At 39.9% G+C, this 72,089-nt stretch overlaps 2 protein-coding genes across 2 annotated transcripts in view; both read right to left on the bottom strand.

Moving 5' to 3' along the window:
- Window positions 1-11,435, bottom strand: part of LOC139446000 (uncharacterized) — a 13,758-nt gene extending 2,323 nt beyond the window's left edge. Inside the window, exons 1-4 of the mRNA XM_071227269.1 lie at window positions 11,403-11,435; window positions 6,866-6,937; window positions 4,095-4,211; window positions 1-3,652 (exon numbers count right to left, since the gene is read on the bottom strand). The exon at window positions 1-3,652 is cut by the window's left edge and continues 2,323 nt beyond it. Of these exons, the coding sequence (XP_071083370.1) occupies window positions 1-3,652; window positions 4,095-4,211; window positions 6,866-6,926 (3,830 nt within the window). The 5' untranslated portion in view covers window positions 6,927-6,937; window positions 11,403-11,435. The remainder of the gene's footprint in view (window positions 3,653-4,094; window positions 4,212-6,865; window positions 6,938-11,402) is intronic.
- An 11,884-nt stretch (window positions 11,436-23,319) lies between these two features.
- Window positions 23,320-47,063, bottom strand: LOC139446772 (alanine aminotransferase 2-like). Its single transcript, XM_071228096.1, has 2 exons — window positions 45,407-47,063; window positions 23,320-27,609 (listed from the first exon to the last, which is right to left on the bottom strand). Exon 1 carries the CDS (start codon window positions 46,884-46,886, stop codon window positions 45,411-45,413), a length of 1,476 nt encoding a protein of 491 aa, XP_071084197.1. The 5' UTR covers window positions 46,887-47,063; the 3' UTR covers window positions 23,320-27,609; window positions 45,407-45,410.
- Between the last annotated feature and the right edge of the window lie 25,026 nt (window positions 47,064-72,089).

Genomic DNA, 72,089 nt, shown 5'->3' with positions numbered 1-72,089 from the left:
ACAAGAATTTCACTTGAATATCCATAACATTCTTCATAACCCGAAGGTGCATTTTGCCTGCAGAGTGTAAAATAGCTACAAGCTATATCTGCATCACTCACTAGTTCTTCAATTCGAAGATTGAACTCTCCTTCAGTTGTCTCAATTTCTGGTTTGCTACCATAGCTTCTTCCCGTAAATTTTATAACATGACGTTGATATATGGTCCCATACATGTGGTATATGTGCATCAGCGTCAGCTTCCTCCATTCCTCTGTTACAGAGGTAAGTGGACCATCGTTCCATTTCTTGCACAGACCAAGGGCATCTTCAAAACATTTCTTCGCCTTGTCCTCTTCTTCTGGTCTGCAGTGGGCATAGAAACGTCCGAGATGAGCAAGGAAATTTGGATCATCGGGAAAAGAAGATGATAGTCTCCTAAGAACTTCTAGTCTTCCTGTGAATGGTGAATTCATGTCAATGTCACATATAAGTTGTGAAAAAAGAGGTCTTTTCTTAATTTGAACTTCATTTTCTCCAACATCTTTGTTGTCTCTGTAAATGAATGTTCTCGTAAGAATTTTGATTATATTGTGAGCTGTCAATGATGACCTTGTCCTCCTTGAACTAAACATGGATATAAACTCAAGGCAAAACTCCTTTAGGTTGTTTTTAGCCTTTTTGCTTAGAGTTTGCAGCTTTGTGTCTTGATTGGTGCTTGACCGATTCAAAACTTGTTCCAAAATTTCCTTTGCAAGATAGAAATTGCTGATCCGTATGTTCTTTTCCCGACCATCGGATGCATCTTCAACAACAAACTCCATGATTGGGTATGGAAAGTCATCTAAACATACATCAAAGTTTGACTGTTTTCCCAAAAGTCGAGCAAACACTTGACATGGCATGGACGTCTGGCCATAGAAATATACAAGTGACAGGTAACCGAGGATCTTCTGCCATGGCAAGAGGTCCCTCGTGGGGTTTTCCTCCAACCGAAGATACCCTTTCACATATGTTTCTATTCCTCTGAACTCATGATGATACACTGCCATACCGAATTCATACATCACATGAGGCCTCTTTTTCTGTTGAACATCTTTGCACATTTTAGATAGTACTTTTTTCCTATTATCTTCTTGACATCTTTCAAGGAATTTGAAAGAAAGGATTTTGGCTTCGTCTTCTGTTACTTCTCCTCTTAACCAAAATTTGTTGTCTTTTGGGCGTCGAAGTGGCTCTTTTATTGCATAAGGATAACGTTTTGCATAGATGACAATGATGCATCCTGATTTCAATTTCTTCATAATTTGCTTCACACGAGGTTCATCTTCCCCGTCAATCAATAGAACAACTGGGAGGCCAGAAACATCGTAAAGATATTGTATTTTTGCCAAAACATCCTCAATCAATATGCCAGGCCTCTGTTTAAGTTGACAACATGGACATATCTTTCTCAATTCCCACAATATTCGTTGCGCTAGTGTTGTTCCTCCAGCACCGGGGGCATGAAATATTGTGACAGTAGCACTTCTAAATTCCTTAATGAGTTTCTGCTCTACATGTTCAATGATAGATTTCATGATGTCTCTTTCAACATCAACATGTGTTGTTCCAAAGGCGTATCTGGCACACCAGTGAAGTGACCCCCCCTTGAAGAAAGAATCCACTTCTTTTGTCAGTTCTTCAACATCAGCTTCCCCTTTAGTGTATGGACTGGACAAGTACAGAACCACTAAGTCCTCACGTAGCCAAGCGGCATCTTTGTCTGTTACATCAGCATGCATATAACTTTCTTCCTTTGGAAGAGAGTAATCCATTTCTCTTTGTTTCGAAATCTCTTTCAGCATGTTCCCCACAGATAAACAAAGAGTTTCCAAATCAATCTTCAGCTGAACTAAGTTGATATTGTAGTCAGATTCAAGAAGCTGTAAAACTGACTTTCCAACGCTTGAATTTAGTTCTTGTAATAAGCAAACAATAATCTTTGGTTGAACATGGAAGTGGTCATTTAACTTGCACAGGAATTTGTAGATGCACTGGGCTTGTATTTCATTATCTGGCCATAGCACAATTAATCTAAGCACCGTATAATCTTCTGAAAATCTTGCCAGGTTAAGACAAGTGCTGTTCAGATTTCCTTTCACAAGCTGCAACCATCCATTTGGGTTAGGTGAAGTTTTGGTGTCTGGTATTTCATGAAGTCCACGAAGACATATCCATTGGGTGCCACTTTCTGTAATACCCTGTGGTGAATCTTTCCATGTCGACACGTGTAGGTATCTTTTCTTCTTTATAACATCCTCCAAACATGAAAGCAAACCTGTGTGTCTACTAGACTCCTCAAAGTCATACACAGCTAGCCATGACACGAGTGCCAAATTATCCACATGTCTTACTGACTCTGGTAAACTGCCTGTAATCAATACAAAATGTCCCTTTTTGAAGTAATCTACTGCAGAACAAAAATCAGCTGTTGTCAATCCTCTCTTGATTGTTGCTGGGTATTCTTCATCAGGATACTCAAAATCCCCTTTATCTATTACTTGACTGGTTGTTTCTGCATTTTCCTTCACAGACATCAGACCAGTTCCACCAAACCACTGATAAATCTGGCCTGTCAGAAAATCCTGTGGCAGACTGAGTCGATTTTGTCTCCCAGACCTGACCCACAACTGACCTGCTGTAAGAGTAAGGTTACTATCTGTGAAGTTTTTTGTAACAACTGAAGGTACGCCTTGTCCATAGCTGCTCTGTACATCAATAATACCAATCACTTTGTCTTGGTAAACTACTTCTTTGTATTTGAAATTAGGCATCATCGAAAAATGATCTTTGTTAAAATAAGCCTGATAAAAATCATCACTTGATCGAACCCGAACTCCTACTACAGAATGTGGTTTTGTCTGATTCAAGCACACTCCAATTACAACAGAAGATGTGTGTCTTGAGGGTGTATTCCATAGAGATACTATATCCTGCATAAATATTGCTTGTCCATCCATGTATATTGATTCATCTGGGTAAAACAGAAGTACATCACTTTCATCCTTCCTCAACAAATCTCGAACCATAAACCTCTCTGAATTGTATATTTCCTCTGTGCCAGAAGATGTTGACTCCTCTTTAGAAATAGATTGAGAAGTTTCTACACTGTGGTCTTTCAGAACCGATTTTTTTTCACTGCGTTTTGATTTTTGTTGCAGCCAAGGCTCCGAGTTCAAGTCTTCTTCGTCATAGTCATTTTCTGTTGCATATCCAGAAGCTTCACCAAGTTTCTGAACCTCAACTTCCTCTTCTTCTGTGCACTCATTTCTTGCCTCTTTCAATGGCAAGGTCGATTTCGGATCTGAATGAACACTTGCTGTACGTGTCAAACCTGTTTGTACTTCCCTTGAGTCCTCAGATTTCTTTCTGTCTCTCCATTTCAACCTGATTGTTTGTTTTCCTTTTCTAGAGTACATGTCATAATATTCACTATTAGTTTCAATAAACTTTCGAAGAGGTGCTCCATATGCATCTTTAAATGACTTGACAGTGGAACAATTTCTTCTATATTGCTTTGTGAAACGCTCTTCAACAATTTTCATAGACATCTCTATTGCTTTTTCGGAACATGTTGGGTTTATTATGCTATTTACCATACCAACAAACACGTCATTCTTGTTTATTCCTCCTGAAAAGAAAAGTAATGCTGATTGGTTTCTTTGTAAAAAATACTTTCGTGCATCATACTTTTAAACATGTTAAAACTAGATAAATATTCAAACAATTTACATTAGAAGATATATTATCACCATCTATTGTCATTTCTATGTCATGTGGGAATCCCGCAATAGGAATATGCTTGTCTTTAGAGGCAACTAAATGGATCGGGTTTGGTGCCCTGGTCCATTGCCTGACATCGTACCTCAACGCCAAGATACGTTGCCCAAAATCCCAATAACTGATTTCTTTGGTATGCACTTGAATATTCACAGGCCCGCACGATAAACCTGGAATATTGCTGTCTGCAGCGTAAGAGCACAGACAAACACACATCATTTCTAAGCTGAAGTATGTAATACTGTAATGATTATCTGTGTACATACGTTTAAATAATACAAATATTCTCTTACCTTGTGTATCGTCCAGTAACGATTTTCCTTCTTTGAAAACTACATTTCCACTTCCGACTTGTACAATACCAGGGTTCTTCAACGTGATGTAGTTATTGATAGTTTCACCTCTTTGCTCTGTAATACACAACACAAAGAGAAAACTACTTGAAGAAACGTTTACAAGCTTGGCAAGCATTTAGATCAGTAAAATAATCTATGTGGAATACTTGTCACTTCATGATCATTTCTATAAAATATATATATCAGACAGCGACAGGACAATATATATTTTCTAGTGTTTGTTGAAATATACTGAACCGCAAAAGAAACGTCACCCCAAGTAACATTGCATGAAAAGTTGTCATTTAAATATCTGGGTAATCTTTGTCAAAGTTTCTAAAATTTAACATTCCCTTGTCCGGAAAAATGAAATTTGATGATAAAAAAACCAAAGCAGATGACAATAAAACCGATCGATGTACGTGAGATGTACGTGAGTTCCGTGCAAATTGAAATGAACATGCGATCCCCCATTTCTTACCCTATAAAAATCCACCCAGATCGGATAACATTCATTCGTTATTGAATTGCTACCACATGCCCAGATTGACAAGAAATCAGCGACACCAAGCCCTTGGACGATTGCAAGCTGGACAAACCGCCTGGCAAGTAGCCAATGGATTTCAAATCCACGTAAGGACATTATACAGGCTCCAGCAACGGTACCAGACCACCAACACTACAGATGACCGACCACGTAGTGGAAGACCAAGGGTCACCACCCAACGTCAGGACCATCAGATTGTGCGACAGCATCTTCAAGATCGCTTTGTTTCTGCTGCGGAAACTGCTCGACAGACCATGGGCACACACCAGCAAAACATTAGTGCAGACATTGTGCGTCGACGATTGACGAGCAGACACCTCCACTGTCACAGGCCACAATGAGGACCCATTCTGACACCACGTCATCGCCGGGACCGTCTTCAGTGGGCATTGGCGCCACCAGCAGTGGAGAAGAGTCCTCTTCTCAGACGAGAGCCGTTACTGTATCTCAACAGCAGATGGCAGAGACAGAGAGTGTCTGGCGACGCCGCGGGGAACGTTATTTGGATGCTTGTGTTGTTGAGGGAGACTCGTGGGGTGGTCCGAGCATCATCGTGTGGGGTGGAATTGGTCTTGCACAGAGGGGCGGCCCTGTGGTCTTCCAGAACATCGGTCTAGGGAGAGGCAATGGTGTCACAGCAGCTCGGTACACTGATCAAGTCTTGAGACCACACGCCGTACCTCATTTGGCAGTTTCAGCATGATAACGCATGTGCCCACACTGCGAGAGCAACAAGAGACTTCCTCCAGCAGAATGGCATCAGAACCATGCAGTGGCCTGGCCTCAGTCCCGATTTAAATCCCATTGAGCACCTGTGGGACGAGATTCAGAGACGGCTGAATGACGTCCGACCAAGGCCGACAACTGCAGCTGAACTGCGTCAGGCGTTCCCCAGAGTGTGGGCTCAACCACCTCATCTATTCCATGTATCGACGTTGCACAGCAGTCATCAATGCACATGGCGGACATACTGACTTGTGATGCCATTTCCTAGTGTTATGTTTCACTTTAAGAACATTTGACGCTTTAATTTCAACCTTGATGATCAGGTTTGTCAAGTTTCATCTTTTTAAAATATCTCAAAGTATGTTTACAGTGTTTGGACAAATAAGGTTTCTCATATATCTATCATGGTGACGTTTATTTTGCGGTTCAGTATACATATTGCATTCCTTCACTGTTGTCTGCTGGGTAGACAATTCATGTTCACATGAAAAGTTTATTCTGACTGCTTATGTTTAGCCTCCTTTTGATATTGAATGATTTCGCGTGCTGCCTTTCTTGACTTGGTTTACAAATGTCTTCAAAATGTATTTAGTCTCAATCCATTTGTATAGGCCAAATCGTTTCGTCAACAAACAAAACTGATATTGATTGTATTCAAATCTGTTCTATGAAACAAACGTGTTAATATGTTAACAAATGAGTGGACAACCAGAAAAGTGTGTACACTCATTTTGCATGTCAGTCCATCCCTATTTTTCATGAATGCCTTAAACGTTCAAACATTCCCTAAACAGATCCCACCAGAAACGTATGCTATTTGTACAGCTGACCTCAGCAAGATCAATTCATATTCAAATATGATCCCTTTGGTTACATGTGAAATTCAGCAAATAAAATACGGATGTTTTCGGGAAACACTTGTATGTAATAATACAATTTGAAACAAAAACGTCAAATGCCTCTAATTACCAAAATAACGGTGTAATATGCACATCCAGTCTGAAAACTATTTCCGGTGAGTAACTTTAAAACAGACAGGCCCATGACTCAGAACACAATCATGGGTGACAAAGTCTCTATAAACTGTCAATTAATAAATGAAAATCGTTCTTATCAATGTATGAATGACCTTGATATTCGAGATGACATTGACATTGTGAGACTGTTTTCAAAGAATATGAACTATAGAAAAATGTTTAGTTTGCTCATGAATTAAAACCAAGTTTTTTTCTGAATTTTGTCCATGTATTGGAATTTCATCTCTGATGACCTTGACCTCTGAATGTCACACAAATTCCAAATCTATTTCTGTTTCACACCCTCACCTCTGGGAATACTGACCTTATACAGAGGTCATGCAAAATCAACTCAGACCCCACTCTTAAGATCAGAGTGCGTTCAGTGGCACTATACCAAATGTAAGAAAATATCTATGCTTGTATTATAGTGCACGTACCTATTTTTGTATCACTTTCTTTTTGACATGGAGATTTTTTCTTCGTACTACTCTCGGCCATGTTCGTTTTATCTGGAATAAAAAGCAGAGGTTAGTTTGAGCTGAAGTGCTAGCTAGTAAATGGATTATTATACCCCGTCCGTGCAAGATGTCGTTTCCAGAGTAGATCTATTTTATTGGATACACGTTTATTATGGAGTATTAATAACCAGGGGCGGACCCCCTGAATCCCGCCTATGGATCCACCGCCGACGATTATTTCAGTCATTTTCTGGCTCAATCTTGGATAAGTTATTGTTTGACCAAAAATCGTTTAAGGTTAGATGAGGAGCACATTTTAAGAGAAATTATAATGTGACAGCTATTTTTGGTGTGATATTGTCAGTTTAAGTTCATTTGTTTGTTGTTAAATAACTATATTTCATTCTTCGTTTATGTATGAATTATATATTATGTATGACATTCCATGGTATAATGATGGATGGTTTTCTTTTCAAAAGAAGGGCATGTAGTAAACTAAAGTCCCTCTATTGATCAATGAAGTACATATTATAACTGTTTACACGGCAGAATTAACTGAACCAACCAGCACCAGACAGTACAATTTTAATAGATAACATTCATTGGTATAGATAGGAAATTTAGCTTTAAAAAGTACTATGCTTATGGTTTGTCTTAAAGACAACCTAATTAACAATGTTTTGACAATGCTAAGCGTCAGTCTACACCTGGCACATTTTACACAAGAATAACTGTATAACGAATTGGTTTTTTTTGATAAACATCCATTTTATTTAGATTTACATTACTTGTATACCCAAGGGAAACAAAGAGAGAAGATTTCTAAAAAATGGCGTCCAATATCATTGCTGAATGCACTTTAAAAAATAACTGGTACTTGTATTGCAAATAGAATGAAAATGACTTTAGATCATCTAATTCATGATAATCAAACTGGCTTTATTCCTGAAAGATGTATTAGCGAAAACCCAAGACTTTTGTATGACATTATGTTTGAATGTAAAAGACTAAATAGACCAGGAATGTTACTTCTGATTGATTTTGTTTATTTCCAAGGCATTAGAAAAGTATGGTTTTGGGCCTTATATGATAAAATGGATACACCTACTAACTAATAATGCATCCTCTTGTGTTATTCAAAACGGTCATATGTCTTCTTTCTTCGCGGCAATCCATCGGTCTGTCCGCTAGAGTAACTGCCCTTTGTCAAAGGGAAGCTACTCTAACCCTAGTCTATGAGACGGCCTCAGACCACAATTATCCCCCCTAAGTTTTACCAGGAACCGGACGGAAAATAGGACAATATAGTGCCATGTTCAAATGGGCTGTTCAGCCTGTGCCAATTTTTTTGGAGTGACTCGTGATAGCTTAAATGAAAGATTAGACATTGTAATATGTTGCCAATTTTTTGTTCGCCACATGCTGTGAAGGTATTGATTCCAGTCTCCCATGACTTGACCCACAGTTGAAGGCCTCTCTGTGTGTTTCGGCTCGAAACTTCCGGTGAGCACTGTTGACAGTGGTTACCGCAAAAGGGGGCTGGTCAATGCAGGCCGAAACTTTGTGTATTAAGTGACAAGTGGCAGGTTTGTAAGCATGCAACAGTCACTGTAGATAGCAAAGAAGGAAATTAATTGTGTTATGAGGCCAGACGTCACGGCCACGGTCAGACGTTGTTGACAGTCGGTCTGTCATGTCATAACGTTAAGAAGTTTAGTCAGATGTACACACAGCGAGAAAACGAAACAAGGTAACAATTCAAACATATTTCGGCCAAATCCAACTATTTTAATTTGTGGAGAAGGTTTCAAGCCGGAGAGGTCTACAAGCACAGATGTGGCTACTTGTCTCGTTTGGCTAGGTCTCGTGTCCTCGCAAAATTGGTTCGAAATTTATATCTCCAAAGTGGCCCAAACTTATAAAATGCCTTAACGTCACAGTTAGACACTGATTTTCAGTATAATGGACTGTTCTTTTGATAATGATAGCAATTATCCCTGTAGTTATCCACATTCCCGATGGTTAATTCTGACTCGATCGCCGAATGACGAGGGCGACGCCATGTTTGTTTATAAACAGTGAAAGTAGTCCCTGCTTTACCTTTGATATTTGCATCTCTATCCGCATATGACCCCAACGGATATCGTTTTTATCCGTTGGCTTTATCCTGCCGAGAAACCTACCCATTATATGATAAATATATATATATATATATATATATATATATATGTAATAAAATAATAGGCTCCACGTTAGTCCATCATCTTCTTTATATCAGTTTCAGACAGAGTACTTTCGCTGTCTCATGACAGCTCTTCAGTGTAACATACTTTTAATGACGTCATAAATTATAACTGTGACGTCATAATGTATGTATTTACACACTCCAGAGACCACACTCTGTCGCAGTGGTGACTCAGCATAACACCACTGCCACAGGCTAATTTGCATATTACGTGACCAGACTTTTCTCTTGTTTGTAAACAAACGCGCTTTTTCAGAAATCAGTATAGAACGGACTAATGCAAGTATTTGGGGGCGCTTTACATATTGTTTTGCATAACTATATAGATATTCTACTACAACTGCGACAGTGAGTTGCATGACAATATATATTTATGCATCAAAGTGACCGTGTTGCTAGCTCTCCATTGGGCTTCGATGACAGCACGTGGAGCCCCACAACCAATGTAAACATAGGATAACTACGCAAAAACAAGTAGATTTTTACGTATTAGCATACTTTCTCAATGAAAGTTAACCATTCTTTGCCATTTGTTTATGAAAATGTGTAGACTTGTCAAAGATGAAACGAATGAAAAGCATATGCAATATCTTGAATGGACTGTGAAAGATGTGACGAATCGTCACATGGCGCTGGCCTGTGGCAGAGGTACTATGCTAGCTGGCTGCCGGCCGCATGGAACTCTGGATAGGAGAGTGTCCAGCGAGACATTTGAATTAAAATATACAGTATTTGTAAAGTATCAGTGTAACATTTACGATTGAAATGACAAATCTATTAATACATTCTCGAGTTCAATTTGGGTTTCATCAATTGGATAAGCATTTGTTCTTTTTCCGGTCTCAGCTGCTTGTTACTTGTATACAATTTATAAAACGGAAAAATACTAAATTTCCCGTTTCCGCAATCATCAATGTGTTTGCTGACACTTAAGCATCGAACATCAGGGTCTCTAATCTGCTGTTTGTGTACAGTGACTCTATCTTTTAATTCCATGCTGGTTTCACCGATGTAGTTTTCGCCGCATCCCGAACATCTCATAACATACACCACATCTTTGCTGCGGCAGTTCATGTCGGCTTTCACATTGAAACCCTTGCCATTTGCAAAAAGGAAAGTAGTACCTTCACTTATGATGTTACACGTGCTGCATCTTGGTGTGTTACATCTACTTACACATGGTACACTCTCTGTACAAGAATATTTGGATGGACAAAGAATTTGCTTGAGATTTTTTGGTTGCCTGATACTTTTTATCATTTTAAATTTATTCAGTCCTCGTTTCATTTTATCACTTTGCTGTAGAATTGGGAATTAAAAGTTGCTTGGTTGAATTTGTCATATCAGAAAATATATTATTAGACACTAAAATCATGACTATCGGACAATGTTAACAGTGTTTGTGAATTTCAAAATTGTGACTGCCAAAAGTGCATTGACCTTTCAACGTTTTTGGCCATATCTCCCCCATTTAAGGTCAGAAGTATAACAAACTACATATTTCTAGGTTCCTTATGACTGGACGAGTAATTTGATATGCATATCGACACAATTGTGAATTTTGACCCCTGTTTGACCTTTGTTGACCCTTCCCCAAAATGCCCGGGATTTTCAACCGAGCAGCCCAAGTCAAAATTGTTCAGTATACATCAGGAAACTCAAAAACACTTTCAGACCTTTGTTTCCATGATTTGGTCACGGGACCTACAGGTTGGTCCTTGACTATTAGGTGCTGAGTCGGGCTGTTCGGTCCTCCGACAATAAGTATGACGTCTTATTTTATTACCCACGCGGTGAAGATACAGGTCGTAAGATACTAAATCCGTACGTCACACGTGTGTCGTACAAGGTTGGCCTCGTTTTATTCGTTTTGATTGGATAACCGTGACCTCTGTCACACCGGGACTACTTTTTTCATTCATAAAAAATCGCGAGACGTCATTCATTTTGCAACTACAAGGCAGAACTGAAGAAATTAATGAGAACGAGAGATATTTACAAACACTTTATTAAACCAAACAAAATAGTCACACGCATTAAATTTGGTTTGCATTATATATAAGTTATGCATAGAGCTTCTACAGACATTATATAATCGAGCTATATCCATTTACAATATATGTACGACTACTGATCAATAAATAGAGCGAAGGTCCCCATGAGCGTGACGCACCCGACCACTTTCGCAACTTTCAATTTGATTTATCGTAAAAAGATAAGCGTGGTGAAATGAAGTCTGTTTAAACTATCTGGACAGATATTTAGACTTACTTGGGATGATCCGGTTGTGCCATCAGTGTCCCCTTCGAAGAGTATTTTGTTGCGCTGTTTCGGGAGGTGTTGTTCAACACGACTGCACGACCAGTAAAAGTGAACAGTTCTGATACAAATCATTCGAAAACTCAGTGAAAGTTTGCCTGACTTCTGATTTTGTGGCCCCAAACATCCCCAATGTGAACTATAACATTCCCTATCTCTCGCGTAAAACGCTGTGGGTTGGCCTAGATCACGGTTGTATTTTCTTATTCCGGTGGTGACCTTGCCCTTCGATCGTTCGAAGCTGTCACTGACATGCAAGCAGACTTGAGTTTGTTGAATTTCACGTCTTCAGTATAGGGTGGTACACTTAACATGTCTTTGGCGAACACTCTGATTTCCCTCTTCCAAAATGGTACGGACATGATATAAATTCAGCTGATAGATCAAGGAAACCGAACCATTTTGATTGCACAGACGGGACACCGGCAGTGCGAGTGACCGACAGTTAGTCCGATATTCTAAGCGCGGCGCTAATGTGACTTTTCAAATTTTCATATAGGTGTCCTTCGCACTAACAACATGGCGCTTGAATTACGATAAGTTGAAGAATTTCTTCCAAAAGGATCTTGAGCGTCAGTGTTGTTTTGTTTGCAAACACAACTGCAGGCGTATGTTGTTAATGCGTATGCATAGAAATGTCAACAATGCCCATATTTGGGCATATATCAATATTCATGCGCAACCTGATTTTGCAACCGGTTTCAGTTTGGTCTGTCAACGAACGAAAGTTGTTATGTATTTACACTTTAATATATATTTAACGTGGTTAATAAATAAAATACCACACACATTCTCGTTAGACAGCATAGAAAGTCCACTCGTTTCGTAAAAATGGTATCTAACGAGAATGAGTGTAGTATTCTCAATAATATGTCATTGTCAGTTTCACTGAAGAGCTGTCATGAGACAGCAAAAGTACTGTCTGAAACTGATATAAAGAAGATGATTGATTAACGTGGACTTTGTTATTCTATTATATATTACATGTACACCGAGTGAACATTAACCTCATTTTTGTATATATATATGCAATTGATTAAACCTACTGTAAAAATCAATGTTTGTAGATAAACATCCATTTTATTTAGAAATGTCAGGATAGCGTTTAACTCCAGATTGTGTTCCGTATTCTTTCCGTTTTGATATCAGACTGATCGTCATCACTCGGTAGATCTTTCCCACTCTCCTCGCTGCTGTCAAGACTATTTTGACTAACCAATGACTCATAACAATGCGGACGAATATGTGTAAGGTCAGTGAGAGAAAATTCAACGTTTTCCTCGGTGTCATTGTCAGCTGATGGCATGGCGATTGCTAGTAGCTCTCCACTATGACGTCAACTGACATGATGAAAACTCTGCGCATTAGCTCCCCGAAATGTCCGGAATACGAGTAGGTTTTAACGCTTTTGTGTCACATTACTGAATGTAGGATTTTTTCCTTCAAGATGCTTGTTTTAATATGCTTTATAAAGGATTTAATCCCGTTGTTGAGAGCTTACTGTAAATCTAAGTTTACGTATTCATGACAACTGTTTACCATCGCGCAGGATATCGGTTACTTTGTCCTCTTGTTATTTCTCCATGCTTTTATTATTTTCGTGTATAAATATGTAATTTTGTAATAAACATATCATTACACATACATTCACCAAACAATACTACTGAAAACAAGTTAAAGGACATCCGATCCTTTCATATGACTATAGTGAGTGAGTGAGCTGCTTTCAGCAATATTTTAGCAATATCGCGGCGGGGGACATGATAAATTTGCTTCACACATTCGGCCAATGAGGGGAATCGAACCCGGGTCTTCAGCGTGACGAGCAAAAGCTTTAACCACTAGGCTACCCCGCCGCCTCTCATACGACACGACCCGTGAAGATCCGGGTAGAGAATAGGTCTTCAGCAACCCATTCTTGCCGAAAGAGGCGATTATGCTTGTCGTAAGAGGTGACTGGCGGGATCGGGTGGTCAGGCTCGTTGACTTGGTTGATGCATGTCATCGTATCCCAATTGCGTAGATCGATGCTCATGATGTCAATCACTGGATTGCCTGGTCCATCCTCGATTATTTACAGACCGCCGTCTTATAGCTGGATTATTTATGTGTTGTTAAACGCCCTTCTCGCCAATATTCCAGCTACATGACAGCGGTCTCTAAATAATCGAGTCTGGACCAGAAAATCCAGTGATTGAAATCATAAGCATCTATCTGCGGAATTGTGATACGATGACATGCATCAACCAGTCAGCGAGCCTGACAATCCGTTCCCGTCAGTCGCCTCTTGGGACAAGCATGGGTTGCTGAAGACCTATTCCAACCCGGATCTTCACGGGTGATTGCAGCTTGTAAATAATCGGGTCTTGACCAGACAAAGGCAATCAAGTCGTCCACCCGATCCTTTACGCTGCCTCGAGCTCTTACGACCAGCAAAGGTTGCTGACGATCGGCCTCACCCAGAATGGCCGCGGGTGATAATACAATTAAACAAGAAGTACCTAATTATGACTTTGAGAAGGTTAAGGTGAGGTGAAGTGGTGTTTAACATCGCGTTCAATTCTATTGCACCAATGTGTATGCAGTACATACTGACTCCGAGTCGACCAGTCCTTGTTTTATCCTGTAATGCCGAGCGCCAAGCAGGAAACAAGTACAATCTTTCTGTGTCCTTTGGTATAACGCGGTACTACTGTGCTTTTACAATGATTTTGCCGAATCCCGTGTGAGTCCTTGGCAGGTATGCTGCTTCGAATTCGTTAAACCAGACCCAATGGATATTGGACGATATGTGTGAACGGGGTGGAATGTCTCTGCAGTGACTGCAATGACATAAGTCGGTGACCCGCATCAATGTCGGAGCGGTCCCTATTTCAAACTAGGGGGCTACTACAGACTCACTGAAACTAGTGATAATTCATTATGCAGAGACGTATTGCACAGTATGTAAAATAATTGTGTCCTGTGTCAGTTACGTACATCACAGGCTTTAGTTTTATGGTTTGAACACTAATGTAGGTCGACTCACCTCGGAGTAGATGTTGTTCATCGGGAAATTTCTCGTAACAATCATGAAGATCTGGAGTGTCTAAGGATCCATACTTGTGTTCTACTAGACCACATGAACATGGCCGTCTTTTGTGTGATACCCCTGTACTTGGAAAAACGGCGGCTTTTCCAAGTAGTTGCTCGAAAAGTTAATAGGTTTTCATACATGGAGACGGTAAAAATAGAACACGACTGCAGCTCTGATCATGATAAACTGCTGGGTTACAGTGACCGCGAAGTCGATTGTAGCCGTTACACTCAGAGGTTGTTAGATTTTAAATGCATTATGTGTGAATAGTGATATATGATACTTGGTGGCGTGGTTCAAGTAATGGGTGTCGCATTGCAATGTACGTGTCACCACACGTAGGAGGGGTGTGTGTGTGGTAAACCTAGGCTATATTTAATCATTACTCATTGCTAGCAACATAAAATATGGAGCGATAGGGTAGCCTAGTGGTTAACGTGTTGGCTCTTCACGTTAGATGACCGGGTTTGATTCATGGCTACAATGTGTAAAGCGCAGTACTGGTGTCCCTCGCGGTGATATGGGTTGGACATTACTAAAAGTAGTGTTAAACCCTAGTCACTCACTATGGTGCTTGTGCGACAACATGTCCACGTATTTCTCTATGGAATACAAATCCCACGAATGCAGTACATGTAGTAGAGTTCTATGTTTAATAATACGTTTTAAATAAAAAAAAATAGTTTTTATCCCTTTGCATTGCCAGATGGAATTAGCTATTTCGATTTTTAAAAATGCCCCAAATACTCTAGAGTGAGTGAGTGAGTTTGGGTTTGCTTAATGTGGGAGGAAAGCCCGAAGTGATGCAGGTCTCAGACGTTTACCACTTCGGTGAAACCCACGAGCACGGGTATGGTGCTGACAAACCTAGAAACATAATCAGGGCGAACCAGGATTCGAACCCACAATCATAGGTTTCTGGCGTGCCCAAGGGACGCAACTCTGCACAGCGAATCACGACGCCTTAGACGACTGGGCCACCCGTGCCCCCCAAATACCCTAGATATATCAAATCGTAATATATTTTGGATATCACCTAGTTTTCCAAGATCAAAGTTAAAACTGTATTATCTTTTGGACATCACCCCAGAACACATAATGCTTAATGTTTGTTTGTTTGTTGTTTAACCCGCACTCAGCAATATACCAGCGATGGCGGTCTGTAAATAATCGAGTCTGGACAACACAATCCAGTGATTGATATCATGAGCATCGATCTACGCAATTGGGATACGATGACATGCATCAACCAAGTTAGCGAGCCTGACCACCCGATCCCGTTTGTCGCCTCTTACGACAAGCATAGTCGCCTCTTACGGCAAGCATGGGTTGCTGAAGACCTATTCTACACCGGATCTTCACGGGTCATAATGCTGAATGAAGATATAAGGCATGTAAATGCTAACTAGTATCTACATGTAGGACCAATGGTAACTCCAAGTGTGTATCGTCAAAAGCATGTAAAGTCTAATCGGAACAAGCAAGCTTTATGTCCTATAAGGTCACTTATGAAGCGATTAAAGTTTCAATGGAAATTACCTTTGATATATTTGATAGAAACATTGAACCTATTTTAACATATGGAAGTGAAATATGGGGTTTTAAGGAAATAGATACGGTAGAATGAGCACACAGAAAGTTTTGTAAATAAGTATTCAATAAATTACCCAATGCAATTGCATATGGTGAATATGGGAGACACCTCATATGTCAAATATATTATAAACTGTGTAAGATACTGGTTGCGTGTCTCTTCTATGCCTCTCAAAAGATATCATTTACGGTGTTTGTTGTCTAACGCCGCATTCAGCAATATTCCAGCTATATGACGGTGGTCTGTAAATAATCGATTCTGAACCAGATCATAAGCATTAAAGAAGTTATCCATAAAATTGTGTCATCCTTGTCATCCGTCAACTTCTAAGTAATGCCTATCAAACCATTTTTCTTTTCAGTGTTATTTGATGTTAAAACAAACTTGTGGTTGAACCATTTGGTGTACTCGTGTAAGGAACATACTTTATAGGTATGGTTTTGGCATTGTATGGACATCACAAGAAGTAGGTGATAGTAAGGCTTTTCTAAATGTCTTAAAACAAAGAGTTAAAGATTGTTCATCACAAGATTGGTTGCTGAAGACCTATTCTACCCCGGAACTTCTCGGATCCATTTTAATGCAATATGGTCATACGGCCTTGAATACAATAAACATCTTGAATCTTGATATAGGGCATGACAGTTGGTGATGAAAGACTAAAAGGGATTGGGTCGTCAAAATAACATGACAATAGGTTATACCAGGGAGTCTAAATAGTTTGTATAGTTTGTCTCTCTTGTTATACCCAAACCGGATAAATATGAGGGTGGGAGTCAAGTTTGGTTTAACACTGCATTGAACAGTATTCCAGTTATTTCACGTTTCCGCTTGATGTGGGAGGAAGTCCTGAAGTGATGCAGGTACTAGACTGCCCCTTCGTGGTGGCACACCAGCGTGTGCATGGTGCCGACAATCCTAGAAACATCAGTAGGGAAACATGGGGTTCGATCGTATCCCAATAACGTGGATCGATGCTCATGATGTCAGTCACTGGATTGTCTGGTCCAGACTCGATTTCTTGCCAATCGCCGTCATATAGCTGGAATATTGCTGGGCGCGGCGTTAAACAACAAACAAACGAACAAACATGGGGTTCGAAACCCACCATCATAACTTTCTGGCACTCGTTAGGGGTTGCAACGCCGCACAGCGAATATACAGAATATTTGATGACTGGGCCACAGTTCCCTTTTTAAATTACGATGAGAGGCCTGTAAAGGATAGGAGGATCTATGACTTAAGTGTGTGTTCTGGAATAGTCGCTCTAACAGAACAGACACATTTTTTTTTTCAGGTGAGCTTCAAAGCGCCAGAAGACTCAAATTTTTCCATGTTTTGTTAGCAAACTTACCGTAAGCATTCTCGGTTTACCATAACTTTCTCGTTTTCAAATTGCCTTACTAGGATGGAATTGTTTCTTCAAACAGTGATCATAATCAGTTTCTTCCAATAAATCCATCATTGATTTTATGATTCTTTTGAATTTTCCGGACATTTTATGTCCAAAAACCTGTTTCTGACATGACTTGGAATAAGAATTACTGGATTGGTTGCATATTAAAGGTGAATTTGTTTACGTTGTAATTATTTACAGATAAAAGAAATGGTTAGATTTTTCTCTATGATTCTTAGAATCCATCTTTGAAAAGGTACAGCATAACCAATCAATTATTGAAATTCATTCACATCACAAGAACATCTGATTGAAAATGTTGGTAATGCATTGATTTTTTTGTTTGTTGTTTAATGCAACCATCAGCTATATTCCGGATGTAACACAGTGGCCTGTCAATAATCGAGTCACCAACTTAACATGGAATCCTCGCTGGTTACTGCAGGCCAGCTCTGTACCATATTCTCCACAGGTCAATACACACCGATGGCCAGCTCTGTAACAGATTCTCAACAGGGCAATACACACCAATGGCCAGCTCTGTACCAGATTCTCAACAGGGCAATACACACCGATAGCCAGCTCTGTACCAGATTCTCCACAGGGCAATACACACCGATTGCCAGCTCTGTACCAGATTCTCAACAGGGCAATACACACCGATGGCCAGCTCTGTACCAGATTCTCAACAGGGCAATACACACCAGACCCTGACTTTGCTTGGGGAGCACCGATGGCCAAGTCATCCAAGGCGCAGCGATTGCTGTGCAGAGTTGCTTCCCTTGGGCATGCCAGAAACCTAGGATTGTGGGTTCGAGTCCCGGTTCCAGGTTGGTCAGCACTGTTAAACCCCACTAACTCACTCACTGACTTTGCTTCAGAATACTGCAATATCTGTTTAAGATATCATGCAGTTCAACTAGGTGGCCTAGTGGTTAAAGTGTTTGCTCATCATGCCAAAAACAAGGGTTCGATACACAACATGGGTCCAATGTGTGAAGCCCGTTTCTGGTGTCTGTAATATTGTTGGGATTTTATTAAAAACAGTAAAACCATACTCACTCACTCAACTCATAATAACTGGCAAATAGTCTTTAATGGGGACTGTTCAACAACCACATTTATTTGAAATCCATGCGAATATTTCATCTCTCAATTTCAGTCCAAGTTTTATAATCACCTTTGAATATAAACCAACATGGCCGATTATCAAACTCGAACTATGTTCAACTATAAATTCAACTTGGTTTAAATCTCTCCATATTGTTCAAGTTTCACGATCAGCTCTCAACCCTGATGATTATGTAAGCCATGTTAATATAGACCAGTTGAGCAAATTCATTTTGAAGTATCAATAAAGACTCAACATTTGTTAACTTATTAGCTTTATTATACCTTAAACATGTTAAAACAAGTGTGGAACCATCACTTCTATCGTGTTATGTGGGTATACACAAATTGCTACTGGTAATATTACAGCTATATGTAACAGGATCTACAGGTTTTGTAAAAACAAGTAACTTGAGACACATTACTGTCAGGACATGTTACCAACAACTGTCAACAAACATCTAAGTCCCCTTGCATAGTCCGGGTACAGCAATCAGACTGATAACAAAGCATATTCTGAGCATACAATTCAGATTGATCAATATGATTCTTATGTTTGTTAATCAGGATCATGAAGTTTGTTAATCCAGGCAATTTCACAGGGGATAGAACTGTCTACCTCACCTTGGTTTCACAGTAGTCTCACAAAAGACATGATGGTATCAAATAGAGGAGCCATCTATGAAAAGACTGCGAAATTAACACTGTCACTAGATTCGTGAAAATGAAATTTAATAATAATAACACATAATAATACTCCTTGTCATGTTCATATCCAACTTCTAAATGCCTATAAAATTCTCTGGATCACTGGATTCCAAAAGCAAAACATGTGAACATGGTGAAGGCAACGGAACTCCTTGTATATAAGACACTTAATGAAAATGAAACACTGACCTGAGTGGTAACTATACTCGAGTAGAGGACAGCTTTCAGCTGCTTATGAAAATTCATCTCCAATAAGGATGCATGTGCACTGAGCAAGCTTAAGACTGCATGTGCACTGAGCAAGCTTAAGGATGCATGTGCACTGAGCAAGCTTAAGACTGCATGTGCACTGAGCAAGCTTAAGGAAGCTTGTGCACTGAGCAAGCTTAAGCATGCATGTGCACTGAGCAAGCTTAAGGAATCTTGTGCACTGAGCAAGCTTAAGCATGCATGTGCACTGAGCAAGCTTAAGCATGCATGTGCACTGAGCAAGCTTAAGGATGCATGTGCACCTAGCAAGCTTAAGCATGCATGTGCAGCGAGCAAGCTTGAGGCAGATAAGCAGATGTTGGAAAGCAACACTCTACATGATTTACACAGCATACAGAACCACCAGTGACAAGTTTTACAAGCATGCAGACAGGGAAGAATAGCATGTAGTACCAAGTCTCCTCACACAAAGACTCAGTGCTGCCAGTGAGTGAACTGGGTAGTTACAGCATATCAGTTTTACCACCCCATCCCAGTGTCACCCAGGTGGCAGACAACTTTGGTGAAACCAACAAGCTCAGGTATGTTACTGTATGTTTTGTTTGTTTGTTTGTGGTTTAATGCCGCACTCAGCAATATTCGAGCTGTATGACGGCAGTCTGTAAATAATTGTCAGGACCAGACAATCCAGTAATTGACATCATGAGCACCGATTAACGCAATTGGAATACGATGACATGCATCAACCAAGTCAGCAATCTTCACTGTGCTTATCAAATACAAGTATGGTTGTGATGACTATGTCATGTATCTGTGATGCTTATATCATATGACTGAAAGACAGCATGTCAAAACATTCCCATCAACAAACATTAAAATGTGTTTGAGCAAATGGAAATGTTAATTTTGGATTTTAAAAAGTTGAAAAATATCAGGAATATGTTACAAAGCAAGGAATGAGCTGGGTTGTACACGTATCACCATATTCTCTATCAGCATACATTGAAAAACATCTACACTACAAGTTACAAAGCCGACAAAGCTTTTTTGGTAGTATCAGTTCTATGATCAAAACTTTCTCCATATCTTAGCGCCAAAGATAAGAGGGTACATATCATAACTATGAGCTATATGACTTAAGATCATGTTTGTTTGTTTATTTGTTGTTTAACGCCGCACTCAACAATCTTCAAGTTATATGGCGGCGGTCTGTAAATAATCGAGTCTGGACCACACAATCCAGTGATTGACATCATAGGCATCAATCCTCGCATTTTGGATACAATGACATGCATCAACCAAGCCAGCAAGCCTGACAACCCGATCCTGTTAGTCGCCTCTTACGACAAGCATAGGCGCCTTATACAGCAAGCATGACCAAAGGAGGGATTACAATGCCATGAGACCATTTGGAACAACTCGAAGAGAAACCAACTTCACCCTCATCGCATGTAACATGTTTAGTCCTGCTAGTTTTAGGACACTGTTGCATGGATTCCTTTTGTTCTCTTCACCTTTAACAGGACTTAGGGCATACCCTTTCACTGTAGTGAGTGAGTGAGTTGGGTTTAACGCTGCTTTTAACAGTATTCCAGTTATATCCCGGCGTGTCAGCTTAATGTGGGAGGAAAGCCCGAAGTGATACAGGTATCAGACATTTACCACTTCAGTGAAACCCACGAGCACGGGTATGGTGCTGACAAACCTAGAAACATAATCGGGGCGAACCGGGATTTGAACCCACAATCATAGGTTTATGGTGTGCCCAAGGGCCGCAATTTTGCACAGCGAATCGCGGCGCCTTAGATGACTGGGCCACCTGTGTCCCCCCTTTCACTATCATGAACTTCAACATTCAAGCAGAAGCAGTTTGTATAGTCAGATAAGCGATCAACCAATTATATTTTGTTCCAGATAATACCAGAAAAGAACAATTTTGCCTCAGGTTTTTAAAAACTAGATTGCCTGGGGAAAAAAGAGCGATGTTGCAAGTTCCAAAAAGGCATCTGGAAAGTATTGACCAAAAAATGTGACCAACCAAGGGATGAGGCACCTTAGTATGGGCAAAGGAGATCTTATTTTAACTTATTAAATCTTACAATGACACTACTGTAGGACCACAAATATACAATTTATGTTTCATTTCATATTTATTTCAGAGATATATGGCATCAAACATTTGAACTCATCTTCTGCAAAGTCCCATTTTCAGACCTATAACTGTTTATGAAATGATTTCAGTTTTCAGATATAATGTCGGATTTATTTCTTTATCATGTCACAGCACATTTGTATCCTAGCACCCATTAGGTTCTTTTTCTCTTTCTGGATCACAAATATTGTTTCTCTAATGGTCAGTTCCTCAGAGGAAACTACATTGCCCATCCTTTTCTTCATCCATATAATACTGTAAATCTTGAAATTATTGCATCTCCAAATTAATACACCTGCTGGGGGGAACCGGGATTCAAACCCACAATCATAGGTTTCTGGCGTGCCCAAGGGACGCAACACTGCACAGCGAATCACGGCGCCTCAGACGACTGGGCCACCCCTAAAAACAACAAACAGTTTATGTTTATTCTGTTGACTTGCATTAAGTAAGTTCATCAACAGTTGACTGATTGGTATGAGGAGAAGATGTCAACTTGAAGGCAGACGACAAGACATGCTGTAGATCTGAGGATAAGTGTGATGAAGCCTATCAGTGCGCGTTGGGATGTTTGAATGACGATTTTATATACTTGCAACACTGCTGCTCATTAAACATTACGTGGAATATTCGGTTGTTTGTGTTTATATTCAAGTTGGTAATTCTGCTATCGAAAGTGTGCAGTGAGGCCGTCTTATTGTTGATAGTCATGTTGGCGACATAAATGCAAAGTTCAGTTAATGCAAGCAAAGACCACACATATTTAATTCAAGCTTGCATTAATTTCAAGATTTATAGTAACCAAGTTTACATTTTCTTACCCTGAATTACCAAAGGAGCATCCCACTTTAAAACCATTACTTCTCTTATGATCATGCGGAATATCAACCTAATCTTACAATTAAATTACAAATCAGATCGCATGGTTTCAGTGATTACCCAAGTGTTATACTGATGGTTATCATACACCAACCAAGATGTTTCAAATATTGAAACATCACCATGATTTTACATTATGTACAGACACAATGGTGTAGACTTGCTACAGATGATGATGGTCACTAGATACTAATGAAGATGACACAATAGTTCTGCCACCTGATTGCCATTTTGGTGTCACTGTTTAATCAGCCAAATAGTTGCTCCACTCAAAACAACGGTCTGATAAGTAAACATGAATAGTAATGACACATTTCCTTGACTAAGATGATAACTATAAATTATCTAGAATCTAAAATAACAATGTGCTTCATGCTATTTCTTTCAATACTTTTCACTTTCAGGAAAAAACTTTTCACACCTACCAATGAATATAGTACTATATTCACCATGAACTATTTTTATTTGAATAATTGCAAAACATATCAACATCATGTAAATATGAAAAAAAGGATGGTTGGGTGTTTTTTTAGTTTTGCATACAGCATGTATAAAGAATAACATCTTGATTATTCTGAAACTTGAGAAAAGATGGTTCATATGAGATAAGTTGGTAAAACATCGTAACTGCAGATGGAAATTGTATTCAATGCATATTTTCAGATTAAACACATAACACATCCTCACAAGCATTGACAGTAAGTTGCTGTTATCCAACTTCAAATAAGTACATAACAAATAACCATTGGTATTATCACTTTACTAATCCACTATATATTCGAGACAGAACTTGTAAACAAGTAAAAAACAGATAAAGCATAACTTTTTTCATCTCCCATCTTGATTGTACTATGCATAGACTCGTTAATCCTGCCAAAATGTAACTCCATAATAACAGCCTAGTTCGGCAAGGGTGGAAATTGGACTTTTATAGTCAGTTAACTCTCTTGCCTCGGAAAGATGAACTATTTTTTGACCATCAAATTACTTTCAGTTTCAACTTATTGGCTAACAAACCAGTCGTTTGGGAAAAGGATTGACCATGGTACTGACAAACCATGTACTATAATTAGGGACTGATTTGATATTCGGGGGAGGGGGGCTGGAATTTTATCCCCCAAAATATAACCCCAGAAAAAGCTTGAAAAAATTAATCATGCTTCAGGCTGATGAAAAAAAGGCAAAATGCCTGCAATAAAAAATACATTGTTGCAAATGCTTTTTAAAAAACGTTATTTAGGCAAATAGTTTTAATCAAAAAAATATTTCTGGTGTTACAGCAGTAGCTGAAAAAATATCAAGTCTCCATAACAAATCCCTCCCAAATATTAAATTGTTGATTCCCAGAAAGAATTTCAGATTAAAACTCAACCTGTCAGTCACAGCATCTTATACCACTGGGGTACCCAACAGCCCCTCAACACTTCAAACAGAACATGGTACTGTGTCAAGTGCACTAGGGTTACCTTTCCTAGAAACACAAAATAGTTTTTTTTCTAAATAATTTGAATAAACAAGGAGATTGAACCAGAAATGGAATTCATCAGCAACAAAATGTTAACATATAACGAACAGAACAAAAAATACAATCCAATAAAATTTAGAGAATAGATTGAAAGGAATATGACAAAATTATTTATATTCAATCAGCAATTTGGACCTCCTTCAAAATGAAGTGGGGGTGGAAATTAAGGATATTTTCTCATCTTAGATCATCTCTGCTACCTAAAGACATTCAGCTCTTAATTGATAATGGAAAGTCTCAAGTATCAAAAATAGAATTGTATATAATCGAGAATGTAAGAAACATGGCAAAATAGGTAAAATCAACAAAAACAGCAAAGCAAAAACACAACATAGCAAAAAACATTAAGGAGATGCATATAAAGAACCAACTATGTTATTAACATATATCTGTGAAGTCTTTTCGTATCATGCAAAATAATCTCAGAACAAGTGGAAATGAAATATCAATCAGTGAAGATCTACATTCAAAAACCAGCACTAGGACATGGCGAAAAGACTTAGGTTTAATAACTCTATAAGAATCTCATCATGTTTGAAGCATAAGGATGTAACACAATCGCAGGTGCTTTCCACCCTGACAAAAAAAAGTAGAAAGATTCTGTTTGATATTTTGAAAGAGTGTTTCTTCAATGATCATTGTGAATAAAGGCTTTCATTTCTATTCTATTTCCTCTTCTGTACTACTGAGATAAATGAAGCAATGAAATCTAAAACTGAACGAAATTTTCAAAAAGTATCAACATTATATGAAATGTCATTAATTGACAACAAGGTCATAGCTCATTGGTGTTTGGTGATCATTCATAACAATAATCATGATAACAGGATAACATTGGTCTTTCCATCACAAGGCTAGCAGAGCTCCAGATAACTTTTTGAGCAATTGAGTTTTCACTCGAAGGTTTCCATTTTAATTGGGTTTTTTCATTTTTCACTGGGTAACCAATATTTTTTCACTCATCTTTTCATCACTCTATTATTTTTTTCTCAAAATGAGTAAGCATTTAGAGATTTAAAAAAATGAAATAATGATTTACATGTATATAACGGTCCTAAATATTGGCTTGACTCGGAAAGTAAATTATCTCGTAATTGTGTTTCGGAAATTAGCTCCGTTGTAACATGCTGAAAAAACTTCATTGGGTTTTAACGCTTGCTGTTTTCAAACAACTGTGTTTTCCATATAATGCATGGGTTTCTGTACGCAAGGTAATTGAAAGTAATTGGGGTTTGAATAGTTTTGAGGGCTATTTTACGCAAATGCGCAGTTTATCTGTAGCTCTGGCGAGTCTGCTCGAAACAGTTTCAACTAAACCTGCACCAATATTAAGAGAGTAACTTGGATTCATACTGCCCTGCACATTAATTTCTGTGATTTAAAAACATGTCAGCTTAAAGTGGACAAAGAGCCCAGATTGACACAAGTTACAGACTTCACCTTGAGGAAACCACAAATGTATTAGCGACTGTGTATTTTAATCAAGGTGTCTGGGAATTGAATCGAGGATCAGCAGATTCTGGCATGGCTAAGGAAGGCAACTCTGCACAGCAAATAGCAACACTGATTCGGCCACCCATGCCCCCTAGTATTAATAGTCAGAGGTCAGGTGAGAGAATTAAAAGACACACTTAAGTCCCATTACAACATGAAAGGTACCAGTCACTTTGTTATTGTCAGACTTGAGACTAAGCTTATTCAGGTTCCAATAATTCATTGCACATTCATTAAAGACACGTCAAAAACTACAAAAAATCAAGACATTACAATTGGCATAAGTGCACATGGGGTCATATTGTATATAACAATGATATATATCAACCAACAAGGTGAGGTTAAAAGAAGATTTTCAAACATATCTTACATAGTATTGTATAAGACATTAAAAACACCTGATATCTAGTTAGTAAATTACCGTATTCAACGTAATAAGCAAACAGGGTGCTCTTAAAATTAGAAATAGGGTTCTCTTATTAGAATATAATTTTGGTGGAAAAAACAGTTGAAAGATAAATTTCGCGGTTTATGCTGACAGCCTGAAATTTTTATATACGACATATATTTTTCCAGAATTCGCTTGCCAATATATTAGCAATTATAGCTGTGGGCGCTTATTAGAGCGGGGCGCTTATTACGTCGAATACGGTAGTTGTTATTGTAAGTCATACTGACATCTACTTGGAGTATTCAAGTTGAACATTTTTCTACAAAAACTACATGTAATTATACATTCCACAAAAAACAGTCTAACTACTATTAACATTATGAAAACTATGTAAGGCATGCACTGTGTTCAAATCTCCTACTAGACTACCTCCTGGTCCTGCTGTGTCATAAAAAGAGACATTAAAAGATGGTACTTGTTGTTACCCTGCCTGTTGCTTGTCAACAAGGACTGGTCGTCTCAGAGTCAGTATACTGTGTCTGAGTAGGGTATTCATGTGGCATGGTCTATAATGGACTGGTACAAGCAGCCCCACACACACATACAAGTGCATGCACATTGTGATATATGTGCATATGATTTAACATGCAATCTTAATGCTAAACCCCATTTAACATCCTGTCACATCTACTTTTGATAATTTCTTCTCATTATATGCTTTAAAACCAACAACCCACAACTTTAATGCCTACAATACCAAAGTGCTGTATCATATCATTATAGCTAAAATGGATAGAATTATCATAAAAACGCCCCAAGTTATCAGAAATGAGTGGGCCACTGTAACTTGATAATGCCCTCATATTACTTGACGACGGGCCATTATCACGCCCGTTGTTAGGTGACGTCATAGGATAGGGATAGGTGACGTAACGTTCAATAGTGATGTCATCTGGTTTGTTCTATGACGTTTCCATATTTGTAAAAGTGGGTCAGTGACATTCGTGTTGATTGCAGTAAATATTCAAAATCGACATTGTTGTTTCTTTTTATTTGATAACAAATTCCATCCATTTTAGCTATAATAACGGTAACGCTATTTTTCAGGGCATTATCATTTGCAGAAGCCCTCGGTCTTTTCAACTGCCCTCCTTCGTCAGGCAGTTAATGGAAGAGCTCGGGCTTCTGCAAATGATAATGCCCTGAAAAATACCGTTACAACATTACTTTTCAACAAATTAACATAATCATGATAACGCCCCCAAAATAAAACAAACCATGAATAAGTACCAAATTCCAAAGGGACCAGTTGTGGATATTATTTATCATTCATTTATGTCGGAATATGATAAATATCTTTAGCCCATATTTGATAATTGTTTTAGAAACAACTCCATTAATCTAGAAAATATGAACACTGCATATGATATCTGAATAAGCTTAAAAATATTATACTACAATTCTTGGCGGCTTACACCAGCTACGTTCACTAACTAACTGAAGTGTCTGTAAAATCTTCATCTTGAGCTCATCCCTCGAAGTCCAGATGTACAGATTCTATCATCTACCTCAGTGATAACAATTCTACTTCCACTTCTCTCCATGTTTTCTGGAACTGGTTCGGCTGAAACATGAAAAAAACATCTTTAAAACCGAAAAAAAACATCATATAAACATTGCATATATTTCACAAAGAAATGTAAGGGCCTAATGTAGAGTCTGTACCTGACAATCAGATGATTGCCACCATGAGCATCAATCTACGCAAATATATGATGACATCCATCAACCAAGTAAGCGAGCCTCACCAGTCGTTCCCATTGGTCGCCTCTCACGGGAAAGCATTGTCACCTCTTGGGTTGCCGAAGAATGGGTTCCCGAAGACCTATTCTAATTCAGTTCTTTACAGAGGTGCTCACACTATTAAGATTACACTTACTAATGATATATTTTTAACAAATAACAAGTATTTGAAATACTTACAGTCAATGTTTGAGACAGCCATATCACACTTTTTAATTTGTCAAATTACTAAATACTTCATATATAAGAATGACTAGGTTGATAGGTTCCTGAACATATTACAGAGATGTGGTCATACGGCACACCAGGGGTACGGGAAATTTAAAATCCCAATCAGACATTTGCATTTAGGCCACGCCCCCTTCAAATAGCGTATTTAAGTACGACTTCTCACACATATTACAAGTTGTTACTTTCAGTGTTCCCTCGTTATTGCGCGCTTTAATATAGCGCTAACTCGGTTATAGTGCGGTAAAGCATGGCTCCCAAAATTTACTAACATTTTTAACAAACTCAAGTTTTCCGATGACACAATGTTTTCCCAAATCTCAGAAAACATTGTCACGTAATACCGGAAATACCAGTCAATAAATCCGATAACGCTCATCAATTATTTGGACCTCGTTTGATTTTAAAAATGTCTGGACAGAAAAATTTAAATGTCCGATAAGCAATATTTTAAACCGGACATTTGAGATTCCCAATTGGAATGTCCAGCGCATATGACCATTTCCAGACCCCTGCAGCACATATAGCTGGAATGTTGCTGAGTGTGGCATAAAACAACAAATAAACAAAAAACAAACCAGTTCCAGCAGCAGAGGATGATGACTGAGAGAAAGGATGGATGTATGGACATTCGTACCACCATCTTCTGATGAAGTTTGTTTCATCACGGACCTATATACAAGTCCGTGATTTTATGATGAATGGAAATTGTTTTCAAATTTATTGTCACTATTTTGTAAAATGTTGAAGGGAAAAAAACAATGACATTAAAAAGAAGCTACAAAAGCACTCATTCTAATATTACATTTTAGTGAGTGAGTATGGTTTTACACCGCTTTTAACACTATTCCAATCCAATTCCAATATCACGGCTGGGGACTCCAGAAATGGGCTTCACACATTGTACCCATGTTGGGTACCCGGGTCTTCAGCGTGACGAGCTAACGCTTCAACCACTAGGCTACCTGGCCGCCAAATATTACATTTTAAATAATTTTATGCATAGATCTGGAGTGTCTGCAGACTATATGTAAGTAAAACCTCGATCTAGGGAAAAGCACTCAGAATTTCCCTCTCTCAAGATATTTTTTAAATTTTCAACCCAAACCTTGGAGTCGTGTTTTAACCATAACACACAGCCTGCAGACACAACACAAGGTCCATGTTGTATAATGCTGGTATCTATTGCCTTATCCGTGAGCATGAATAATCTTCAGTCCAGACATAACAGCCAAAGAAAGATAGTATCAGTCATTGCAGCAATCCCATAGAATTTGCTTACCATATTCGACGTAATAAGCGCCCCACTCTAATAAGCGCCCACGGCGATATTTGCTAATATACTGGCAAGTGAACAATCCCAATCAGCACCCCTTCCGATTGATCAATGTACACAAGACTTATTTATTCGTGAATGATACGCACTCGTGTGTTATATCAACCTTAATTATGGGCAATTATATTCTTGAAAAATATAACTGTCGTATGTAAACATTTCAGGCTGTTAGCATAAACCACGAAATTTACGATCTTTCAACTCAAAATAATATTCTAATAAGCGCCCCCTATTTCTAATTTTGAGACCACCCTTGGCGCTTATTACGTTGAATACGGTAACATCTTTCAGGTAATATCAGAAAAATTAGCACAATAACGCAGTTTGTGGTTCAAATACACAAAGCACATACAATCAGTTGACAATAGCAGTCTGAAGAAGAAGCATACATTTTTATGCAAAATACATTAGGGTTTCACAAAATACCGTATTTACTGTATTAAGCCTATTCGGGTATTTACCAAGGTTATTTATTTGGGGGTCCCAGGATAAATACATACAGAGTAACAAAAACATCTACATATTACTGGAAGCTCATGAGGCATTCAACTGTGTACTGTATTTTCTAAATGATTACGTACAGAAATTCTTCACAAATGGAATCAAATAATGAAATAGCAGCATTCCAACTCACATGATCCATGCATACTAATTTTCTGCATCCCAGCGGATACTCTCTGTATATTTAATTTTTGTATGATTTTCTTGTAAATTTTTATGCGTAAACACATGGTAAAGGGTGCAGGATTCTGCATCCAATGAATTCTTGCAGTACTTACCTGTCTGTTTTAATAAGCACCTTCTGATCAACTCCTAGACTAATTTAAAAGTATAATATTTATAAACGCCCCCTCCAAAGACCAAACATTTACATGACAGCTAGTCCAAATGTTCTGATGTATACTTCAGACACTTGCAGTGTGCAAGGAGAATATATTTTGGCTACCGTTATATGACTGCCGACAAGCCGACCCCGTAGATAAGCCGAGGTGTTAACTTGACCATTGAAATACAAAAGAAAATGATATGACCCGTAGATAAGCCGAACCAGGAAGTTAAAGGCAAAAAACACTGCGAAGTCGGACTGCAAGACATGTGCTGGTACTCACAGATATTCAAAAATATAACATGAAAAACTTAATTATATTGAAAAAGTCATTATTATTTCTAATAAAGATTTAACAAACCAGTCATCCACTTTCATAATGTGGGACGCTGTTTCTCTTAGGGGTTTTTAATTTCATAATGATCGTTATATGTTGCCATCAACAATGATCAACAACGAAGCGCCATTTTGTGAATCGGTATATATAAAAATTATAAACCCGTGAGAAAATATATCAGCTAGAGTTAAACAAAACACACACCCAGACACAACCAATGGCTTAGCCAATGCTCATGCAAAACATGACAAGTAACAGTCATTGAATAAAATTGTTCATTCCAAATGCAACTGAACTGCACTGTTGGAAGATGAAAATGCAATGTTTTCTAAATACTTTTATCTCTTATTATCTGTGTGAACCCTGGATAATGACACATATGAGTATATATGTATTCATGCCAAATTTTGGTTCACTTTTGTATGTGTTATTACAGTTTGTCATTTTAACATACACTAATTCTAAACTTGCAAACAGAAATGTGATGATTGAACCGTATATATTTATTGTCTCAGATCCTGAGACATATTTCTTGCTCAAATATTATAAATAATGAATTTTACTTCTACCCAATTGCCATGTGAATAAATATTAAAAATTCTGTTGCATCAATAAACACTCTTGGTACAATATTGATATTTGAAGAAGGAAAGGCCAACTCTCAGACAAAGCATCTGTTTCACTGGGAATAAAGTCAGTGAGGTGTTACGCCACTTTCAGCAATATTCCAGCTTAGGGTGAATTTACGCACTGAAACTCTGATATGCCTTGATACATGGCCTTTGATATACTTGATATATATTATAACTTGTAGTCTCCGGCTCGTGGTAGAAAACCTAGAATGGGATGCATAAAACCCCATGTAGCCTCAAGCTCGTGGTATAAAACCTAATGTGGGATGCAAAAAAAACCCATGTGGCCTCAAGCTCGTGGTATAAAACCTAATGTGGGGTGCATAAAACACAACCCCATGTGGCCTCCAGCTCGTGGTATAAAACCTTATGTGGGATGCATAAAACACCATGTTGCCTCCGGCTCGTGGTATAAAACCTAACGTGGGATGCATAAAACCCCACGTTGCCTCCGGCTCGTGGTATAAATCCTAATGCGGGACACATAAAACCTGCTTAACCTGCTTAATCAAATTTATTTTCCCGACATGCTTTAATGTAACATTGTCAAATAATTAACACAAATTCAAAATTGATAGAAAACAGCTGTTCGATTAAGGTGAGGTCAACTCGTCACGTCACGTGACTTCCATTGACTTGAAAAAGCGTGTGGCTTTTTACTTTGAGGCGGGGTATAAGGGAGTTATTCAGACTATCAGAAATCCACATGCAGCCTGTAGTGCCTGTGGCGGGGTATAAGAGATTTATTCCCTCACTGAGAAATTTATTACCCTCCTATGGGGCATACACAGTATTTTATCAAGATCAAGTGGACCAATCAAATCTCATCATTCCGACATGGAGGTATGATAAGGACCATTATCACATCACATCACATTACAAAATATCTCGACAAAAACCCTATGCAGTATGTGACTTTAGCAGCTAGTCCGAAGTCATGGTCTAGTAAAATTTCTTTTCCGGTCTAGTAAGCGTTGGTCCATATGTCCATACATTGTACATTAACACTATGATTCATTAAAAATGACGTTAAGTGACCGTGAGTGAGTGAGTGAGTTGGGTTTAACGCCGCTTTTAACAGTATACCAGTCAATCACGGCGTGTCAGCTTAATGTGGGAGGCAAGCCCGAAGTGATGCAGGTCTCAGACTTCTCTCCACTTCGGTGAAACCCACGGGCACGGGTATGGTGCTGACAAACCTAGAAACATAATCGGGGTGAACCGGGATTTGAATCCACAATCATCATTCTGGCGTGCCCAAGGGACACAACTCTGCACAACGAATCGCGGCGCCTTAGACGACTGGGCCAACCGTGTCCCACGTTAAGTGACAGGTTAAGGCTAGTAGATTGTCATATTTTGGGCACTGACTGCCCTATCTAAAGAGGGTTACATGCAAGCTTGACAAACTGCCAGTGGACTGTGAATCAGCTGGGATCATTTTTGGCTAACAAGTTCATTTTTGTTTTTTTCATTTTGTTCATTAACAAGGAGGAAAGAGTCTGTCGCCATAAGAGGTGTAACAATACAGTGATACAGTATTGTATCCCGATACAAGGGCCACGATACAATACATCCATTTACGCTCCTGTATCCTGATACAAACGATACATTAAATTACAAGTTATATTAGAGTAAATCATATGAACAGCAACAGAAACTGTTCAACAACTAGCTTGTGCAGATTCGTTTTTATTTCCCGGTTGACTATGAATAGCATATCACAGTGCTACTAGCTCATATGTCTGCCCTACAAAAACCCATCTTCAATCTCTGCAATTCAAAAATAAATGAATCTAGAGGTAGAACGTCCGCCCTGAGAGTGGAAGGTCCGGGGTTCGATCCCCGGCCGCGTCATACCAAAAGATCTTAAAAGATGGTACTTGTTGTTACCCTGTCTGGCGCTCGGCATTAAGGGGCTAAAACAAGGACTGGTCGGCTCGGAGTCAGTATACTGTGTCTGAGTGGGGTATTCATGTTAAACTGCGGCATGGTATCTCAGTGAGCTAGCACTATAAATCGGCATCAGACCGGACTAGTACAAGCAGCCACAAACAAAAGTGCATGCACGTCGCTATATAAGTGCAATAATCTTTGACGTGACGTTAAACCCAATTTCACCTCACCTCACTTAAAAATAAATGATTCAGGGTTGTGATTCACACGTAAAAAGAAAGAATACCAGCTTATGAAAAATAGTCATCATCCGTATACATATTGTATCACAATCCCTCCAAATCGCAATAATAAGGGGACAGTAGCGTGTCATGTTGTGGGTTTGGTTCCAAATTCAATTTAGTGCGGTTAAATCTACAGGTTACGACAAAGCTCTTCATTGAAAACACAGTATGTTTATCTCATAATTGCTGCAGACTTAGGGCCGAATCACCACATCGGCCTCTCATCAGGTATAAATAAATCCCGAAAAACACATAAAATACATTGACGGTCTCACGTGTAACTTGTCAAGTATCACATTCAACAAAGTTTATTTTCACTAATTACAGACTGATAAATAATGACATCATGGTTACCATGGTTACTGAATGAAAATGAAGCACAAACTCCTGCATGTTTAGTGGGACATCAGGTAATAGAAGCAGGTAGACATGAAGCAGTTTTATTACAATCATGTTTCGAGTGTTCACCAGATATTGTATAGACACAGTGCTACAATATGGAACTGCTGTGTCTATTGGTTAAGATGGCTGAAGGAGTAACAAAAATTCTCATAAACAGTGGAATCACTGTAACAGTGTAAGCCTATTTGTCCTCAGGCTCCAGGTTAATCAGTTAACATGGGTAAGCTGGCTTAACCTTGATAACAACGTCAGTGTTGACTACAGTACATATACTGGTTATTATTGTTACCATATTCCCTCCATTAAGCACCCCGCTACCAATAAGCGACCCATGAAGATCCGGGGTAGAACAGGTCTTCAGCAACCAAGGCTTGCCGTAAAAGAGGCGACTAATGCAATCTCATTATAATCAGATCTAAGTTCTCCCTGCCGCTAAACAAAGATCTGAGGACATCCCATTACGGGTCACGTCAGAACGACCTTTCACGAACTTTGACCGACCACTGAAATGGCGAACCAGAAGCCCCTGTGTTAGACCAAGAATTTAGAAGACGCTCTATATTTTGTAGTAAAATTATATTTTCTTCCACATTTGTTACAGAAAACGCAGGGGTATATTATTGCCAAGTGACTATCATCAAAAATGTTGTGTTTTGAACCAAGTTTGTTTATACCACTCTATCATTGAAAAGAAATTTAATTTATTACTTGCCCGTGAAGAGATCACCCATTTAATAAACATCCCGCTGTATTACACATTGTGTAATACCAAAACGTGTGCTTATGTACTCTCGGAACACGTTTCACGAACAAATATTGAAAGCTCTCAACACCCCTTGGTTAATTCATCAACTTTGCGTGTGGAGTTGATAGATCACTGAAAGGAGCTTATGCACACTCGATGACCCCAGCAACCTTGTTGCTAGGCTGACGTCACATGGCATTGTTTTGCCGATGGATCTTGCTACAAAATTCCACAAATTATGTCGTCGGGTATTGTGACGTTGTTGTAAACTTTGAGGTGCAAGGCCCGTTCCACAAGGCGATCGTATTGTAGCGCAACGACAGTTGTTAGTCTGTTAAGTATGTGAGTTGCGATAGTCTTAGCCCTACGATAATTTTGTGAATTCTAAAGGTGGACCGTTGTATGGTATTAAATTCATACGTTTCAACGTTTGACGTGTTTGAAGTATTATTCTGTTAAACTTAATTGGACTATGCCGTGGACCGTGTAGGTGTCAGCCCATTCATACTCAACAGTCTAGTTCTAAAAAACGTTATAAATGTCAAGTAATAAATAAAATACTAAACAAGCTCCCGTGTAAAACCAATTTTATGAAACTCATGAATAGTTGTGGTATCTGACTTGCTCGTCAGATACCACAAATATTCACTCGTTTCATAAAATTGGTATTACACGGGAGCTCCTTTAGTATTCTAAATTTATGTAAGGTTTCATTTAAAAGCATCTCTTTGTCATGTTTCTAAGCACTCAGGGTGCTTATTATGGCAAATACGGTATGTCACTGCTAATCACAAGATTAGGCAATATGTCATCACTGTTCACAGTAAACAAGTATTCAGCAGAAGAGAAGGTAAGTCTCAGCTTAATGACGCTGTAAGTAACTGTACTGTATGTCAGTTATGTCACAGAGATATAGATAAGCTTTTGGTTAATTGGGTATTTTACGCAGGGGGTTGAGGATTTTGGTTGGGTATTCACAAGTTTTAGAGGGTAATCAAATATTTTACCTACATTTGGGTATTTAACTTAAATCTGTTTCGTAACAATACCTGTAAATCCTCTAAATCTATGTGAATAGAAGTATACCTGTCTGCGTCTGCTTGTGTCTCCCACTCTTGGAAGCCATTTTATGTTTACAAAATCTAGCATTGTGAGAAAGGCGCTATTGTTTTAATTACCAAACAGCAACTGATAAAGATACCACATGTACATTGACTAGGCACGATCTGCTTTTCAATTGGCATCTATCCGTATGTTTGACGCTGAAGCTTTTCCGAATGTAACTGTCCGTAATTGGATTTGGCGATCTGCTGATACACAATCATTTTATCTATAAGTTGTAATATACACAATCGTTTTATCTCATATACGCATTAACTTTATTTCAAAAGAGTACTTCGAGGTTTTTTCCATATTTGATACACAAGTATTTGATTTGACTGCGTAATTCAGTTTATTTAATTCATATTTTATGCAAATACACATCTTATCTCGGGCGCTGATGTCATCATGTGTCCGCTTATTGCATGTATGAGTGAAACCCACAAAGAAGTCGCTGACAGATCAAAAAGATAGAGGCATAATGTTTGTTTGCTTCTGTTTTAACGCCACACTCAGCAAAATTCCATCTGTATGACAGCAGTCTGTAGATAAAAAAGTCTGAACCAGACATTCTCGTGACTGAAATCATGAACATTAACATGATTACAGTATCAATAGACAAATAAAATGAAAATTAAAATAAGTACTGTAATCACTTAATTTTACATTCATCAACATTCAGTTTGATCCAAAATGCACTTGCAAGGACAATGATGAAAAGACTTGTTGACATCTTTTATAAAAAGGTTCATGATTTTATAATCAGACAACACTCACAAATACATCCCCTCAAACTACCTTGCCATTATTAAAGAGTTGCATCTCTGAGGCACGCCAGAAACCTATGAGTAATATCTTGGGTTCATGCCAAATTTGCTCTGATAATGTTTCTTGGTTTGTCAGCACCATCCCTGTCCAATGAAACCCACGAAACAAAATCGACATCCGGTTCGTAAACTGCCTTGAAGATTTCAGTCAATTGCAAGATTTGCAAAGCATGTGTACCAACTCGGTGCCAAAAGATATTTTTCAAATCTTTTCATGTTTTTAAGTTAGGTGCTCATGTGATTTGATGCAATTCACAAAGTAAGACCCGTTTTATTTAAAAATAGATCTTGATTATCAATCAGATGGTCTTCACTGGGCAACGCCACTTATTTGAAGTAAATGCTAGTGATATGAGAGGTGGAATCTGACTGGCCAATAGGAGGGACATAGAAGGGACATAAGTACAATCAAGCCCCGAAATTCCAGCCTAGTTCGGCAAGAGTGGTAACTGGACTTTTACAGTCAGTTAACTCCCTTGCCTCGGGAAGATAAAAAGAACACTGCTTGGCAGCTTTTGATTTTTCATATTTTAATTTCAATTTCTGGAAGCCAATAGATTTGTAAACCAACTATTAATAAAAAGTCTGACCTAAACTGGATTTTGTTAAGCATGGTAAGATAGCAACAGAAAGTTGATTTATATGTTATCTGTCTTCATATCTGAGCACATGCTGAGTTTGTATTTAGAAGTCAATTTAAATGTGTTGAAAGATTGTTGAGTATTTGGCAATCAGCCAAGAAACAGCTGCAATCCAGCAAATTACAAACCGGGTCATCTAACTTTTAGAGCTTCACTGTGCCTGGGTTGTCTAACCATGCATGAGTGGTTTCTCCAATACTGTGGCCTGTGTCAAATTCATAGACTACGCCACAACAACATGAATTGAGGGAGCATGGGACTAGGCCTGTAACGATTCACCGATACCTACGACATCATCGATACTTATAGTCTGATTCCCGTGCAACCTTTCGAGTTGAGTTGATTGGTTCAACTGTGTCATATGGCCCTGTGACGCAGGGGTAGAATTAGGCAGATGGCTGTTACAATGAATGCTCGTTCCCTCCGTTACAAACAGGTCTGGTAGTTGATGAAATATAGTGATAGCTAAATAGACAGATTTTTTATTCATGGACCGATTGTCTTTAAATGTTATATCCAGTTATGTATGACTGTTTAATAATGTCATACCAACTTCGACTGGAGTAGGTCTGATAGTTTTTCAGATATTGTACTAAACGTCGGTACCTTAAATTAACTTCCAGACTATAGGTTAACCGATACTTGAATCGGCAGTACGTGAGATTGCAATGAACCATAAATAGACCAGGAAATAATGGAGTTACCTCCCATAATGGCAGAAGTAGCACAGCGCCACCTACAAGAATGGCAGAACATGAGGACATGGTGACTGAGGACATGCCGACTGACTGTTACATTTAACAAAATTCCATCATTTAAAACTGGTTCTTTTCTTGAAGTTTTCGTCGTCAAAAAATTTGAGACCACAATTAATAAATGCATGAAGATGGGTTTTAGAGCTGTGATTTCATCATTTCTTACAATCGTGAGTAGTATCGTCAGTCTGTATCGGGATACAAATTGTATTGCAAGATACCAGGCGATACTCAGCTCCACATGGGACAACTGACTTGGAATCACAGCGGTAATGAAGGACACAGAACCACCAACAACACTGAGGTGGGCACAAGAAGATTAGTTCCCTGAGGGAACAGCCTACTATCGAGGTGAAACTTTTGAACAATGAGATATCTCTGTTGGACTATACTGAAAGACTTGCACATCTTCTTGGAGTGAGTGAGTGAGTGAGTGACTGAGCGAGTGAGCGAGGTTTAACACCGCTTTCTAACAGTATTCCAGTTATATCACAGCATGTTAGTTTAATGTTGGAGGAAAGCCCGAAGTGATGCAGGTCTCAGACGTTTACCACATCGGTGAAACCCACGAGCACGGGTATGGTGCTGACAAACCTAGAAACATAATCAGGGGGAACAGGGATTCGAACCCACAATCTTAGGTTTCTGGCGTGCCCAAGGGATGCAACTCTGCACAGCGAATCGCAGCACCTTAGACGACTGGGCCACCTGTGCCCCCACATCTGCTGGGAGAGAACGCTTGACTCTAATTAATCTTATGCTCGTTGTGAACAATGAAATGTCTGTGTTGAATACTTGCTGACAACATTATTCTTGTGGTGATAGATAGATAAATAAATGATGAAATAAAAAATAACTGTCTTTTTTGTTCAATTTTGTGCACGCTTGTTAACAGTAAAATGGGTTGATCAACATGACTCCTTTACCTGACCCGCAAAGTCACATCCCTGATTATACCATGATACCTGGGTTGTCTAAATAGTAATTGCTACTGTTTTTAAAAATTATACGAAAGCAGGTTGATACTATTCACCATCTCTATATTCTGTTTATAAACAAATACACAATACTGTCGAAATTTTAATTTGTATAGATTTCACCACTGTTGTGGCTACACTCACATACCATGCATTCCAACATTGTGAAATTCATGTTGTTAGATAATTCAGTTTTGTAAACAAATGGCAAATCTGACATGTGAATAGTGACCAAGCATGCCTCTGTGCCAAATGTATCAGTAGACGACCATATTTACCATACTAAGTGCACCCCTCCAATAAGTGTCCCCAAACAACTATCAGACCAATCTGTAAGCAATCTTGATAACATGTATATTAATATATCAGTAGACGACCATATTTACCATACTAAGTGCAACCCTGCAATAAGTGTCCCAAAACAACTATCAGACCAATCTGTAAGCAATCTTGATAACATGTATATTAATATATCAGTAGACGACCATATTTACCATACTAAGTGCACCCCTCCAATAAGTGTCCCCAAACAACTATCAGACCAATCTGTAAGCAATCTTTATCACATGTATTTTAATGTATCAGTAGACGACCATATTTACCATATTAAGCACACCCCTCCAATAAGTGCCCCCAACCAACTATCAGACCAATCTGTAAGTAATCTTTATAACACGTATATTATTGTATCAGTAGACGACCATATTGACCATAATAAGCACACCCCTCCAATAAGTGCCCCCAAACAACTATCAGACCAATCTGTATGTAATCTTCATAACATGTATAACAAAATTTACATGACAGTCCATAACAGTGCATTTTATGGATTTTCACAGACAACAGCAGCACTGAAGGGGTATGTAATAGCCTTGTAACTCTTATCAAACATTTTATAGACGTTTCAACTGTTTCTTCACTTCATGTCAATCTCAGAAAACAAATTTATCTTGAGGTCGCCCCCTTGTAAATTTTCTAAGCATCCAGCGTGCTTATCATGGAGAATAAGGTATTGACATAAATACAGACTATGATTAGCTGAACGTGCGTGACTTAGCAACATTTTCCTGGTCTCTAACTCCCAACTCGTGGCTGACAAACTTGCCTGACAGAGATTTATGTAGGATCCCAAAGTGCTCTTAGCAGTCACATTGAGGAAAAATATTTTTTTCAAAACTGGGATTTTTTTAATGTTTTTATTTGCCAGAAGTATTAACATGATTAATACGATTAAATAAGAAGCATTTAAGCATCTTCCTCTTGATCATGTTTCTTGTCCTGATAGCGTGAAATACAAGTCACCTTGACAAAATCATTTCATTAGTTCTAACTGATTTAACATGCATTGGTAAAAGTTGAATCGGGATCCGGAAACCAGTCTGTGCACTGGACTTGTCCGGTTGTGACTGCAAAATGTCTGATTTGAAAAGTGCAAACCGGACATTTAACATGTTTAAAAATTTGCCAACTGGATACTTTCGAGAAAGTACTTGCAGGGCACTACAACTTGAGACCGGATATCATAACACATGATATAAAATAAAGAAGTGCAGCCAGAATGACATGTATTTTTGTTGTTGGGTAGTGGATACATGACTTTCAAGGATGTTATCAGCCAGCAACATATTAAGCATGATAAAAAACTACATTAGGTGATAACAAACTTAAATTGGTCAATAAGAATGTGAAATTTGAAATAAAATATCAATAGACATGATGATTTACCAATTAAATTGTATTTCCTGTTCTGCTAGGCATTATTTTATATGAAGAAATTAAGATTACCATGTGTATTTTCTCATAAACTAAGCCAAATTAGAGACCACATGAACACATTTCTACTAGTGATTTGGTTAAAAAATACTGAATAATATAATTTCAAAGAATTTTGATGCAATGAACGGAAGAATTGCATTTTATCAAAAATCATATATTCCAATTTTATGTTATTTTAGTTGTAGCTTTTATGATATGTAATTAAAATAATCATAACAATGACAGAAACAGCTTGGAACAGCTGATTGCTATTGCCAGAGATGTTTTATATGTGGATCAAACTTCCCCGTTGACTTGGGAAGACGTCATGTTGAGATATGATAGTCATACTAGGACAAATATGACTTTTACTTAGTCAAGTGTGGCATTAATAATATATGTATCAATTCTCTGTCAACTTAAGTTCATTTCAAGGCGTCAATATCGGTAATCTGACCGTGGTTGTTGTAATAGAAGTCCAAATATACAATGATCGTGTAAATGTTTTATAACCAGATAGTGTTGTAACAGGATTCAATTGCGTAGTTCAGCACAGATTTATTGATTTGGTATTTTCCGGTGTTACATGCTCACAGCCAGTGAGTGTGTTTGGTTTAACGCTGCTTTTAACAGTCTTCCAGTTATATCGCGGCGTGTCAGCTTAATGTGGGAGGAAAGCCCGAAGTGATGCATGTCTCAGACATTTACCACTTCGGTGAAACCCACGAGCACGGGTATGGTGCTGACAAACCTAGAAACATAATCGGGGCCAACCGGGATTCGAACCCACAATCATAGGTTCCTGGCATGCCCAAGGGACACAACTCTGCCAGCGAATCGCGGCGCCTTAGACGACTTGGCCACCCGTGCCCCCTACATGCTCACAGTAATGTCTCAAGACCTGTGGTGGTGTTTCAAGAAAAATAGTGTGCACTATACTCAAGAAAATACAGTGTATGTTTTGAAAGTGACCCTTGCTTTTATTCTTCTTCCATCTTAATCATACATGAACGAACACCAGTCACTGTCAAATATGAGGTGAGCATGACCAAATTACAAATGTACAATTGGCAAAAATCTTCCAGATCTCTGGTTCTTATTCCAATTTGGAAATTTGCAATAACATTTCATGCAGACAAATATTGGCCTCAGAGCAGATCTGATAATCCTGGATAAGTTGAACTAACTCACAAAACATGTTAGGAGAAGCAGGCGGTGCACCATCTTCCTGAAGCAAGAGAGTTAACTGACTTTAAAAGTCCAGTTTCCACCCTTGCTGAACTAGGCTAGTATTATGGAGTTACATTTTGGCTGGACTAACGAGTCTATGCATAGTCCAATCAAAATCACGCCAACTCGTTGTCATCAGATATTCGCCTTGTCCAGTTTCCACCCTTGCTGAGCTAGGCTAGTATTATGGAGTTACATTTTGGCTGGACTAACGAGTCTATGCATAGTCCAATCAAAATCACGCCAACTCGTTGTCATCAGATATTTTTCAAATCTTTTCATATTCTTAATGAAGGTGCTCACGTGATTTGATACATTTCGCGATGCAAGACCTGTTTTACCACAATACAGATCTTGATTATATATGGGATCGTCCTGACTCGGCTCCACCATTTTCTGAGAAGCAAACGCGAGATACGTGAGACGGAATCTGATTGGTCCATAGGAGAGGTTTAGAAGGGACATAACTGGTAATAGCCACTGATGCCAAGCAGCAAGCAGTAGATAAATTTAGGTCTCCAAACATAGATTAAAGACACATTTGACCACCAAAATGGTTAAAGGGCAGCAATGGTACACAAAGGGTTGATTGTCAGGTCACAACTCGACTTATCCCGGCTTACCATGCTTACCAGTAGTTAGATGGAAACCGAAGTCAAGATCCATTTCCCTTACACTGTTATTGAGAAAACAATACTGCACAGATATGGAGCATGTTATGAGAGGCATCACGGGTGTCTGGTGTGGATTCCTAAGGCCTTTGATTAATTCATGTTGGTTTACACGTTAAAGCATCTGGCTGTCAAAACCTTTGTTCAGTGGTTGATAGGAAATATAATTAGACCCTTCAATGTGTTTTATCTTATGGGAAATGTTTTTTTGTAAAAAGACGGGGTCAGTAGGAAGAGACAAAATAATTCATTATTCTGATCACATTGCGAGTAATTTTTAAAAATGTTATCATTGGTTATTCATGCAAAATAATATCTGTGAAGCTAATAACAGTATTTGAGTGTACATTACCATCTTCCTGAGGCAAGGGAATTAACAGACTACAAAAGTCCAGTTTCTACCCTTGTCGAACTTAATTATAAGGCATGGCTCGATAGTAGCGGCACTAGTGGCTATGAGTTATGTCCCTTCTATGCGCTGGCGATACACTGACCCAGGCAATGACTGCACAATGGCTGCCTTCACTAGACGAACAAACATGGCGGATGCGAAATGTATTTACTATAGAAAAACGCTAGAATGGGTGGTTTAAGTTTTTTCTTAGCATTTCCATTAATGCTCTTGCAATGTATACCTCACAAGAGAAATGTCCATTGTTACTTTTAGTGAAAGAAAACATTACTTACGCTGTTTCGAGACTCGAAAGTGGTTGTCACATCGGAGAAATGTAAACAATGACACACACACCATTTTCAACAGTGATATGTGTGTTAATAATTCATGTCAGCTCACTGTTGTCACAAAATCATATACATAATACATGGAATTAAACGACCGTGTGAATGATATACCGTTAGCATCTATATTGACAGGTTTTTGATTTACAGATCCTGTAATCAACCGATATCTGCGCGGCAGTTGCCATGTTGTTTATGAACAGATGAACCAGATGTCAATTTTTTAACACAATTTTGATAGGACTATGCACTGACTCGTTAGTCCAGCCAAAATGTAACTCTGAAATTCCGGGCTAGTTTGGCAAGGGTGGAAACTGGACTTTCATAGACAGTTAACGCCCTTGCCTCGGGAAGATGATATTTACAGGTCATTGATGATGTATCATATTTGTCTGTGTCAGCACGGCCAAGGTGGGAAATATTTTTATATCGTTTTCATAAGTGTGATAGTCATGATTTGTATTTATAATTATAAGCTTAAAACATGTGTGAAACTGAAATGTCTATTTTTCCCTGACATGCTTTGTAAAGGTTCATGGATCATGTAGACATGTTAAAATGAATTATAAAAAAGATTAAGCCAAACATTAAACCTGATAAATTGATATTGGAAACACCAGCCTATCAGTTAACAGAATTTTGAATTTCTCATTTATTTTTCAAGTCATTTCGAGATGATTAGAAACTCAACACATGAAATGTTATTAACAATAAATACATTGTAGACACAGTTTGCGGCTTCAGTTATAATGGTTGTAGATGTTATTGCAAATTTTACAAACGTTTGAACATTTTAGCGACTGTGCTAATAAATCTTCTTAAAAATATTTGACACAAAAATAGCTCCTATTTTTTCCTATGGTTTGGAAATATTTGGTTTTGCAGAAGCAAAAGAATTGAATCCGTACATTTATATGCTTGTAAAAGATTTCTTGGTGTTAAAGTGAGTGAGTGAGTATGGTTTTACACTGCTTTTAGCAATATTCCAGCAATATCACTGCGGAGGACACCAGAACTGGGCTTCACACATTGTACCCAAGTCGGGAATCGAACCCGGGTCTTCAGCGTGACGAGCGAACGCTAGAACCAATAGGCTACCCGACCGCCCCTCTTAGTGTTAAACGTGTTAAACACAGTACTTCTAACGAAATGGTTTATGGTGAATGGGGTCGCATGCCCTTGAATATATATCACTATATAAAAATCATAAGATATCAAACCCTGGGAATCGAACCCAGGTCTTCGGCGTCACGAGCGGACGCTTTATCCATTAGGCTACCCGACCGCCCGTTCTACCATTGACCACTTATAGCTAACACATGGCAGAAGCAAAAGAAATTAAATCCGTACATTTATATGCTTGTAAAAGATTTCTTGGTGTTAAAGTGAGTGAGTGAGTGAGTATGGTTTTACACTGCTTTTAGCAACATTCCAGCAATATCACGGCGGAGGACACCAGAAATGGGCTTCACACATTGTACCCATGTCGGGAATCGAACCCGGGTCTTCAGCGTGACGAGCGAACACTTTAACCAATAGGCTACCCGACCGCCCCTCTTGGTGATAAACACAGTACTTCTAACGAAACGGTTTATGGTGAATGGGGTCGCATGCCCTTGAATATATATCACTATATAAAAATCATAAGATATCAAACCCTGGGAATCGAACCCAGGTCTTCGGCGTGACGAGCGGACGCTTTATCCATTAGGCTACCCGACCGCCCGTTCTACCATTGACCACTTATAGCTAACACATGGCAGAAGCAAAAGAAATTAAATCCGTACATTTATATGCTTGTAAAAGATTTCTTGGTGTTAAAGTGAGTGAGTGAGTGAGTATGGTTTTACACTGCTTTTAGCAACATTCCAGCAATATCACGGCGGAGGACACCAGAAATGGGCTTCACACATTGTACCCATGTCGGGAATCGAACCCGGGTCTTCAGCGTGACGAGCGAACACTTTAACCAATAGGCTACCCGACCGCCCCTCTTGGTGATAAACACAGTACTTCTAACGAAACGGTTTATGGTGAATGGGGTCGCATGCCCTTGAATATATATCACTATATAAAAATCATAAGATATCAAACCCTGGGAATCAAACCCAGGTCTTCGGCGTGACGAGCGGACGCTTTATCCACAAGGCTACCCGACCGCCCGTTCTACCATTGACCACTTATAGCTAACACGCCTCAGTCATAAACCACTATGGAAGGAAAGAACAAGAAGTTACCTGTTTACTTATACTTCTCGAGGAACTGATGGTGAAAGGTGCGGAAGTGCTTCAACACACGCTCAATCTCCTCCAGGGGAGGCAGGATGGTTGTGCGGAAATGGTAAGTTCCATCCCTCTGTGCAAACCCACTCCCAGGAACGGTACAGATTCCAGTCTCCTCCAAGAGACTGAAACAGTAGAACGCATCTGGCGCCTTGTTGTTCTTCTTTGCTTCTTCGACAGCTTTGGGGGGCAAAAAAATCTGTGGGAAGGCATACATGGCGCCTTGAACCTCATTGCATTTGATGCCTTCAATAGAATTAAAGGTATCGGTCACAAGGCGAGCTTTCTTCTTGAGTTGTGACAAAACATCCTCTTTTTCTTTAATGAACAATTCATAAGATGGTTCCCCCTGTCCAGGAGGGTTCGCGACGACATCCATGACGGCTTGTCCTGAGATGGGCGGGCAGAGTTTGGCAGAGATGCTCTTGAGATACTGCGTCCTGACCTCTGGGTCGAGGTTGATGACCTCCGCATAGCCTCCTCGGTAGCCACACTCACCCATGAAACCTTTCGACGCTGACATAAATGACGCCAGTTCCATTGTGTTGTATTCTGGTCCCATTTCCATGAGGACTTTCTTGAAGGAGAAAAACTCACTGCCTTGTGCATAGACGTTATGTTGATACACCTCGTCAGCCAAAATAAACAGTTTTTCTTCTTTGGCGAATCTGATGACAGCTTGAATGTTTGCCTTGGTCAGGACTTGCCCTGTTGGGTTACCAGGATTAATAATGACAATCGCCCGTGGTTTACAGTGGGGTTTAGCTTCAGCAATAGCTCTCCTCAGTTCGTCAACTTCCAAACCCCAGTGCTTTTCTTCATCCAGGTAATATTTGATGGGGTAGGCACTGTATTCTGCAATGGCTGCTGAGTATAGTGGATACTGTGGCACAGGGATCATGATACCTGCTTGGTCTTTTCCACCCTTTCCTGTCAGCAGCAGTGTCAAGATCGACTTGATTCCATCGCTGGCTCCTGTTGACATGATAATGTCATCGGGACTGGAGGGAAAGCCATCTCTCTGGGTGATGTAGGCAGCAATATCCTGTCTGATCACAGCCACTCCTGCGCTATCACTGTACGAGCCAATGCTAGCTCCCCGACATCCACCCAAAATACGCCTTGCCCGGCTTTTAGCATCTTCGGGGAAATCCTTACTATCGAGCAGATCAGGGTACGTACATAATGCAAGCACCTGTCGTATAAACTTTATCGGTTTTTGTCCGGTTGCATGACAATCGCCAATATTTGCCTTCACCACCTTTTCAAAAGGTTTTTGGGCTCCGTTTTTTATTTCTTGATCAATTTCATTAGCCCGTGCGACAATAGGTCCCCTGACCGCATACTCCATAAGCTTGACATTCGGGTTGAGTGTTTCTAAAGTCAAAACCTTGTCTGTTCCGTGCGAGCCCATCTTGTCAATCTGATGTTGCATACGATGCAGAGAAAATTACTTACTACTTGCTGTCGGTTGATTATGTGTTTTTCTTCAGTCACAGCCTTTGGTGTCTGACTCCAGTAGCGCACCGTTATTATATGAACCTGCCTTACACAACCGGCACTATTTTAGTCCCGACACGAAGCATCCGAGTATTGTTTCTTGTTTCGTCAGCTGAGCAAGGGCGGATAACTCTAAATGATGTAAAGCAACGGTTCACCTTCATGGAAGGTCATTACACAATGTGTGGTAGGCACGTACAAATGTGGGAAGGGATTTATTACGTGCCTGTCCGCGTATTTGACCTGACCTGTACACCTATTCACCGCCAACTCTGGAAATCTAGAGAAGGATGTCATGGTTTATTGTCAACAACGCCTGGTGTAGATTGATCATGCCACGCCCCCTTCCCTGTGCCAACGAACTTGCATAGCTCGTTCAACGCACACTGATGTATGTTTAATTTAAAATTAACTTTATATGATTTGTTTAAACGCGTTACAATTATGGAAACATTGGAAAGCTTATCAGCTATGTGGGGTGTGCCAGAAGTGGAAAAATGACAAAATGCAGTCTTTTATGGTATTTTTTATCACAGTAAAAGCATATAGGCAAGTATTTCTAATAATTTTTAGCTTATATATTCGAAATATATTTTACAATATTAACGAAGTTCCTCTAATTTTAACAATGTTTTCTGTTTTAAAGACGTTATTTATCATATTATTACGGGTCACAACACAACACTCGTCATTAATTGTTAATACAAAATAAATTGAAATATATGAAAATGCTACAGAACACTTATCGACCGGATGGTACAGATGGTTGTAAACAATTAGTTATAGGGAAAATGACTGTATTCAAATGAATCATTATATATCGCCGTCTGTACGGCGTGAATCTTGTGATTTGCCTACACCAGTCGAGCCTGCCTTCAAGCACGCGTTGAAAGGTATCGGTGTTCTGTAGACCTATAAGTAAAGGAACGAGTATGCATGCATGCATGATGCAATGTCTACTGACAGTTGCTACATGGTAGTGAGAGCAGATGCCACCTTAATTGTACGTTAAATTAATGTACAAGACATTTGGCAAAAGAACCTTCTCTCACAAAGTAACATTATTCCAGTTCAGTGGAACTTCGTCCCTCTAGATCTAGCATAAAGCGCGATTTGTCCCAGTCTTGACAAGGTTAGAGCTTATACACATTAAAACCTAGCTGTTAGCAAGCTGCTGTAGGTCCAATGCATAATTTTACGTTACTATTTTCATCATTATTCCTCATAGCGCATTGAGCAGCCTTTTTCGTCAGCTGTTATTAATATTATCATCATCATCATCATCATTATTATTATTATTATTATTATTATTATTATTATTAAACATCTTTTATTTATATTAAGCCCTTTCACACACAAAAAAACGTGCACATGAAAAGCTAAAGCGCTCGGTCCCAAACTCTAGGGGCGGACTACATCAAATTTAAAACCCCACAGTAGATATATATCCTATTTAGGTGGCCTATAAACAAAGCCAACAAACGTGTCCAAAAAGATAGACCAGTGAATGTTGAATTTGTACACCAAAGGGCCAAAGAGCATATTACATAGACTCGAGTATATATTGAGTTCACACATGTCCGTTATGAGACGACCATACTCTCGGGGAAACGACTACATCCTTCTCTTTCGACGACTTCAACGTGTTTGTTGTCTCTAACGGACGCAGCAGACAGAAATTCGGCACCTATGATAATATCCCCAATAAAAATTCACGGTAAGAATGTGTGAGGCAGTTGGGTTTAAAAGCTGCCTTTAACAGTATTCCAGTTACACGTGTCAGCTTAATGTGGGAGGAAAGCCTGAAGTGATGCAGGTCTTAGACGTTTCAGACGAAACCCACGAGTACAGGTATGTTGCTGACAAAGCAAGAAACATAATCGGGGCGAACCGGGTTTCGAAGCACAGTTAGAAGAAAGTGAAAATATTGATGAAATAGGCATGGATATGCACAGCCTATTTACAAATGCGCATACTAAATTAATTGTATTGCATATCTGCAAATACATGTATTTGTGTTGATGTAAACAGTTCTTTGGTTTCTGTGTGTCACACCACAGTCAGCAATATTCCAGCTACATGTAAACCACGTCGGCATGTAAATAATAGTCTTGGGTTCCTACTACTAAAAATGTTAATTTAGTCGCCTCTTTCGACAAGCAACTAATAGAGAGCTCAGAACCAGCCTACTCCGAGCCCCTACAGATTCTTGTGATCATGTTGACACACACACGTGCATCATGCATGCAACCTTCCCTCTGTACCTCGTTATGTAAAGAAGAACTATATGGTGCGTCTTCGTTTAGTCAGAAGGAACATGTTGCCATGGCAACTGGCAGAACGTCGTGCCTCATACCGATGTTCATTACGCCAGAGACCATAAAACAGATCGTCTGTCATGTGTGACATGTGGTATTCATACCTCGAAAAGATGCAACACCTGTGTGATGTGTGATACGATAATATGAAATTATCATTGGAAAAAGACGATATCACCATAATATTTATGCTATTAGTAGTTATTCTTATTTTGTATGTGAACATACGCTGAATAACCCATATATGTAATATCCTATAGGTGTACTGAGCTGTAAAAGTTATTCGATTGTTTTCACGGTAAAAATGCCAACAGAAGCAAAGAGATGGTAGCTGGAGCGAAGTGGGCGAACGACTAAGGGAGGCTACTCGTGCAGTACTGTTGTGACATGCTCACGACCCTGTATTATCTGTGCAAGACGTCAAATGCAGGGGTTTCAAGGGATGGCTAAATATACATTCTTTCTTTTGTGATATATAGATCGAACGACAAGCCAGTACTGGCTCAGTTTAGTGTCGCTCTGTAGTACAGTACTTCAGGTTTGACATTTGTACATTAAGAGTATTGACAAAATTAAAATTAAAAAAATGACAGTGTGTGTGTGCGTGTGTGTGTGTGTGCGTGTGTATATGTTTTCTCGCCGTATAATCACATGTATCTATGTGTAAAATATTTTAGGAGATGCTCATATATCAATGCTCTTACACATGACGTTTGTTTGTTTGTTTGTTTGTTTGTTTGTTTGTTTGTTTGTTTAACGCCGCACTCAGCAATATTCCAGATTTATAACGGCGGACTGTAAATAATCGAGTCTGGACCAGACAATCCAGTGATTGACAACCTGAACATCGATCCACGCAATTGGGATACGATGACATGCATCAACCAACCGACCCCGTTAGTCGCCTCTTACGACAAGCAAAAGCCTCATACGGAAGTCGAACCCGAGTGGTCTGTGATCGAACTCCTCAAAGACGTATATCATGCAGGTGTTTGAACTCCTCAACCACTAGGTGGCCTAGTGTCATTCATCAAAAGGGGGCACGGGTGGCCCAGTCGTCTAAGGCGCCGCGATTCGCTGTGTAGAGTTGCGTCCCTTGGGCACGACAGAAACCTATGATTGTGGGTTCGAATCCCGGTTCGCCCCGATTATGTTTCTAGGTTTGTCAGCACCATACCCGTGCTCGTGGGTTTCACCTAAGTGGTAAACGTCTGAGACCTGAATCACTTCGGGCTTTCCTCCCACATTAAGCTGACACGCTGTGATATAACTGGAATACTGTTAAACGCGGCGTTAAGCCCAACTCACTCACTCACTCATTCATCAAAACCCAAACATACTCTTGTAGACTAACACCTAGTCTCTGAAATGAACATTTCTTACAGAATTTTGTTGTTGTTAAATTACCTTTATATTATATAATGAAAAGGAGCCAAGAGACTATTCATTTCACTGCAGTAATCCAGACTTGCCCGCTATTATAGACTTGCATGGCCTGTTTTTGATATATCTGTTTCAGGGTCTGTATGACCACGGACTTGTATAGGGTATAACTGTTTTATTGTTTGTCATCATAGTTTATAACTGTTTTGTTGTTCGTCAACATAGTTTATAACTGTTTTGTTCTTTGTCATCACAGCGTATAACTGTTTTGTTGTTTCCCATCAGAGCCTGTAGCTGTTTTGTTTCTTGTTATCTTAGCGTATAAATGTTTTGCTCTTTGTCATCACAGTATGGGTTAGACTAACCTCAGGGAAAATACCATCCAATTTGATTTTTGCAAGAATTAGGATTTTTCTCACTTTGTTTCTTATCTGATAGAAAAAATATTTTTGAAGTTCATTTACCATCCCAAACCGGCTCCCACAGGAGATATCACTTTGGTGAGATCAAGCGATATCTACATTTTATAGCTAAAATGGATAGAATTATCATTAAATTTCCCGCATGTTATCAGAAATGAGCGGGCCACTGTAACTTGATAATGCCCTCATATTGCTTGACGACGGGCCATTATCACGCCCGTTGTTGTGTGACGTCATAGGATAGGGATAGGTGACGTCACGTTCAATAGTGACGTCATCTGGTTTGTTGTATGATGTTTCCATATTTGTAAAAGTGGGTCAGTGACATTCGTGTTGATTGCAGTAAATGTTTCAAGACCGATATTGTTGTTTCTTTTTATTTGATAACAAATTCTATCCATTTTAGCTATAATAACGGTAACGCTATTTTTCAGGGCATTATCATTTGCAGAAAGTCTCGGTCTTTTCAACTGCCCTCCTTCGTCGGGCAGTTAATGGAAGACCTCGGGCTTCTGCCATTCGTCACCACTCGCCCCTTTCCGTCACCTGCAAGAAAACTCGTCCCCCTATCGATGAATGTTATGTGCAAAAATACGACAAACCAATCAGAATGCGCGTATGATTTCAAGTTCTTCGTCAAACAATCCCTCAGAAATAATTTGTGATTGTACATATTTCTTGCTTCTAAAAAAATACCCAAGACACAGTTAAATGTGTTCAATCATACTGTATAATTCCGAACGTCCCGATGTGCTTTAATTGTATCTGAAATATATATGATATATGGGGAAAATGTGTGAAGCATTACGCAACGAGTTGACAATTGTTTTAGGTATGCCCGTTTGCGCTAAGACGGAACCCGGTCGCAAAAATGGTCACGAGAGGGGCACGAGTCGCTATTCGGCTTGTCCCGGTATAACACGAGTTGGTCACGAATGGGGCTTCTGCAAATGATAATGCCCTGAAAAATAGCGTTACCCTTATAGTAGATATCGCTGGAATGAGATTGCATCACAATGCTTTGCAGACCATTGTGACGTCGTTGGTTACCACGACGTCACAATCAAATGATATCACTAATGGCTCTGCTACTGAAGCTGTTAGCAGTACTTTTTACACTTAGACATTGTTTATTACTGTCTACAAACTGAAAAAGTTGAAAGAATGATGTTGGATGATAAATAAAATCTCACCCTCGTGTCTTTTGACATCAAATATATCACGTGTTGATATATTTGATATCAAAAGACACGAGGGTGAGATTCTCTATATATTCAGCTTCAATAACGAAATAAATCATAAAACTGTGTGAATATCAAAAGTTTATTTTTAACATATAATAACAAATGCGGGCCATGAAAGACTTCTGCTACACATCTAGGTGAAGTTCAGACGGACACAGCATCGATTTCATACGATCTCTTACATTAATCCTCACACACTCGCTAATCCAAACACTTAAATCTTACTGTTGAATTGTATGAAAGAAACATGACTACAAAACATAAATATAACTATTAAACCCTGTTCTGCTTTCCAAATTAACGGATAATTTTGCATATGAAAGTGTACTGCTAAGTTGAAGGCATAATAAGTCAACTTTTAACTTTGGGCTTTCCTCCCACATTAACCTGACACGCCGTGATATCACCGAAATACTGTTCAAAGTGACATTAAACCCAACTCACTCACTGTACAGCATTTCAGAAAAGTTAACTCCACCCATTATTTCTTCAATAGTGAGATGCGGTTGGTAGCTCTGAGGTTAAAGCATTCGCTCGTCACGACTAAAACCCGGGTTTTATTCCCTACACGGCCACAGTGTCAGAAGCCTATTTCTGATGTCCTTCGTCGGAATAGTGCGGGAATTATACAACAAGGGGCCTAAAACAACATGTACGCGCGCTTCAACAGTTACTGAAGCTTACGTAAAATATATTCAGAAATCTTTGTGCAAGAAGTTGCTGTGAGGAAAATGTCTCCTTACAACTGTAGAGTGAGTGAGTATGGTTTTACGCCGCTTTTAGCAATATTCCAGCGGCGGGAACCGAACTCGGGTCTTCGGCGTGACGAGCGAACGCTTTAACCACTAGGCTACCCGACCGCCCCCTTTACAACTGTAGAGAAATATATTGTAGAAATGATGGAATTCAATTTTGAAAAAAAGAAGCTACAAAACCCTTTCCATATTCATGAAAAAAATCTCTGCCAAAACCAGAATCGATTGTACGATTCCGACTAAATCATGAGTATGTGTTGACGAATCACTATCAAATAGTGATGATACCAGGTGTTCGCGAAAAGGTGAGCATATTCTGCCCCACTGGTGGGACCCGTCAAAAACATAAGCGAAGGTAAGTCAATACGCGGAAACATATGGTTCAAGCCAAAACAGGAATTGCATCTGATATCATTTTTGTCACTGATGCGTCAAATTTTGAAATGACCCCCATATGTCTATCACAATACATTTTGAAAGTTTTGTTACATTTTGTTACCTTGAGTGAGTGGTTTGGGTTTTACGCCGCTTTTAACAGTAATCCAGTTTTATCACGGCGTGTCAGCTTAATGTGGGAGGAAAGCCCGAGCTAATGCAGGTCCTAGACGTTTACCACTTCGGTGAAACCCATGGGTAGAGTGCTGACAAACCTAGAAACATAATCGGGGCGAACCGGGATTCGAACCCACAATCATAGGTTTCTGGCGTGCCCAAGGGACGCAACTCTGCACAGCGAATCGCGGCGCCTTAGACGACTGGGCCACCCGTGCGCCCCTTGTTACCTTGAACAAACAGCCTTTAAGCAGAAGTCGTATGGCGCTCTTTGAAATACTCGTGGAAAGAACATGCTCGATGGTACCTCAAAAATAGTGAACAACTGTAGACACCAAACGGCTGGATCTGTTGGAATATTGCTCGACATTGGTTTAACATCGCACGCGCGTGCGTGCGTGCGTGCGTGTGTGTGTGCCGCTTGTACTAGTTCGGACTAATGACGATTTTATCATGCCAGCTCACTGAGATACCATGTCGCAGTTTAACATGAATTACCCCACTCAGACACAGTATACTGAGGCGGTTTCGACATAAAGAGGCCGTTGACTATGAGAAAGTTGAAGCCATCCCTCTTTACATACAGTCTTGTGGAGACGTCTTTTGGTCACTCTGAATCTTTATACACAGATCTAATATGTACTGTGGCCCATAAGAGACATGGAGTCTGTTTTTCAATATTTTGATATTTCACTTACTGTTATCGTAACCTTTTGCAAATTAACACGATTTGCCATACAAATATGTGATAAATCATGTATAAAGAAGATATTGAATCGCTGAAAGTGAAGCGAAAATGTCTAAAACTAAAATGAAAATGTCAAAAACAAAAACTAAAATGTCAAAAACAAAAACGGAAATGTCAAAATCTAAAATGAGAATACAGAAAACTATTTCCACCGCGGTGATGATTTTTTAGTTTTTGACATTTTCGCTTCACATTTCAGCGATTCAATAGCTACCAGAATGTACATTTTCCATGTTTTCGGTTGTTTTTATACATGATTTGTGTGACAAATGTTAATTTGCAAAAGGTTATGATAAAAGTAAGTGAAATATCAAAATATTGACCAAAACACTCCATGTCCCTTATGGGCCACCGAAAATATGAAACAGACGAGGCAGTCTCACTGGTCTCCTTTATTTTGAGTTCAGCTGGTAACTTAGTGGAAGGGAATTGGCTATATGATGGTTATTAAACGTTATCAGATCATCGATATATCTGAAGCTGAAGTTAAGCTTGGCCAAATTAACTTGCTCTGACTTTGCCAATCCGAACAGAAATTCCGATTCATGTGCACAAAAAAAACAGATCGACAAGAAAGGGAGCACACTTGGTTCCTGTGGGGATGCCTACTTCTTCTAATGATGTCTTAGCACCATAGTTTGCATAGATATTATCAGTGAGGAAGTCCAGCATTTCTCATATTGTTTTCACAAAACATTTCATGCAGTAAAAGCGTCTTTTAAAGTATATTTGATATGTTTTATAAACAGACTCCTTGTACACAACGTTAAACCAAAGGAAAAACACACTTGGAACAAATGTCCCAATCTATCATCGGCCGGGACACTAGCTGCTTCAGGCGGCTGATGAATAACATCAACGATTACAACGAAACATCATACTGTTTTTACTGTTTAATCAAGTTCTGCACAAAAGTGCAATGCAAACACTTTTCACGTAACTAACTAAGAGCATTCGTTGTTTTTGCTTCCAAATTCCTACAAACGCAACTAATCATGACATGAATGTATATTTCCTTTTATATATACTATTTAAGAGCATATCGATTATTATAGAAGAGGCGTGTGATTATTAATTATATATGAAGATAAAATATATTATGGTGATGCGTGTTTTGAATACTTTTCTAAGGAAAACCAATCACATATATACAGACAGGGTCTAGCGCGTTTTATCTAAAGGACGTTTCTTACCTTCTAAATATTCTATTGAATAACATTCTGAGTGATAAAGCAGATATTATTAATTCTGATACGAATGAGTTGTTTATATACTTGTATATCCTTGTAAGGAAAACCAACTACATAGACTGAGTCATTCTACAAACAACGGCACAGCATACATGTGTCATATAAAATAATACTCAGCAGTGAAATGTGCATGATATTGATAAACAACTTCCATTTTGTACAAATGTAAACATGAAAACAAGGAGACGCCTTTGCAATATTGGTATAGATGTTGACAAAATCAATGAATAATTAAGAAATGATAATCACAAAAGACAATACAATTGGTCAAATAAGTTGTAGTAGCAATAAACAACGGGTCCTACAATATATGTCAGTACACTAACGAATGTACAGAACTTTTTAGGCTCATGTCTTGAAACAGGCCTGCTTCTGTTCTTGAATCCGAAATGTTTTGGGACGCTGGCAGGGTTTCGATGGCTTCAGACAGGTATTCCATCATCAATTTGTAAGAATGGCCCCGGTGTTGTCTTTATACAGTACACCCTTCCCGAAACTTCTCAAACGATCAAATCTGTCATGTTTTTTTCAACAACAAACAATGCTGATAACCAAGCAGACAAGGCAGACCAAGGGGGACTATGCCCAATGAAGACCGGTACTTGCGTACTTTGCATCTCCGGAAATCGATTCCCGACAGTGACGTCATCAGCAACGAATGCCTATGGTTAGTCGACAGACAGTGGTCAGGCGACTCAGGGCTCAAGAAATTAGGGCTTTCAGACCTTACAGAGGACAGTTATTGACAGCGCAACATCGTCGTCAGAGATTGAGATAGGCCTGGACTGTACGTCGCTGGCAGCGACGTGACTGACAGAGGGTCGCCTTCACAGATTAAAACCGGTTCTGCCTGTTCAGAGCGTGTTTACTATTCATAATCATAATCAAGTTTATTTCGTAATTCAGGCCACATGGCCTATAGTACAGATGTATAAATATTATTTTAGGTCACACGTCCAGAGTGTTACATCTCTGTCGATCTCATTTGAAATAATTTACATAAATACAAAGCTACTAAGCGTAGTACATAAATATCACATGATTTAAATACATTTGCAAACGTAATATTACCTTCATAATATTTCTGTTATGAGGTAAGAACAAAATATTTCTCAAGTGAATATATTTCTTACACACAAAAAAGACATGGTATTCATCTACTAAATGAAGGTCCCATTCTTTACACATTAAATGAATATATTCTTTACCGCATAAGGGGAGAACGAATGGCGGAATATTGCATTCAACATCGGTGGACGAGGTGTGATGCAGTGGGGAGGTATTCGAGGGCAGGAGAGAACACCACTGGTCATCGTTAACGGAAATTAGACAACTCAGCGTTACAAGGATGACACTTTTCGACGATTGTTCTATTATTTCCACAACAGCTGCCACCTGGTGTCCTTTTTTCAGTATGACAACGCCAGACCCCATACAGTCTGAATAGTACAGAACTTCCTGGCAGCCGACAAGGTCTACGTGTTGCCATGGCCCGCACGCTCCCCTGACATGTCCCTCATAGAACACTTCTGAGATGTCATGGACAGTCGTGTTCGACGGCGACCACATCCTCCAACCAACCGACAAGAACTGATCCAGACCCTCCATGAAGAATGTTCTGTGCGCCGGAGAGAATTTAGGAGGGAGTGGTCATGCACGCTACTTTAATATGACGTGTCATTGGACTTGAGTGTTTTTATTTGTGCTTTTTCTACCCCACCTCAATTCGGGCATCTTTCATGCCAATATCGGATGCTGTACAACTGTCATTATATAGGTTGATTTCGTTGGAATGTTAATTTTCTTTAAAGAAAATTACTTCATGCACCTATCTTGTGTGGAACTAAAACTAGAGGCATTTATAACTTTGATAAAGTTTCTTTTGTTTAAAGTTTATAATTTATATGCTTCAACCATCTTCTGCCACTGACAATAACTGCAGATACAGGAACATCAATCTCCACTGCCACATATCAGCAGTAGTAGTAGCAGTGGCAGCAGAACAGACCAGAACTGATTTCTTTTGAGTTAGCGTGTTTCTGTGTGTACGTGTGTTTCTCTGTGTGTGTGTGTGTGTGTGTGTGTGTGTGTGTGTGTGTGTGTGTGTGTGTGTGTGTGTGTGTGTGTGTTTCTGTGTGTGTGTGTGTGTGCGTGCGTGCCTGCCTGCCTGCCTGCCTGCCTGTGTCTGTCTGTCTGTCTGTCTGTCTGTGTGTGCGTGTCTGTCTGTGTGTGCGTGTCTGTCTATGTGTGTGTGCGTGCATGCGTGTGTGCGTGCGTGCGCGCGTGTGTGTGTGTGTGTAATCCGGTGTAGAATAGGTTCCCCGTTCTCCGTGCTTTGGTCATGAAGCGGTGGCACTTGTACCCATAGTAGTACTACCAGTAGTATAGTAGGCAAACTCGTTCAAGAAGAGGCCTATTTGTGCAAATAAATACTCCTAAATACTCTTTTGACCTGTCAAACCCAGCGCTGTACGAAATATCTGGTGAGTCAGTTATGTGTAACATTATTTCAGTATAATCTGCTCAATAGAACAAAGATCTGAGGACATACCATTAGAGGTCAGGTCAGAACGACCTTTCGTTAACTTTGATATACCAATGAAATTACCTGAAACAGGAAGTTAGCCAATCAGAAAGCAGCTTTCCCGACGTTAACAGCACTAGTTTCGAAATGACTTCGATTCAAGGCTAGACTTGAAAAATATTTTGAAAGTTTTGAGAGATTAAAATGTGAAAACTTAACAAAAGAATTTCCGGAATGTCTAATAGAAGGTTTAGATTGTATGGCAATACTTCCCACGAGTTATGGACAAATGTTGATCCCATTGTTCAAAGCCATTCGTGACCAACTCGTGTTATTCCGGGACAAGCCGATTAGCGACTCGTGCCCCAATCATGGCCATTTTTGCGACCCGGTTCCGTCTTAGCGCAAACGGGCATACCTAAAACAATTGTCAACTCGTTGCGTAATGCTTCACATGTATTTCCCCAAATATTATATATATTGATTGAAATCATACGCGCATTCTGATTGGTTTGTCGTTTATTTTGCACATAACATTCATCGATAGGGGGACGAGTCTTCTTGCAGGTTACAGAAAGGGGCGAGTGGTGACGAATGGTTCAAAGCGAGAGATTTCCAGCATTCGGAATCAGTCGTACAGCTCGTAATTGTCGGTCAAAATGCCTGTGTTTCGAGGTTGCATGATCAGAAAACACATTCGGACTTTCACTTTCGCAATCTCGTAAGCGACGCTCTGATTGGACAGATGAAAGGTCGTTCTGACGTGACTTGTAATGAGATGTCATCAGAACGTTTTGTAGCGGTAGCGATCTCTAAGTGAGTGAGTATGGTTTTACGCCGCTGTTAGCAATATTCCAGCCCTATGACGTCGGGGGACATCAGGAATGGGCTTCAAACAATGCACCCATGTCGGGAATCGAACCCGGGTCTTCGGCGAAACAAGCGAATGCTTTAACCACTAGGCTACGCGACCGCCCCAGCGATCTCTAAGACCCTATGTTACTGAGATTGGTTTTGTAACGGCGTGTAAGTTTATCGTTTAGGGATTGGTCAAGTGATGTATAAATTTACAACTTTCTGATGAAATCTACCAATACAGATATGGCGCTGGAATAAACTGACCAAATCGAGGCGAAGCTAATAGTCGAACCCACAAGAGGAAGGGCATTACTGCGCATGGTCACCCATGCCTTAATCGAATTCTTCAGAACACGTATGCCGATTAGAGTGCAATAACAAACCGGTCAAAACGAGAAATACAAAAACATTTTCCGGACTAATGCAATAGATTCGGCGAGGTGCTTAAATGTCTAGTACACTTGGGGATGCCGTTCTATAAGGCGCCACGTTGCTGAAACAGATCTTATTATAAACTTAAAGAAACTGAGACATCAAAGTATCACATGATGTTTTGTTCGGCTATCACTTGTAATTGAATTCCCTCAACCGTCCTCGACAAAAACCGCCTATTGAATTTGTACTCTGATGAATGCCATGTATTAAAATAAGGCGATGTTGTCGTTTCGTGTGAATATAAAGTTTAACTAAAAAAGCTTTCACACAGAAAATCCCTCGTTAAAGGTCAACGATTAGGAAAAAATATTTTACACTTTTCAACTTCTACGGAAAAAAGGATATATTGTTTGAACTGTTGTGATCACTCGTGCCGTTCCTTCCCAGAGGCCACGGAACGATGCGAGTGATGTCGAATGGATGTTGGAACAGAGAAAGGTTGTCTGGGCAGATGAATCACTGATGCCATGACGTGACAACGGGCGGATGTACGAGTTCCTGGCACAATAAGCATCGATCACTCCATATACACAAAGTTTATCTAACAATTCATTCAAAAGAAACGGAAATATTTTATGACGCGTCTTTAAAAGTCGCACTTATCCCTGGGTTACATTTTGTATGTTTTTTCCTGAACGCCGTACTCGGAAATATTCTACCTATATGACGGCGGCCTGTGAATAATCGAGTCTGGACCAGATATATCAGGTTTCGGTGAGCACAGCCAAGGTACGATGACACGCGATCAACCAAATCACCGACAAACACAGGTTGCTGGTGAGCGATAAAATTATGTCATAAAAAACCTGTGGAAACCCTGTAATTTAGTCAGACATTTGTTTTTTAAAGTTGAAAGCATTGTAAAAATATTGTGAAACTTATTGCAAGTATTAACATGACCAATAAATAACATTTTTCCTTGGCAGTTCCAGTGGGCCAAAATGGGCCCTTATCATTTTCCGTCCTTTTCGACAATTCAGCTTTGTTGTGTGCTAAACAACCCTTGTCAAGTTGGAGGGTTGGGTTGAGAATGGATGGTGTGTCAGGCAAATCAATAGATACAGACATTATCAGAGCTGTCCTTGTCTCTAGTTTCATATTAAATGAAAGATTAACAGGTCATGGGGTTACCTCCTTATCCTGTCGGCCTACATGTAACTGAATGTTCGTCAATTAATTTTGTTTTTGGACTTTCCCGTGAATGATAACAACAAACTTTACATAGTTTAGTTTGTTTCCACAGCAACAATATTGACTAAAGGATACGTTGGCCACTGATTTTCAATTTACCAAGACAGATTGATGAAATTTGGTATGTGGCATGGGCGCAAGATCTCTTCATTCCTCAACATAAAACATCAATCTGAGCCTTATATTCAAATGATATTTGACGGAAGACGTGCGCATTTGACAACGTTGTTTTCATTAGAGGACCCGCTCATGTTAAACGTGTGAAACACATATAACCCAGGACCTAAATTTGCAAAGCTAAAAACCTTGAAAAACCGCCAGTCTTTAAATTTATTCATGAGATCATTTCGAAGATAAATACAAACGCGTAGATTCCATCATGTCATTGTTTGAGCTGAAACGTGTAACTAACATGTTGTATTCCTGTTGAGAACCTAACAACAGCTTCAGAGAAAGTAGTCATGCCTTTCCCCAGCAATGGAACAGCTGGGCTAGACTACGCTAGGCTGATATCAATAAAACCTACGGCAAATTTCGCTTCTTTCTGTTTATTTACGTAAAGAGGAGGGAAACGATTATTCCTAGAATGTTCCAAATCTCATATAGCGTATCAAGCGTTCTCTAGAGTGAAACCTCGTTAATCCGGACATGATTGCGAAAGCGTCCGGATTAACACATATTCGAATTTACGAATCAATGTATGACGTAAAACTTCCAAAATAGATCCTGGATTAGGGGGGTCTGATTAAAAGGGCTTCACTACAACTACACAGATAATCCATGGAGATAAAGTATTACCTTATTATCCCAACTTCAAGAAAACACGGTCCCGCCGAGAAACCAGACCAAGCTAGAGCTTCAGTTCAACCGATGAACAACCCCACCCTAAGGCTAATTCGATGTTTTTACATTTCTTGGTGCCACAATGGCATTAAGACCAAAGCTAAATCTTCAAACATCTGTGTGGTTAAAATAGTCTTCATGGGAATTCTTCAGGGTTTTGACTCATAACTTCATTAAGCCCAGCAAAGCCAAGAAGGCAAGTTACAAGCATGTGATTTTAATAGAGTATTACGTCTAACAATCACATGAGTAACCGCCCATTACCGTAATGGCCGCCACGTAGTGGAGTTGCTGAGACCGGCGCTGCGACTGGTGCGTGCCTCGAAGGCATTCTCCAGCAGAGCTTGCTAAAGACACATACCCGCCGGGCGTGAAGACTGGTAATGCCCGCCCATTGCCCTTATTAACCTCACTGTCACTCTTATTACACGTTCTGTCCGTGCATGCGTTTCCGGAGCTAATGGAGGTGGTAATCTGTAAACAAAGAACCTTCACCTTTCTGTGTCGACTCGACATCCGGGTCACTCACGCGCGTCCACATTGGATACAGCCTTGTGACGGATGGTAATCCGTTTTATGCATTTGAAGGCATGTCGGGTTAGGTTTTGCATTTATTTAACCCAAGTTATATGGTGACACTGCGCTTGAATTTCCTTCCAAGCTTTCGTCAACAATATCGTTAAATCTGCGGCGGTTTAAGCCGAGAGCAGAGAAGAAAAAACTGAAACTAAATAAATGTTCTGATGTAATTTTTTTTCTCAGTTTTTAAAGTTTGTGTTTTACGTTTCAACCATTGGCTGTAAATCTTAAATGTCCCTGCTTCTTAAAGGATTTAGTCTTCTGTGGAAATCGTAGTAATCTTCTTGTTCTTCCTTATAAAATCCGCAGCAAACCTCTTCATGGCATCCCACTCCTCTCCATACAGGTTACCCTCCACCCTCCATCCTCATTTATCTCCATACAGGCTACCCCACACCCTCATCTATCTCCACACAGGCTACCCCACACCCTCATCTATCTCCATACAGGCTACCCCACACCCTCATCTATCTCCACAGAGGTTACCCTCCTCCCTCCTCTATCTCCACACAGGCTACCCCCCACCCTCATCTATCTCCACACAGGCTACCCCACACCCTCATCTATCTCCACACAGGTTACCCTCCACCCTCATCTATCTCCATACAGGTTACCCTCCACCCTCATCTATCTCCACACAGGCTACCCCACACCCTCATATATCTCCACACAGGCTACCCCACACCCTCATCTATCTCCACACAGGTTACCCTCCACCCTCATCTATCTCCACACAGATTACCCTCCACCCTCATCTATCTCCACACAGGTTACCCTCCACCCTCATCTATCTCCATACAGGTTACCCTCCACCCTCATCTATCTCCACACAGGTTACCCTCCACCCTCATCTATCTCCACACAGGGATCCACTCTACCCTTGTCTATCTCCACACAGGGAACACCTCTACCCTCGTCCATCTCCACACAGGGAACACCTCTACCCTCATCTATCTCCACACAGGGATCCACTCTACCCTTGTCTATCTCCACACAGGGAACACCTCTACCCTCGTCTATCTCCACACAGGGAACACCTCTACCCTCGTCTATCTCCACAAAGGGAACACCTCTACCCTCGTCTATCTCCACACAGGGAACACCTCTACCCTCGTCTATCTCCACACAGGGAACCTCTCTACTTAATATTTAAATTGTGCCTTTTAACCATCATCTTTCACCATTCATGTTGGTCATGGTTATGGAACATCCACCAAAACCATTCTTTATCATATCCGCATTTACCTTCAAATACTATCACAATACATTCAACCCAACACCAACCAGCACCAAACTTACCTACACAACACACCTGAGCCAACAGACAGCACGCCATTTACCCTTTGTTGCCCGTCTCTACGGAGGAACACTGTGTATGTTTCTCCCACCAAGCATGCCAATAAGTTGCACAACTTGGCACAAGCTGATCTCGACGCTTCACTACAATATCAAACATGGATAACATAATTTGCTTCATATGACGAGAGAAAATTATCAAAATATAGTTTTTAAGTGCTATAATAAAGATTGACTCATGAGGAAACTATAACCCGAGATCACTGGTATGGCTACTTGCCAACCACGCGTACACATACTTATGGTGACAGAGCTTTCCCTAAAGCTAACAGTAGTAGTAGTAGTAGTAGTAGTAGTAGTAGTAGTAGTAGTAGTAGTCCTAATAGAAGTGGTGGTCGTCTTATAAGTAGTCGTGGTAGTATTAGTCGTAGTTGCAGTCGTAGTAGTCTTAATAGTAGTAGTGGTGGTGGTGGTGGTAGTAGTTGTAGTAGTAGTGGTAGTAGTAGTAGTTATTGTAGTAGTCGTAGTAGTCGTAATCGCATTAGTAGTGGTAGTAGTAGTCGTCATCGTAGTTGTAGCAGTAGTAGTCCTAAAAGTAGTGGTGGTGGTCGTTGTCGTCGTATAAGTAGTATTATTAGTAGTAGTAGTAGTCGTGGTTGTGGTAGTCGTAGTAGCAGTCGTTGTAGTATTGATAGTAGTTGCGATGGTCGTCGTCGTAGTTGTAATAGTCGTATAGTCGTGGTAGTAGTAGTAGTAGTAGTAGCAGTAGCAGTAGCAGTAGAAGTAGTAGTAGTAGTAGTAGTAGTAGTAGTAGTAGTAGTGGTGGTGGTGGTGGTGGTGGTGGTGGTGGTGGTGGTAGTAGTAGTAGTAGTAGTAGTAGTAGTAGTAGCAGCAGCAGTAGTAGTAGTTACATCATCGACGTCATCATCATCACCATCACATCACGTCATCGTAGTTGTAGCAGTAGTAGTCCTAAAAGTAGTGGTGGTGGTCGTTGTCGTCGTATAAGTAGTATTATTAGTAGTAGTAGTCGTGGTTGTGGTAGTCGTAGTAGCAGTCGTTGTAGTATTGATAGTAGTAGTGATGGTCGTCGTCGTAGTTGTAATAGTCGTATAGTAGTAGTAGTAGTAGTAGTAGTAGTAGTAGTAGCAGTAGTAGTAGAAGTAGTAGAAGTAGTAGTAGTAGTAGTAGTAGTAGTAGTAGTGGTAGCAGTGGTGGTGGTGGTGTCGGTGGTGGTGGTGGTAGTAGTAGTAGTAGTAGTAGTAGTAGTAGTAGTAGTAGCAGTAGTTACATCATCGACGTCATCATCATCACCATCACATCACCATCATCATTGCTATTATTTTAACAGACCTCTCGTGTACATCTCTATCATTACCCTCTCCCTCGAATGTCGAATCATATCCTGTTGCTGATGCCTGCTCCTGTTTCTTATATTAATATGCCGATAACGTTGTTAATCATGCATGAAAGATTTACTGACATTATTGATAAAAAAAACACAGTGATGCTCCCTGGACTAATCAGATACGTTCAAGTTATGAGAAAACCCAGCCGACATCAAAACCAGCTTCGATTATGCAATTTGCTGATTGAAGAAGTTTCCTGAACTTCAAAGAAAATATTCAAAAACAGTTTTTGGCTCATCGATTTGTGTTAAATCATCTTAGGTATCTGACAAGACCATAACATGGACAATCTTTCATTTCATACTTAATTCATAACACGGCCGTAAATAAGAAAAAAAACCAAAAATACATATATTAAAATTCAATTCATTTGTTGTGTAAGCTATAAAAAGGATACGCTATTCATCATAGCTAAGTCATTGTACGGGGGCACGGGTGGCCCAGTCGTCTAAGGCGCCGCGATTCGCTGTGCATAGTTGCGTCTCTTGTGCACGCCAGAAACCTATGATTGTGGGTTCGAATCCCGGTGCGCCCCGATTATGTTTCTAGGTTTGTCACCACCATACCCGTGCTCGTGGGTTTCACCGAAGTGGTAAACGTCCGAGACCTGCATCCGTTTGGGTTTTCCTCCCACATTAAGCTGCCACGCCGCGATATAACTGGTATACTGTTAAAAGCGGCGTTAAACCCAACCCACTCACTCACACTCAAAATCATGCACAGTTTGTACGTTCATACATGTATTTATCAGCACAAACCTTTCAGTGGGTTTGAAAACGGTTGATCCTCTTGGGTATTTTTTATCATAATTATAATGTTTTTGAAGAGCGCTTTTCTCTGTAAAGAGTTTGTTTCGTTTGATGTTCCACTCTTCTGTGTAAACCAACACATGTCCGAGACACGGGCGGGCTTAACGCTGCTTTGAACAGTATTTATTACGGCGTGTCAGCTAACGTGGGTGGAGAGCCCGAAGTGATGCAGGGTTTAGGTGTTTACAACTTTGGTGAAAGATGCGATCAGGGTGTGGTTCTCATAAGCCAATAATCGTTAAGAATCTGAGATTCGAACTGACTCGTGTAAGGGACGCTTAAAGGACGGAACTTTGCACAGTGAATTGCGGCCTCTCCGACAACCCAAGACACATGATAACTGACATTGATTGTGAAGAAGCCAAAATAATACTTACTCATGACGTAAACATGACACCGCGTGTTCACTAAACAGTGAAGCGTGTCCTGCTGTAGCCTTCGTGAGTGAAAGTAAGCTTTTCAGCTTTCTTAAGAAATATCCCACGACAAAGAAAAGGAAAGATGGCGAAGTTTGATACTTTAATTAAAAAGGCAAATCTCACCATCGTTTCTCTTGTAAGCACGTATTGAAAGGCAGGGTGCGAAATAAGGACGAAGCGTTTTTAGTTTCATCAATATCATTAATTGTGTCACTGGTCCATCAGTTGATTGGAAGGTATGTTAACAGGCCGCCGTCATATGTCAGGGGTACTGCAGTTCGCCGTCAGGCAGCAAGTACTTACTATTTATACATATGGTGTAAGAGGTGAGGTGAGGTGAAATGGGGTTTAACGTCGCGTCCAAGATTATTGCACTTATATAGCGACGTGCATGCACGTGTATGTGTGTGTGTGTGGCTCCGAGCCGACCAGTCCTTGTTTTAGCCCCTTAATGCCGAGCGCCAGATCGGGTAACAACAAGTACCATCTTTTAACGTCTTTTGGTATGACGCGGCTGGGGATCGAACCCCGGACCTTCCGCTCTCCGGGCGGACGCTGTACCATTAGATCACGGAGGGGGTCATTTGGAGTAAAAGGGTACCACCGGTAGAACAGTACAGGCATACCCATTTCGCGAACATCTTGTGTCATTACTGATAGTCAGTGATCCAGTCATATGATGGAATCTGTTTGGCTGGATTATCGAGATTGATTATGCTTATATTTATATTTCATATTTACATAACCCTTTCATAATGTGGTCAATAATCAAAACAATATCCTTCGAAACGGTTGAGCGGTATACCTCCACTACCGCCGTGATATCACGGGGGTCACCCCCGACCCCCAATCATCAAACCCACACATCCACATACCACTCTGCCACCTAAAAGAAGAATAAAATGATATCAATCCTTGGGATTCCGAAAACGTTAGACGAATGGACTTTGGCCAGCGTCCATGTGTGAATTTCTTTCCCCGGGATGACATTCGAGAGCGACAACCTTAAGTTCATACTTGTTCAACCAGCTCAGTTCGACATATCATCACGGAAATCCATGTCTGGATTTGATGGCCGTCCACGTAATAACGAAAATGACCTGACTCAATGAACGCCTCTCTCGCTTGTAAACATCATAGTCCGCAGTTTACTATTGAATACTCTCTAATGCGGCATGACTGTCTCGAAGTTTAGAATAACCTCCCCCCACTTAAATTAGCCGATTCAATACAAAATGGCGCAACCCTTCATGCAACGGGCTGTCATCCCAGACATGGCAAGAGCCCGCTGAACGACGTGTGGGTATCCTGCCTGATTCGCAAAGAGCACTGAATGTGACACACGGGAGAAAGGAGAGCTTGTCCCGTACGTAACAACGCTCGGTGAAGTACAAGAAAGCGAACCTTCTAGTGTTTAATCAGGACTGGGAGCTTGTGGAGTACCCTTGACCACAGTGTGTATAGGGCCATGTGCAATTCAATAGATGTTGGAGAGCGGGTACACTTGGTTGGGTTCCCGGAAACACCCTGTCTTAATTTGGTTTCTACTTCCGTAAAAGCGTTTCTCGCTTCCATTTGCCAAATCAGACCTGACATGAGAGTGTTGATAGCGATCTCCAGCCTAATGGCATCCCCGGCAGAAGCTGTTCTTCCCAAGGACCACGCGATGAGAGCCTCACGTTTGGAGACAGAACCTAGGATGTTGTGACGTTGTAAATAACTTGTCTGAAACTCGTTTTGCTGCAGCGTAATTGATAGGACTGGGATGGGAGGGGGGGGGGGGGGGGGCGTAATTGCATTGTCCTGCCAGCATCTCACAAGGCCATACAGTATGTATAAAAACACTGGGGAAGAGACAGACGGTGTAGACATAAGTGCACCGAATATACAAGGCCATTTAGATGTGGATGTTGTGTGTTAAAAGGTTCAGGCGATATACTGTAGGTTGAAGAACTGATTTATCTATTTGATGGATGCAATGAAAGCTCTTGTATCGCCATAGAAATGGGAATAAATCGTTTATCCTCTGGTTACTTGAATAGTATTTGCAGGAAGTGTTCCAGACAGTACATTTACTTACATGCATTTATACTTTTTTATGCACGTGTTGCGTGACTTGTTTGGGGTTGAGACTGTAAGGTTTAGATTGTTCTGCGAGGTCAGGGAGAAGGTTTAACAACAGCTAGGTAAACGTGGGATTTCCAATCTAAGGAGTAAATAGTGTCACGATTCATGGAAATATCGATGCGATGCAATGTCCATTTCCTATGACAATTCATCGATGACTTAAATACTCATAATAGTTAACGCCGGCGCTGCGCTACACTATCATTAGAAATACAAGGAATAAAGAATAAACGTGAAGCCAGTTTCGATGGAGTTCCCACCAATTGAACATAGAAACAGGTCGATATAATAAAAACTCCAAGAGAAGAAAGAATTCGTATACTTACTATTTAACTATGGATAAGAAGAAAATTAGTATCACTTTTAATTACTCCAAGAGAAGAAAGAATTACTATACTTAGTATTTAGCTATTGATGAGAAGAAAATTACTTTTTGCTTGTTTGTGGGGCTTATGCAGATCTGCGTCTAATGTATCTTCACAAGAAATTCCATGTACATCCCACCGCACAGAAATTTGATAGACGTATGTCTGGACAACACTGAAATTATAATGCACAGAAATGTTTGTCTTTCATGCAATGCAATTACGAGGCAATAGTGTTTAGTAACAAAGACTGTACGTATGTATGTTCAAGTTCACGTTCAAGCTGTTTGGGCCGAGGTATTGTAGGTATTCATTCAGAATGTCTTCATGCTGTTAAATCAGAGGGTATTCAGACGTGCCTCCATTATCACAACTTCCCTTGCAGACACAGAATCGCAATACTATCGTTATAGTCTTTATAAATATCCAATTAATATAGCAATAGTAGCAGTACCACTATTAGTCACTATTGCAATATCTATAGTGCTTCGTCGCGATACTTTTGAAATAGTAGCAATGTCGCAATTATATAACGATAGCATCAATAATTGGTCATCACACATCGATAAGCTCTTTGACCAATCCATCAAAGATATTACATTGAAAATTGAGCTTTCATTTTTTTTCAAATTTATTTTGACTGATTTGTTTGTTTGTTTGTTTGTTAGTTTGTTGTTTGACGCCGCTCTCAGCAATATCCCAGCTATATGACGGCGGTCTGTAAATATTGGAGTCTGGACCAAACAATCCAGTGATTGGCATCACTCACTCACTCACTGCGCGATTGAGCATACGGGAAAAGTTGCAAATAATGTGCAATATAGAAAAGAAAATATCGTGGTGATTGTCTCTCTTCCGTCTACCTGCACCCTTGCCAGCTCTCTCTGTCTCGCTCCAATCTTTCTCTGTCGATTTGTACTTTTTTTTCTCCGCCGCCCTGTTCCCCGTTACAAATACGTGCAGGCATTTAAAAAAAACAGTTAATGTATATCTGTCCCCTCATTTCGACATGCAAGAATAACTACACACGGAAACATACAAAAAAGTAGACATATTGTATACTCAAATAATGTCTTCTGAACATTTGAACACACGCGAATGGCCCATACGCCTACTATACAGTCAGTTTGAATTAAAGGACTCGGGTATCATTGTTTTTTACGAATGTATGGGGGTCATGGAAGCTCTCTCTCCCCCTCTCCTCCCCTCTCTATCTCCTCTCCCCTCTCTCTCTCCCCTCTCTCTCCCCCTCTCTCTCCCTCTCTCTCTCTCTCTCTCTCTCTCTCACACCAACACACCTGTCCCGCCCACACGTATTGATTGTGTGTTTTGACAGAGTGAGTGAGTGAATATGGTTTTACGCAACGTTTAGCAATATTACAGCAATATCACGGCAGGGGACTCCAGAAATGGGCTTCACATATTGTACCCATGTCGGGAATCGAACCCGGGTCTTCGGCGTGACGAGCGAGCGCAAGGCTACCTGACCGCCCTGATTGGCATGAGCATCTATCTAGGCAATTGGGATTCGATGACATGCATCAACCAAGTCAGCGAGCCTGATCACCGCCTCTTTCGACAAGCACAGTCGTACTTTATGGCAAGCATGGGTTACTGAAGATCTATTCTAACCCGGATCTTCACAGGTTTATATTTGGATAGAACAGACTCTGAACAGAGCAGTCTGTATCAAGCAGCATCTGGATTATCTGTAGTAAAACGGGGGCACGGGTGGCCCAGTCGTCTTAGGCGCCGCGATGATGTTTCTAGGTTTGTCAGCACCATACCCGTGCTCGTGGGTTTCACCGATGTGGTAAACGTCTGAGACCTGCATCACTTCGGGCTTTCCTCTCACATTAAGCTGACACGCCGAGATATAACTGGAATACTGTTAAAAGCGGCGTTAACCCCAACTCACTCACTCTCTAGTAAAACCATTGTCATTTAACACACACCTCTAGTTGGACAGTCAGGGGTTTGCACAGAGGTGTGCAGCAAACAGTTAATATAACCGCGCGGAGGCGCCAGTGTCGAGAGGCTGTTTCTCTAACGATTACTCTTCGTCCGAGTACCACGTTACTTGGTTGCCGGCTTTTTGCAATACGATCCATGAAGTGTTTAAACTGATGTTCCGACGTGTGAGGCGTGATTAAAGTGAACTTATCCGAGTATATGTAAACATACATGGGATCTCTAATCATTGGCATGTAGAGTCAATCTCGTTGTGTTAACAATTTTATTTGAGGGTGACTACTTCAATACATAAATATTGTATTCAATTCCCCAATATGAATTACCCTATGGGAATGAACGCAAAATAAGATTTATTTCAATACAGTTATATAACCCCTTCTGCACTGATGGGTTTTGGGGGGTCTACCTACAACCCATAACATTAGTGGTTCTGAATTAGAAATCAAGATGCAGTTGGCTCGTTTGTATAAGGTCACACAATTCACAATACCCAGTAGTGTCCCTTAATTTACAGGATCCGCTGTTCGTAAGTTCGATTGCTAGATTAGCCTTGTGTATTGGACTTGGTCAATGCTAGACAAACGCATAGTCTGTGAAAATATATAATTATCATAGAAGCAAACAATTCTATTTAAATTCAAAAGAGCCCAAGTGAGATGTGAGATTCTGATCCTGTGGAATATATCTACAGACTTGCTTTATTTAGGACTTTGGCATTACAGTAAGGGCTGGCGGAAATGAAAATGATATGGTACAGGGAGTGTGTTATCAAACTGGTAAGCGTGCTCTATCGGTCCCATATAAAACGCAGTAAAACGCAGTAAAACTGAGTAAAACGGCCTTTAATACACGGCGATTGACAGTTTGTCAGAGAGCTTAAGACACCGGTGTCGGTTTTCTGAACTTCAGGAAACTGTCAGACACAAACAAAGATTACAATCCATCTCCTGCTCCTCATCTAATCATCCTAAAAGAAAGATTTCGTGCAACGCTTGCAAAGATAATTACCTAATTTCCTTAACGTCCAGTAAATGATCATCGTGGCATTTTGCATTATCATATTAGCCATTCTCATCATCATGACCTTTTTTCTGAATGAGTGACCTGACGGACATGCGTGAACAGGACATGATGGACTAATTAGTTCCTAATTGACCCGCCAAGTCCGGTCAGTTATTGGTATTGATTAAAGTGACCCGTGTCCACCTTCGCCACAGGTTAAACTGACAACAAGACCACAGATGACGCTGTCCCGCCTTTCGTGTCGTCTGCTCCTGACAAGTGACCTCGGAATGACCTTCAGATTGACGTCTGCCCACGGCTGTGGCGTTATGGTAGATTATTATCTTGGAAGTAGCAGGTGGTTCACTGATTTGTTATTGAGAAATATTTAGCTTCATGTGGAAATTTGATATCGGACTTGATGAGGACATCAGACATTTTGGTTTATTTTTGGAGGAAGGGAATGGGGAGCATTGGTGGCCCCGTCGCCTAAGGTGTCGCAAATCGACGTGCAGAGTTGCGTCGCTTTGTCGTCCCAGGATCTGATTCATCCTAATAACGATCTTGGCTTAGCATCACCCTACGACCGTTACGACTCCGAGCCGACCAGTCCTTCTTTAAGCCTCTTGATGCCG

This window comes from Haliotis cracherodii, unplaced genomic scaffold (genome assembly GCF_022045235.1).
Source record: "Haliotis cracherodii isolate W230 unplaced genomic scaffold, xgHalCrac1.p SCAF_6, whole genome shotgun sequence".
NCBI lineage: Eukaryota > Metazoa > Mollusca > Gastropoda > Lepetellida > Haliotidae > Haliotis > Haliotis cracherodii.
This window is presented reverse-complemented; position numbering and strand designations above follow the sequence as displayed.

Bases quoted from the DNA above. Each gene is read 5' to 3' on its own strand.
- LOC139446772 (XM_071228096.1), bottom strand. From the start codon at position 46,886: ATGCAACATCAGATTGACAAGATGGGCTCGCACGGAACAGACAAGGTT.